General features: G+C 42.1%; 1 protein-coding gene across 3 annotated transcripts; it reads left to right on the top strand.

Moving 5' to 3' along the window:
• The first annotated feature begins 1817 nt into the window (after positions 1 to 1817).
• On the top strand, positions 1818 to 58057 carry parvg (parvin, gamma). 3 transcript variants are annotated; one of them, XM_041216011.1, is made up of 14 exons: positions 1818 to 2189; positions 4466 to 4556; positions 16730 to 16794; positions 18242 to 18344; positions 21965 to 22108; positions 27914 to 28029; positions 31753 to 31808; positions 32842 to 32870; positions 35579 to 35640; positions 43487 to 43555; positions 47485 to 47568; positions 50843 to 50944; positions 51702 to 51774; positions 57557 to 58057. In XM_041216011.1, exons 2-14 carry the CDS (start codon positions 4481 to 4483, stop codon positions 57628 to 57630), a joined length of 1053 nt encoding a protein of 350 aa, XP_041071945.1. In that variant the 5' UTR covers positions 1818 to 2189; positions 4466 to 4480; the 3' UTR covers positions 57631 to 58057. The 3 variants fall into 3 exon arrangements, with proteins under 3 accessions (XP_041071945.1, XP_041071946.1, XP_041071947.1); XM_041216012.1 differs by lacking the exon at positions 47485 to 47568; XM_041216013.1 differs by lacking the exons at positions 47485 to 47568; positions 50843 to 50944.
• Positions 58058 to 58278: the final 221 nt, after the last annotated feature.

The raw sequence follows: 58278 nt of genomic DNA, 5'->3' as shown, positions 1-58278 counted from the left end.
GTGCCTTCTCATCCTCAGAATCAGTGCTGGACTCTTCGTGTGCAGCTGCATCCACTGCGTCAATGTTTTCATTGTCCACATGACCTGGGGGGTACTGGAGTGCGGCCCCTGAGTGGTGCAGGCATTGGAAGCGCATCTTGAGAAGACCGATGATTCTCTCCACCACAGTCCTTGTGGAGCCATGGCTCCTATTGTACCGCTGCTCAGTTTCTGTTCTTGGATGGCGGAGAGGCGTCATGAGCCACCTTCTGAGGGGATAGCCCTTATCACCCAGCAGCCAACCATCCAGCCGGGCTGGAGCACTGAAGAGCCCCCGGCACCTGGGAGTGTCTGAGGATGTAGGCATCGTGGGAGCTGCCTGGGTACCTTGCACAGACTTGCAGAATCAGCATCCTGTGATCACACACTATCTGCACGTTCATGGAGTGGAAGCCCTTCTGGCTCACCTGCTGGCGTCTTGATGGCCACATGTGTACAGTCTATAGCACCCTGGACTCGGGGGAAGCCAGCAATGGCCGCGAAGCCTCTAGCTTGCCTGGTCCCAATGGAAGTGGATGAAAGTCAATGCACGCCTGAACAGAGCGTCTGTAACCTGCTTGACACAAGTGTGGACAGCTGATTGGGAGACACTGCAAAGATCACCCACCAAGCCCTGGAAGGAGCCAGAGGCATTGAAGTTGAGGGCAGCCGTGAACTTCAGAGCCTCTGGCATGGGGTGTCCACCCACAAAGTTAGGGGAGATCTCAGGGCCAATCATCTGACAGATATAGTTGACTGTCTCCCTTGACAGTCAGAGCCTCCTTCGGCACTGCACCTCAGTCATATTGAAGTAGCTGCTTCGGCGCCTGTAAAACCTGGCAGCAGGATAGCGGCGTCTTCTGTGGCCCCTTCCACCTTGGACTACCTCTTGACCCTGCGCCCCTTGTGCCTGCACCTGTCCTCCCAAAGGTGACTCCCCTGGAGGCTCCTGGCCTCCTCCTTATTCTATCCCTCCCTTCCTCCTCAGAGGAGCTGCCTCTAGTGGACATGTCAGATCCCATACCCAGGCTAAGGGGAGGCCTCCGGAAAGCTGCAGGCCCGTTAAAGATTACTGTCTGCAGAATGCTGAGCTGAAGGTTCAAAGTACACAGAAAGCTGCTGGAATTCGTTCTGAACTGCTGCAGATCACACAGGCAAGTTTAAAACACTTTCTGCAATAAATGCTTCACAGACCAGATTGACGACCCCACTGAGCCCTCTTATCCCCGCCCGTGGATGAGTTTTATTAAAAAGTCTCTTACCCGCCTACCCGTTGCGCCCGTGCGCTGACCCGAAGATCGCACAGGCGCCTGAAAATTGCTGTCGATTGACGATTTAAGGGCTTTAACTAGCCCGTTAATTAATGGTGGGCGCACGTTGAACTTCATCGCGTACCCACCCAGCGAAATATCATGATGTCGTGCGGTGACATCAGGATGCTCGCCCGATGTCACTGCACATCATTTTACGTGCTGATGTGCAGGGCTCCCACCCCTGCATGTCAGGCAGAAAATTCTGCCCATGGATATTTGAATGCACCTTAATTTTACATCTTCTCTCCACTAGGATAAGTTTCGTTCACCCAAACATCATTGAATTTAGAACTATGTAAAAAGCCATTCATTCAGTGTAGTTTGTCCCGGTATTTTAGGTCTGTTTGCAATACTGTGTTCTCTTCCCTTCTATTGTCTTGTAGCTGCCTGTTACAATTCTCTCTGTTATGATGGTTAATTGAGGAGGTTGGCCCAAACCATATGTACCAAGACATCATTTCCGTTACTTAGCGTTGTAGATTTCCATGTCAATTCTCAGTTAAAACCACAAAGAGCAAGGAGGAAGTTACGATGAAGTCAGAAAAATAACAGCTTTGCTGATACATTTGATTTTTTTTAACTATACAGAGATTAAGTCTCCAAGTATGACCATTTGCTTCTCAAAATTCTATGCAAGAAGCAAACAAAAAGAAAAGTTAATTATCTCCTTGTTGTAAAGACCAATTTCCAACATTTATAGGTAGAAGCTGCTGATACTCAAGCTGTGCTTAATTTTCTACAACGGCACTTGCAGATAGTAAGGGAAGGAGATGACTAGTTATTTTTCACAGTGCTGAATTCCAGGAAAATCGTTTTGGAAAAAGATTTCACAAATCCAAAAATTTAGACCAACAGAAGGTACGTTTTAGAGATGCTATATATTGCGTTACATGCATTTGGCAAACTCTGACATATGCTATTTTAAGATCCGTCACAAGTTTCTATCTGTGTCCATGTATTCTTATCTTTCTCTATGCATTTCCTTGGTTTGCAACCATTATTTTAAAATGGTCTTTGTTAGCGAAACTCTGCAGACAAGAGAGTGTGTGAGTCCCCTTGTAGAATCAATTACAATATCAGCAGTGCCAGTATTCTGAAATTAATCTGTCTGTCTGTATTTGTGTGCCATTAAGAATTTACTATAGATCGCTGTCATTAGGGTGCACTTTGAAAAAAAAATGTTTAGTTAATGAAGCTTGTTTACCGGTTGAAATTTGGGAAGTAGGAGATGCGGAGTCAGAAATAGAAATTATTCCGTTTTTTTTGCTATATTCCAAAAAAAGCTAACACTTAGTCTTTGTTTTAAATTTATGTAAATATTTTTATTTTGTCAGCTGTAGTGGAAAGGAGAATGGGTTAACATTACAAATAATGTTGATATGCTATGTGTGTGTTCAGTGAGAAGAGGCACAAAGATCCATATATACCATTCACAAAAAGAGATTTTAAGAAATTGTCCAGTTGGTCAAGTCAGTAAAACCTGAAAATGAAGAACATATACTTTCATTTGTGTACTTTTCAACTGCCTTGGATGTGTAATGCTCCTTCCTTTAAAAGCTATTTTATAAGTTTTCACGGCATTACTGCTCTAGCTCATCCATACTTCAACAGCCTGCTCTCTTCCATCTCACCAATATAAATTGTAAAATATATTGTGAAAATCATTAGTGTGTTTATTTTCAAATATTGAATTCTCTCACCACAACCCTGATTTTCACCTGCCATTAAAATTGACTTTAAAAATCAGCCACGAAAAGATGTACTAAAACAACCTGCCCAATAACTCTTCGTTTGATTTTTTTCCTGTCTGTAAAGTCTCCAACTACTTTTTTCCTTCTTTAAGGTGGCATAGCTGAGACTTGTAACACAATGATTGTGAGCTTGTATGATCAATCCAACATGTCACCACTTTCTGGTGCAGTATGCTGACATTCCAAAACACAGCACTTAAATCAATCAATGACAGCTTGTATTTACATGTACCACTAATTTGGAAAAATCTCATGAGGCATTTCACAGAGGCATATTTAGAACCAAATGGACATTGAGTTAAAGAAGATGAAGAGAAAGGTGATCAAAAGCTTAGTCAAAAATGTTTTTTTTTGAGGGCCTTAAAGGAGGAGAGAAAGGCACAGTGGTTGTGGGGTTTAGGGAGAGAATATCTCAGTGTTGGGTTGACATTGCTGTTGACACCAACGCTTCGGTGAAGGGAGGGAGAGATGCACAAGAAGGCCAAAGTCAGAAGAACTGTATGTTTTTGGGGGAGAGGTGGGAGTTGTAGAATTGGAGAACCAGGAGGCAAAGTAGCTCAGCAAGAACAGGAGTGATGTGTAAACAGGATTTTATGCAGGACAGGGTACTGGCAGCAGTGTTTTAGATGAACTGAGTGTACATGGAGAATGGAAGGATGGCTAGGGTATCATGGGAATAACTAAACCTGAAAATGACAAGGCATGGATGAGTGTTTTACCAGCAAATGGGCTCAGCCAAGTGCAGATGGACAGCTATAGCAATGGAAATATATGGTCATTATTGTATCATTTGCTACCTCTATTGATACAAACTATCAATAAATGCACAACAATTTACATTGCACGTTAATTGTTTAGTGGACATCATCAAGCATCAGTTACATTGTGTAAATTCTGTCATTACACTGCAATACTTCCTTGTTTAAGTTACCATAACTGACCTTATGTACTTGCCTAATACTAAAGCAAAATTCTGAAGATGGTGGAAACTTGAAATAATACAGACCTCCTGAGTATTTCCAGCATATTTTGTTTTTATAAACTGTAAACTTGTCTCATCAACTAAGAAAGATCGTATGAGGGTGGGATGAAAATAAGTAGAAAAAAGTGTTAGCAAGTTTTTTATGTAATACTATTGTGGCAAGTCTCATAAATGTCAACTGAATACAATAGGCTGCAGGATTTGTAACCCCTGATATTATTTATCTACCTTGAACTTAGCCATTAGGCATAACAAATGTGCAACCTATCTGACCATAGCAGGCACATGATAATGTCTGGTGAATTGAGCCCTATTATTCATTTTGACGCGTGAAATTTGTAGATAATCTTTTATAGAGAGATGTTTTGCAGAGATAAGTACATATTTGTATCTATCTACAGGAGAAGGACTGTGAAATGGATTCCTCTATTCCTAATCTTGTCACTGCATATGAAGAATTTAAATCTTCAACAGAAATTGACATTGCTCCAGGTTTGTACTTCGTTACATTTTTAAAATATTTCTTCAGCCTGTTTTTCTCTTTTATCTCTACACAACACCGGCTTCACATTGAGGATACCCTCTATCGTGTTGTGTGGCACTACCACTGTGCTAAATGGGATGGATTTCGAACAGATCTAGCAACTCAAGTCTGGGCATCCATGAGACGCTGTGGCCATCAGCAGCAGCAGAATTGCACTTGAACACGATCTGTAAACTCATGGTCTGGCGTATCCCCCACTCTACCATTACCACCAAGCCAGGGGATCAACCCTGGTTCAATGAAGAGTGCAGGAGGGCATGTCAGGAGCAGCACCAGGTGACCTAAAAATGAGGCGTCAACCTGGTGAAGCTATAACACAGGGCTACTTGCGTGCCAAACAGCATAAGCAGCAAGTGATAGACAGAGCTAAGCGATCCCACAACCAATGGATCATATCTAAGCTCTTCAGTCCTGCCATATCCAGTCGTAAATTGTGGTGGACAATTAAACAACTCACTGGAGGAGGACACTCCACAAATATCCCCATCCTCAATGATGGAGGAGCCCAGCACATCAGTACAGAAGATAAGGCTGAAGCAATTGCTACAATCTTCAGCCAAGTGCAGAGTGGATGATCCGCCTCAGCCTCCTCCGGAGGTCCCCAGCATCACAGATGCCAGTCGTCAGCCAATTCGATTCACTCCACATGATATCAAGAAACTACTGAAGGCACCAGCTAATGCAAAAGCAATGGGCCTTGTTATTATTCCGGGAATAGTACTGAAGACTTATGCTCCAGAACTTGCTGTGCCCCTAGTATAGCTACAGCACTGGCATCTACCTGGCTATATGGAAAATTGCCCAGGTATGTCCTGTACACAAAAAGCAGGACAAATCCAACCCAGCCGATTACCGCCCCATCAGTCTACTCTCCTTCATCAATAAAGTAATGGAAGGGGTCATCAACAGTGCTATCAAGTAGCACTTGCTTAGCAATAACCTGCTCACTGAAGCCCAGTTTGTGTTCTGCTAGGACCACTCAGCTCCTGACCTCATTACAGCCTTGGCTCAAACATGTACAAAAGAGCTGAACTCCCAAGGTGAGGTGAGAGTGCCTGCCCTTGACATCAAGGAGAATTTGACCAAGTGTGGCATCAAGGAGCCCTAGCAAAACTGGAGTCAATGGGAATCAGGGGGAAAACTTTCCGATGATTGGAGTTATACCTAGCACAAATTAAGATGGTTATGGTTGTTGGAGGTCAGTCATCTCAGTTCCAGAACATCACTGTAGGTGTTCCTCGGGGTAATGTCCTCGGCTCAACCTTCTTCAGCTGCTTCATCAATGAACTTCCTTCCATCATAAAGTCAGAAGTGGGGATGTTTGCTGATGATTGCACAATGTTCAGCACCATTCACGACTCCTCAGATACTGAAGCAGTCCATTTCCAAATGCAACAAAATCTGGACAATATCCATGCTTGGGCTGACAAGTGGCAAGTAATAGTCACACCACACAAGTGTCAGGCAATGACCATCTCCAATAAGAGAGAATCTAACCATTACCCTTTGATGTTCAATGGCATTACCATCACTGAATTCCCCACTATTAACATACTGGGGGTTATCATTGACCAGAAACTGAACTGGACTAGCCATATAAATACTATGGCTACAAGAGCAGGTCAGAGGCTAGGAATAGTGCGACGAGTAATCCACCTCCTGCCTCCCCAAAGCCTGTCCACCATCAACAAGGCACAAGTCAGGAGTGTGATGGAATACTCCCCACTTGCCTGGATGAGTGCAGCTCCTACAACACTCAAGAAGCTTGACACCATCCAGGACAAAGCAGCCCATTTGATTGGCACCACATCCACAAACATTCACTCCCTACACCACTGATGCACAGTAGCTGCAGTGTGCACCATCTTCAAGATGCACTGTAGGAATTCACCAAGGCTCCTTAGACAACACCTTCCAAACCCACGACCATTCCGACCTAGAAGGACAAAGGCAGCAGATAGATGGGAACACCACCACCTAGAAGTTCCCCTCCAAGTCACTCAGCATCCTGAATTGGAAATACATTGCTACTCCTTCACGTTGTTGGGTCAAAATCCTGGAACTCACTTCCTTAAGCACCGTGGGTGTACCCACACCACATGGACTGCAGCGGTTCAAGAAGGCATTTCACTACCACCTTCTCAAGGGCAATTAGGGATGGGCAATAAATGCTGGCCCAGCATGCAAAGCCCACATCCCATGAATGAATTAAAAAAACACATTGTTCTATTGGGAGAGTGGAAGGTTACAAAAAGTGCCAGGTTACTAAATTTTCCAATGCTATTTCCTGATTATATATTTGGACAAATAATTCAAGCAGAACAAGTTGATGTCAATCTGTTATCCCTCCTGATATGGAATGCCTCTTCTCTAAGCAGTATTCCACAAGAACTGATTGCGCACATTCGATCCAAGAATAGGCAAGCTTCAGATTGGGTCTTGTGCCTTTCTGATCAGGATTCAACTATTCATAATGCAAGAGCTGTCACTCTGCAGGTTCCTAGTTTGTAAAGCATTTAGAAGTTGCAGTAAGTTTTGCTTTTTTTGAGAAACCTAAATAAGAGGCCAAGATCCATTGTTAAGTTAAAAAGTGTAGGTGAGAAGGTTGAGGTAATTCAAGAATTTGTGGTTAGGTGCTATCCAATTTGTTTTTTAAAACCTATGAATTGTAAGACATAGAGGATCCTGGGAGGAGACTCACCATTTTAAGTTTCTGATAAAAATTGACTTGGGTAAGAGGGACAGCACATAGGATGGCATATTTACAATTTAGAAGGAGCAAGGAAAGCATCAGTTATAGTGGCATTGAGAAACAGATGAACATGCTGTTGACAACAAGAAAGGCTGAAGAATACATGAATTAGGAGAGGGGTAATCCAGTTGGCCCCTCGAGCCTGCTCCGCCATTCAATAAGATCATGGCTGATCTGATTGTAACCTCAACCCCACATTCCCACCTATCCCCCGATAACCTTTCACCCCCTTGCTTATCAAGAATCAATCTAGCTCTGCTTTGAAATTTTTAAAAGATTCTGCTTCCACTGCTTTATGAGGATAAGTGTTCCAAAGACTCACTACCCTCTGAGAGAAAAACTTCTCATTTCTGTTTTAAATGAGTGACCCCTTTACTTTAAACAGTGAGCTCTAGTTCTAGACTCTCCCACAAGAGGAAACATCCTTTCCATATCCACCCTGCCAAGACCCCTCAGGATCTTTTATGCTTCAATCAAGTTGCCTCTCACTCATCTAAACCCCAGCAGATACAAGCCCAGCTTGTCCAACCTTTCCTTATAAGACAACCCTCCCATTCTAGGTATAATCTAGTCTCATAAACCACCTCTGAACTGCCTTCAAGGCATTTACATTCATCCTTAAATAAGGAGACCAGTACTGTACACAGTACTTCAGGTGTGGTCTCACCAATGCCCTGTACAACTGAAGCATAACCACCATACTTTTGTACTTGACTACCCTTGCAATAAACAATAACATTCTTCCCTTAGCTAGTTACTTGCTGTACCTGCATACTAATCTTGTATGATTCAAGCAGTAGGCCACCCAGATTCCTCTTCATCTGAGTTCTGAAATCTCTCACCATTTAGATAATTTTTTAAATTCTTCCTGCCAAAATGGACGATTTCACATTTTCCCACATTATACTCCATTTGATAGATCTTTGCCCATTCACCCAACCTATCTATTTCCCTTTGTAGCCTCCTTATTGTCTCTTCACAACTTACTTTCCTACCTATCTTTGTGTCAACAGCAAATTTAGCAACCATGGCTTTGGTCCCTTCATCCAAGTCATTTATATAAATTGTGAAAAGTTGAGGCCCCAGCACTGATCCCTGTGACACACCACTCATCACATCCTGCCAACCAGAAAAAGACTCTTTTATGCCTAGTCTCTGTTTCCTGTTAGCCTGCCAATCTTCTATCCATGCCAATATGTTACCCCTACACCATGAGCTTTTATTTTCCATGATAATCTTTGATGTAGCACCTCATCAAGTGCCTTCTGGAAACCTAAGTACGGTACATCCACTGGTTCCCCTTTATCCACAGCACATGTTACTTTTTTAAAGAACTCCAGTAGATTGATTAAACATGATTTCCCTCCCTCAAAATCATGTTGGCTCTGTCTGATTACCCTGAATTTATTTATGTGCCCTGCTATAATGTCTTTAATAATAGGTTCTAATATTTTCCCTATGACAGATATTAAGCTAACTGGCCTGCCGTTTTCCACTTTCTTTCTGTCTCCTTTTTTGAATAAAGGAGTTACAGTTGTTATTTTCCAATCTAATGGATCCTTCCCTGAATCTAAGGAATTTTGGAAAATTAAACCCAATGCACCAAATATCTAATGAGCCACTTCTTTTAAGACCCTAGGATGAAGTCCATCAGGATCCGAGGACTTGTCAGCCAGTAGCTCTAATAATTTGCTCAGTACCACTTTCCTGGTGATTGTAATTTTCTTGAGTTCCTCCTTTCCATTTCCTGATTGATAGCTATTTCTGGAATGTTACTTGTATCCTCTATCGTGAAGACTGATGCAAAATACCTGTTCAATTAATCTGCCGCCATGTTTTTTCCATCATTAGTTCCCCAGACTGTCACTCGATAGGACCAATGATCACTTTGTTAACTCTTTTTTAAACATCTAAATAAATTTTTACTATCCATCTCTATATTTCTAGCTAGCTTTCTCTTGTATTCTAATTTTTCTCTCTATCATTTAGTCATTCTTTGCTGTTTTTCATATTCTATTCCACATTCTGACCTGCCACCTATCTTTCGGCAATGATATGCTTTCTCTTTTAAGTTTGATACTATCTTTAACTTTCATATTAGAATGTATCTATTCTGTGTAATCTGAAATATCCTTTTAAATGTCTGCCACTGCATCTCTAATGACATAACCTTTAACCTAATTTGCCAATTTAATTTAGCTACTTTCATGCCCTCATAATTGCCCTTATTTTAGCTAAGATACTAGTCTTAGACCTACTCTTCTCTCCCTCAAACAGTATATAAAATTCCATCATATTATGATCGCTATAATCTTGGGGCACCTTGGAAGTGAATAATTAATCCTAATTCATCTAGTATAACCTACTCTCTGGTTGACACCAGAATGTGCCGTTTTAAGAAACTATCCTGAAAGCATTCTATGAACTCCTCATTTAGGCTACCTTTGCCCTGTCTATGTGTAGATTAAAACCCCCTATGTTCATCACAGTACCTTTTTGACAAGCTCCAATTATTTCTTCCTTACACTCCATCCTACTGTGTGGCTACTGTTAGGGGCCTGTACACAACTCTGACGAGTGACTTCTTGCCTTTATCATTTCTCACCTCTACCCAAATTGCTTCTACATTCTGGTTTCCTAAACTTAGGTCATCCCTCTCTATCGTGCTAACACCATCATTAATTAACAGAGCCACCATCCCACCTTTTCCAAGCTTCCCTTACTTCCTAAGTGTCATGTACCCTTCAATATTCAGGTCCCGATCTGTCATCTCACAGCTATGTATCTGTAATGACAATCAAGTCATACTCATTTATTTCTATTTGAGCTATCAGTTCATCTGTTTTGTTTTGAATGCTACATGCATTTGGATACAGAGCCTTTAGCTTTGTCCTTTTATAATTTTTGTAACCGAGCCCTATGTGCTGATTTACTCTTAGATTTGTACTCTCTACCCTTCCTGTCACAGTCTATTTATCATTTCTCATATTAGTATCTTTCTCTCTTGCCTTGTCTCTACTCTTTGATTTACCACCTCTTCCCAAATTTGATACTTTGAACCCACTATTTAGTTTAAAATCCTCTCTACTTACCTAGTTATGTGGTTCGTTAGAACATTGGTCCCAGCATGGTTCAGGTCCCCTTACCTGCCTCGCTCAGTCACACCCTCCTGTTCCTGACCACTGACCAAATCAGAAGACCCTGTCCTAAGGGGTGTGACCACCTCCTGGTACTTTCCCCCTCCCTGATGCATTGCTGTGTCTGTAGCTTGGCCTCTGAAGCTCCTTGAGCCACAAGCACTTACTGCAGATGTGTTTGCTCTGGGTGACAATGACATCCAGGAACTCCCACATGCTGCAGCTTTGACACATCACCTGTCCTGTAATTATTAATGTATTTTAATTAAATACTTAATTATTTTATTCAATTAACTATTTTCCTTTTTATGTATTTTATTAACCTTAGCACCAGTTTGTATACTATCTTAAACCTTAGGAACAGAATAGACCTTAACCACTTAGCAGAGACTCACCAGGTAGTCGTTGCCCGGCTAGCTTCTTCCCCAATAGTAGAGTAAGAATTAATTCCTACAGGGTGAAAATGTTATAAAAAGCAAAGGGAGCATCTCCTTCCCCTCTTCCACTAACTTCCTCACTCACCCAACTTCCAGCACCCTTGCTCAAAGTTGCACTCCAGTGCTAAGTCGCGCTGAGAGGCCTGTTTTTTTATGCTCTGAAGCTAGCTCAGCCCCGGTACAGAAAAAACAGTTTAGTCTAGCTTCCTTAATTCACTAGCTCCAACTGCTCTCCAGTGGAGAGCTTTTATATCCCTGCTTAAGCCAGGATAAAATTTAGAATTTAAGCAGTAAATTTCAGTTAAATGTTAAATACAACAAAATTAGCTTTTTAGAAAAAGATGCCTCCACTCACCAAACTCCCAGAACTCTTGCTCAAAGTCACACTCAAGCAAATGATTACATGACATGATGGGCAGGAAAAGGCCAGTATAAGTGATAGAAAGATTTAACTATCAGGATCACCTACATCCTGTCAAGGAGCATAAGAAAGAAATGAAAAAGCCTGTCCAGATATGGAATGAGTGTTCAAGTCTCAGGCAGACTTAGAAGGCAAGAGTTGTTGAGGGAAGAACAGCTTGGCATGAATAAAGATAAAAGGGAAACAGCATCTTGGGGAATCTAGGTTTGGTGAAGAACAATTAGAATTTCAGCATATGTCCTGAATGAGTACATTAAGTTTTATAGTTTCAAAGTTTTATAGCTGTGTGGCAGCCAGTCACTACAGTACTCTTACTTCAAGAAAGAGTTCTGAAAAAGATGTATGCATGTCATGTAATTTGTCACCTATATGGTTCCATAATGACAATTGTAACATTGAAATGAACTTTACAATATTACAATGATTATAAGATCGTAAGAGGTAGGAGCACGAGTAGGCCATTAGGTCCATTGAGCCCACTTCACCATTCGATAAGAACATAGCTGATCTGATTGTGGCTTTAGCTCCACTTTCCTGCCTATGCCTCATAACCCTTGACTCCCTCGCTGATCAAAAATCTGTCTAACTCGGCCTCCATTGATCTCTGGGAAAGAGACTTCCAAAGACTGACAGCCCTCTGAGAAAATGAGTCCATCTTCATCTCTGTCTTAAATAGAAGCCCCCTTATTTTGACACTGTGCCCCCTAGTTCTAGATTACCCCACAAGTGGAAACATCATCTCAGTACCTACACTGTCACATCTCAGAATCTTACATATTTCAATATGATCATCCCTGAGAACAGCTGCATTAACCTTCAAGGGAGTAAGGCAAGGCTGGATGGCCTTTACTTTAATGCCAGGAGTATTACAGGTAAAACGGATGAGTTAAAGGTGAAGATTGACACATGGAATTGTAGTATAGTAGCCATCACTGAGACGTAGTTGAGGGAAGGGCAGGATTGGCAGCTCAACATTCCAGGATATAGAATCTTCAGGTAAGACAGGGGAGGGGGTAAAAGAGGAGGAGGTATTGCATTATTAGTTAAGGAGGCAGTTACTGCAATAAGGAGAGATGATATCTTGGAGGGGGCATCAAATAAAGCTTTGTGGGTAGAGTTTAGGAATAAAAAAGGGGCACTCACATTGTTAGGTGTTTATTATAGACTCCCTGATAGTCAGAGGGAAATTGAGGAGCAAATATGTGCACAATTCACAGAGGTGTGTAAAAACAATAATAATAGGGTAATTATATTAGGTGATTTCAACTTTCCCAACGTTAATTGGGATAGACATAGTCTTAAGGACTTAGATGGAGTGGATTTCTTGAAATGTGCACAGGAGAACTTTTCAGGTCAATATGTAGAGGGTCCACAAGGGACGGCGCAGTGCTGGACCTAATTCTGGGGAATGAAGCCGGACAGGCTGCTGAGGTCATGGTGGGCGAGTATTTTAGTGATTGCCACCACAACATGTACGGTTTAAGTTTGTTATGGACAAAGAAATCGACAAGTTACAAAAAAATATTTTGGATGGGGGTAGAGTGGATTTTAGTAAAATAAGGCAGGATCTGGCCAAGGTAGAATGGGAACAGTTACTTGTGGGGAAATCTGCAGAGGAACAGTGGGGGGTGTTCAAAAAGGAAATGGGGAGCTTACAGGCTCAACATGTTCCCTCTAGGGTGATAGGAAAGAGTAACAAGCCCAGAGAACCATGGATGACCAGGGATATTCAGGTTACGATGAGAAGGAAAAGAGAGGCTTTTAGCAGGTACAAGGAGAGCAAATAAACGGAGGCGTTAGTGGAGTACAGACAGTGCAGGATGGAGCTTAAGAAAGCAATTAGGAGAGCAAAGAAGGGATATGAGAAAGCTCTGGCTGGTAAAAGTAGAGAAAATCCCAAGATATTCTATAAGTATATCAATGGGAAGAGGATAACCAGGGAAAGAGTAGGGCCCATAAGGGACCAAGGTGGCAATCTATGGGTGGAGTCAGAGGAAATCGCTAGAGTGTTGAACGAATATTTCACATCCGTCTTCAACCAAGAAAATGAGGATGCAGATATCGAACTCGGAGAGAGACTGCAAGGGTCTTAAGCAAATTGATACAGGGAGTGACAAGGTATTGGAGGTGCTGACAAGCTTAAAAGTTGGCAATTTCTATGTCCAGATGATTTGTGTCCCAGAATGCTGAGGGAGGCAAGGGAGGAGATTGCAGGGACTCTGACCCAAGTTTTTAATTCCTCTCTGGCCACAGGGGAGGTGCCAGAGAACTGGAGAACAGCTAATGTGGTTCCACTATTTAAGAAGGGTTGTAGAGATAAGCCAGGGAACTACAGGCCAGTGAGTCTCACGTCAGTGATAGGGAAACAATTGGAGAAAGTTCTGAAGGAGAGAATCTATCTCCACTTGGAGAGGCAAGGTTTAATCAGGGATAGTCAGCTTGGCTTTGTCAGAGGGAGGTCATGCCTAACAAATTTGATTGAATTTTTTGAGGAGGTGACCAGGTGTGTAGATGAGGGTAGTGCAGTTGATGTAGTTTATATGGATTTCAGCAAAGCCTTTGACAAGGTCCCACATGGGAGACTTATAAAGAAGGCAAATGCACATGGGATACAGGGTAATTTGATAAGGTGAATTCAAAATTGGCTTAGTTGTAGGAGGCAGAGGGTGATGACAGAAAGATGCTTTCGTGACTGGAAGCCAGTGTCCAGTGGTGTACCACAGGGATCTGTGCTTGGCCTTCTATTATTTGTCATTTATATAAATGACATAGATGATTTAAGTGGGGGGTAGGATTAGTAAGTTTGCAGATGACACAAAGATTGACTGGGTGGTTAACAGTGAGGTTGAGTGTCTTGGGCTACAGGAAGATATAGACAGGATGGTCAAATGGGCAGATAAGTGGCAGATGGAATTTAACCCGAAAAGTGTGAGGTGATACACTTTGGAAGGAGTAATTTAACAAGGAAGTATTCAATGAATGGCATGACACTAGGAAGTTCTGAGGAACAAAGGGACCTTGGCATGTGTGCCCATAGATCTCTGTAGGCAGAGGGGCATGTTAGTGGGGTGATGAAAAAGGCATATGGGACACTTGCATTTATCAGTTGAGGCATAGATTACAAAAGGAGGGAGGTCACGTTGGAGTTGTATAGAACCTTGGTGAGGCCACAGCTGGAGTACTGTGTGCAGTTCTGGTCATTATAGGAAGGATGTGATTGCACTGGAGGGGGTGCAGAGGAAATTCACCAGGATGTTGCCTGGGATGAAACATTTAAGTTATGAAGAGAGGTTGGATAGACTTAGGTTGTTTTCACTGGAGCAGAGAAGACTGAGGGGCGACCTGATGGAGGTGTACAAGATTATGAGGGACATGGACAGGGTGGATAGGGAGCAGCTGTTCCTCTTAGATGAAGGGTCAGTCACAAGGGGACATAAGTTCAAGGTGAGGGGCAGGAGGTTTAGGGGGGATGTGAGGAAAAACTTTTTTACCCAGAGGGTGGTGACGGCCTGGAATACGCTTCCTGGGAGGGTGGTGGAGGTGGGTTGCCTCACATTCTTTAAAATGTACCTGGATGAGCACTTGGCCCATCATAACATTCAAGGCTATGAGCCAAGTGCTGGTATATGGGATTAGGTAGGTAGGTCAGGTAATTCTCACGTGTTGGTGCAGACTCGATAGGCCGAAGGTCCTCTAATGCACTGTGATTCTGATTCATTCTTCTAAACTCCAATGGGTTTAGACCAAACCTCCTTCATTTTTCCACATAAGACAAACCCTTCATCTCATGAATCAGCCTAGTAAACCTCTTGACTGCTTCCAAAGCAAGTAAACACCCCCTCAGGTAAGGAGACCAAAACTGTACATAGTACTTCAGATATGGTCTCACCAGTGCCCTGTACAGCCGTAGCAAGTCTTCTCTACTTCCATTCTTCCTTCCAAAGTGAATAACCTCACATTTTTCTACATTATACTCCATCTTCCAAATTTTTGCCCGCTCACTTAACCTATATATGTGCCTTTGCAGAATCTCCAACTTGCTTTCTTAGCCATATTTGTATCATCTGCAAACCTGGCTACAATATAGTTTGTCCCTTCATCCAAGTCATTAATATAGATTGTAAATAGTTGAGTCCCCAACACTGATCCCTGCAGCACTTCATTAGTTACACTTTAGAAACCTGAAAATGATCCATTTATCCTGACTGTTTCCTGTTAGCTAGCCAATCCTATATCCATGCCAATATGTTACCCCCAACATCATGAGCTCTTATCTTGGGTAATAACCTTTTATGTGGCATCTTATCGAATGCCTTTCAGAAATCCAAATATGTCATATCTATTGGTTTCCCTTTATGCACCATGCTTGTCACATCCTCAAAGAACAATAATAAAGTGAACGCAATTTCCCATTTCACAAAATCATGTTGACTCTGCCTGATCATATTATGATGTTCTAAATGCCCTGCTACTACTTCCTTAATAATGGATTCTAGCATTTTCCCAAAAACAGATGTTAGATAACTGGCCTATAATTCCCGCTTTTGGTCTCCCTCCTTTCTTGAATAGTGGTGTTATATTTGCAGTTTTCCAATCCACTGGGACTTCCAGAATCTAGGGAATTTTGTAAGATTACAATCAATGCATCCACTATCTCTGCAGCCTCTTCATTTAAGACCCTAGGGTGCAGGCCATCAAGTCCAGGGGACTTGTCGGCTTTTAGTCCATTAGTTTTCCTAGTACTTTTTTGTTAGTGATTGTGATTTCTCCCTTCCCTTCATCTCTTGATTTTCTATCATTTCGAAATTCTTTCTGTGCCTTCTACTGTGAAGACGCAAGCAAAATGCTTGTTCAAAATATTTGCCATTTCCTTGTTTCCCATTATTAATTTTCCAGTCTCACCACCTAAGGGACCAAGACTTACTTTGACTACTCTCTTCCTTTATAGTAAAAGCTCAGAACAAATTTTATATCCAATTTTTAAATTGTTGATTTTAGCTCCTGCATCAGTTTCTGCAGACAATGGCATATAACTGGCTTGATCCTCTAAGTGGGCTTCCAGATGGTCTGCTACAGTGTATCTGGATATTTCACCCAGTGAATTTTCCATTGTCTTGCTGGTGGTGCTTGTTGACAGCCTAGTCAGGACCAGAACTAATTGTTTGTAAACTACAGGCCTAATCTTACAAATGACTGTAAATTGCTGGTCAAGTCAAAACCTAAAATAGCCTTCATAATTAATGCTGAAACTACCATTTTCGCACAGAGCTATCATTTGCAAGTAATTCCTAACAGTATTGGCTCAGAATACGTTTAGAAGAAATTTTATTTATTGATTTACTGTTGGTTTGAAGATCCCTTTTTGTTTTTGCAGGTGAAAGGAGAAAGATTATACATCCAAACTCACTGAAGAGCTCTAAATTTGAAGAATTAATTACGGTAGAAACTTAACCTTCCCTGTGTCTCTACCATGATCTCTCACAGTAAAGATGTAGAATGCTGGATCTAGATAGATGTGTAGAACTTTATCTATCTCAAGGAAAATGTCACATACTTCTGTTGTTTATCTATTGATTTTACTTCCAAGTCCTGAACACTTTGTCACTGAGTGGCACTTAGTTGCCAACTTACCTTATTGCAATCTTAAAGGCCCATCTTGTCTTGGTAAGAACCTAGAGATCACAGTAATGACCAGCTTCAGGCTAATGCAGCCTTCAGATGCATATTTTTAAAACACTTATTTTTTACAGATGTTATACTTTTAAAAAATGTTAAATTGTTTATTACCTTCTGATTCCCATGGATCCCTCCCTCCCTCAACACCAGCACCCCCCACCCCACCCTCTACCGTGACACAGTGCGCGCAAATTCAAATCACCCCATGCCTCAGCACCTATCCCTACAATTTTCTGTGGTCCAACCCATATGCAGGCATTCTTGGATTTCGCTTATCTCTTCCTGTTCATTCCTGTGATCTCTCCCCTTATTGCTCCTCTATTTTCCATCCATGTTCAGACCTCAGTTACACTCCTTCTCCCTTGCAATCAGACCTTCCTATAATATGTCTAAACCTCTTTCTTTGGTCTGACACAGTTTGTATTGATTTCAGGAGTCTGGACAAAGTAGGTAGGAAAAAACTGACCTCAGAGGGCACTGAGTAAAGGGGAATGTCTAAAAAAATCAAAGGAAACATGAGGGAAAAACTTTTTATGCAGCAAGTAGTCAGGATCTGGAATACACTGTCTGAGAGTGTGGTGGAAGCAGTTTCAACTGTGGCTTTCAAAAGAGAATTGTATAGTTTTCTGAAGAGAAATTTTGCAGGGCTACAGGGAAAAGGCTGGGGAGCGGCTTTGGGTGAGTTACTCTTGCAGTGAGCTGACATGGACATGGCTGAATAGCCTCCTTTTGTGCTGCAGCCATTCTATGATTCACCAGTTCCGAGTCTTTTTGTGTAACATTCTTGTCCTTATGCCATCTGGTTGAGATTTAATTATCGATTAGAGTACTGTTCGCAGGTTTAGGCTCCAAATTTTAGGGAGATTGCTGAGATGATAAAGGAGGATACAGTACAGAATCACTAGGAAGCTATCTGGTATGACGAGTTAGAAATATTAGTTTGTATGGGCAGTCCTACATATTGTCCACTCTGAATGTGTAATTACAAAGGAACTAGTTTACACAGAGAAGGCTTTCTTATTACAAAATGTTATATTGGCATTTCATAAAGGAAAATATTAACAGGAAATGGGGTTTGCAGATGGGAACTGCATGCAAACGTCAGATTTTTTTAGTAAGTCACAAATAGATATTATGCCATTTAATTCAGAAAGCAATTTGGAATTTATTTGATTATGATCTGTGACCCAGCTTTTACTCCTTTTCTTAGTTTCTCATTGACTGGATCAATGCTACATTGAAGCAGGATCATATTGTTGTCCAATCACTGGAGGAAGACCTTTACGATGGATTAGTGCTGCATCACCTGCTAGGTAAACATGTCTGTAGCCATTAGACTCCATTTCTAGTTCTGGACCTGTGTATGGTGTCTTATGTTTGTCTTTCTGCCAAAAACATTGGAGCACATTTGCTACAATCCCAAGATGGAGTGGAGTAGAGGGAATGCATGTAGTCAAAGTGGAGAATAGTTTTTAGAATACGTTTTGGATTGCTTCCTGAATCAATGTGCTTTTAGTAAATCAGGGAAAGATGCATTTCTTGACTTATTGCTGGGAAGTAGTGATCATTGCAGAGGTTCAATATAAGGATGAAGGATCAAAGAGAAGAGCACCGATCTTTGTCTGATGACTACTTCTTAAATGTATGCATAATAACTGAGGACAGAATTGAACAGAACACTGTTGAGAAAAGTCAAAGACTTCATATTGCCTGCTCCAAAACAAATGAGCACTTTCCAATCTTCAAATTTACCTGACATAACAGCAATTCAACTCTGATTCACTTCAGCTTCTGCTCACCTAACATTTAGGTTTGTAGCCTTGAATATTTAAAAAAAGAGTGTGAGTCTGATTTTCCCTTGACATTCAATGGCATTACCATTGCTGAATCTCCCACTAGCAACATCCTGGGGGCTACTATTGACCAAAAACTGAACCAGATCAGCCATATAAATGCTGTGGCTACAAGAGCAGGTCAGAGGCTGGGAATTCTGCAGAAAGTAACTCACCTCCTGACTCCCCAAAGCCTGTACACCATTTATATGGCACAAGTCCCTAGCCAACCACCTTCAGCTGCTTCACTGATAACCTTCCTTCCATCATAATGTCAGAAGTGGGGATGTTCACTGATGATTGCACAATATTCAGCACCATTTGCAGTCCCTCAGGTACTGAAGCAGACCATGTCCAAATGAGCAAGACCTGGACAATATCCAGGCTTGGGCTGACAAGTGGAAAGTAACATTCATGCCACACAAGTGCCAGGCAATGACCATCTCCAACAAGAGAGAATCTAATCATCGCCCTTGACATTCAATGGCATCACCATCATTGAATTCTCCACTACCAACATCCAAGGGGTTACCATTGACCAGAAGCTGAACTGGACTAGCCATATAAATATTGTGGCTACAAGAGCTAGGAATCCTTTGGCGAGTAACTCATTTCCTCACTCCCTATAACCTGTCCATCATCTACAAGGCATAGGTCAGGAGTGTGATGGAATACTCTCCACTTGCCTGGATGAGTGCAGCTCCAACAACACTCAAGAAGCTTGACACAATCCAGTACAATGCAGCCTGCTTGATTGGCACCACGTCCACAAACATTCACTCCCTCCACCACCGTGTAGTAGCAGCAGTATGTACCATTTACAAGATGCACTTCAGGCACTCACCAAGACTCCTTAGCACATTCTAAACCCAGGACTGCTACCATCAAGAAGGACAAGGGCAGCAGACACATGGGAACACCACAGCCTGGAAGTTCCTCTCCGAGCCACTCACCATCCTGACTTGGAAATATATCACCATTCCTTCACTGTTGCTGGGTCAAAACTCTGGAATTCTCTTCCTAGCAGCACTGTGGATATACCCACACCACATGGACTGCCGCTATTCAAGAAGGCAGGCCACCACTGCCTTTCAGGGACAATCAGGGATGGGCAGTAAATGCTGGCCTGGCCAGTGAAGCCTACATCCCATGAACGAATAATAAAAAAGGCAGGAGTGTGATGGAATACTCAACCTTGCCTGGATGAATGCAGTTCCAACAACACCACATCACTATTGCTGGATCAAAATCCTGGAACTCCCTTCCGAACAGTATTGTGGGTGTTCCCAGACCACATGGACTGCAGTGGTTCAAGAAGGCAGCTCACCACTACCTTCTCGAGGGCAATTAGGGATGGGCAATAAACACTGGCCTAGCCAGTGACGCCCACAGCTCATGAAGGATTTTTTAAAAAGCCTTGATTTCAAGAATGCAGAGCAATTGCCTCTTGTAGCCTTAGATTGACACATCAATATCTTAGCAGTAGAATCATACACATGATTTATTATATCTGCCTTTATAAAATAAGATATCCACTAATTTATCATTGGGAAGATCTTGTGGGGCAGTCAGTACCTTCTCTGCCTCTAAGCCGGAAAGTCTGGTTTCAAGTCCCACTCCACCACTTGATAGCCACGGAAGGTGTGTTCACAATATGGCTAAAGAGGTTTGATTATCAACCTGTAAATCTTTCCAATATGCCTATAGCACGCTTTGAGAGCGGGAGAGTTTCCTGGTCAGCAATGCTTGATGTGGAGTGGCACCCCTCAAGCTATCACCTCTGGCCATGTGATAACAACCTGTTCCAGGAAAAATTAACTGTAATTAAATGTAAGCATGTGCTTCATCTGCCCTGTGCGCCTCTAGGTTCAGGGAAAAGAATCAAGAAGAACTTATTTTTAGCAGTACATTAGTATTTTAATAATGCACAACCACAAGTTATTAATTCAGATGCTATTTACAGATGTGCAACATCCACACAAGCTGAAACCCACTGTGATAACTAATTTCCTGGGTCAGAAACAAACGCTGGCTAAAATGTCTACAGCAGGTGTAATAGAGACTAATGCTTTTTGACTATATGCTGTCACAATGACAGGAATTGTGACTGAGCTATATCAACCTGTAATTTCAACAGCTAACCAAACACATACTGAACTGTTTAAAAAGGACCTATTTAAAGATGAGAAAAGATACTGACCAAAGATAGCTGCCACAAGTCACCTGATGTCTGATATTATAAGTTGACCTCTTACATGGATTGCACTGCAGACATGTCCCTACATGTTGCTAATACACACCTGAGGGTGTCAAAGTCCACTTCAAAAAAGAACCATTGAAGGGAATGGAACAATGTATCTGCAACTTTATAAGACTACCTCTCCATGCACCAAAATTCTACAAGGGCAATAGCAACCTGGAAAGGAGTCATCGTAATGGATAATGACTCCTTCAGATGCTAATGACTGGGACATTGTAAGCCATAGAACTAAAGCCAGGTTCAGACATCAGATAAACAAACCCTTTCTAAAATTATTGTGGCAAGAGAAGGTCAAGTGATGGGTAACTGTTTTGAAATCTTTTTGATACAGCTACTAAGCTCAGAAGCAGTGGTAGTCTGGAGAAACATCCACTGAAGCAGTAAAGAAGTCCCTTCTCGCTTGCTCGCTCTCGTGCTTGCTCAACTCTCATGCTTGCTCTTGTGCTCTCTGAGAGAGAAAGAGAGCTTCCAGTATAACCTGTAAAACTTTGCATGCTTGTGTGTGTATGTGGGTTGTGAAAGTTCCAGAAGTGTGGGTCACCTTTTCAAATGTTTTGTTATCTTTACCTGGGTGGATTTTAACTCAATAAAAACTAACCCCTCTAGTTTAAAAGACCAAGAAAGCCTGTCAGACCTGTTCCTTTGCAATCAGTAAACAAAGGCATTGAGAAAATTCCTTCATACTCCTAAATTTACAAACAAACCTGATACAGTCAGGCCTAGAGTGGTCAGTTAGGGGAGTCAAGTTTTACCCCTCCCCATATGGCTATAACAATGTATATGCTCAGTTGTGACTTCTGTTTCAATGAAAGCTTTTTTTTGCCCTCTCTCTTTCCGTTAGCACACTTAGGAAATATCAAGCTGCATGTGGAGGAAATTGCATTGTCTACCAATGCACAGAAACAGAAATTGAGTATTATATTGGATACGGCAAATCAGCTTCTACAAGTTACTGAGGATGACAATCTGAACTGGAGTACCGAACGTAAGTACCCTGTAGAACGCAGATGAGCATTAATTACAAAATGGAAATCCTCTATAGAATTCTAAGTTTTAATGCAATAAAAAATCCTAAATGTCAGTCGGCCATTCGAGTAAAAGTGCTCACTATATACCTTAAGCTATTCTGGTTCTTGGCTCAGTGCAGGGAAAACATGACAGGGATGTCATGAAGGGAGGGTTGGGTTGCGTGAGGAGACTGTTGAGGTTTGGAAGTCTGATGGCTGGTGAGTGGAGGATCGTTGAAGAATAGAGACCAGCAGGAGAGTGGGTGATGGACTGGACTGGTAGGAGGTTGCATAATACTTGGTGGAGAGAGTGGACCAAGGATCAGGGCAAAGTTGGCAGAGGGCATAGAGGAAAAAGATGAAAGTAGATGGATGATGTCGTAGTGCCAGTTGGAGATCCATTTTGTGACAATAAATAAAAAGTCAGGCTCCTTGCATTTGAGCGTATATGTTGTGGGGGGTGGAGGGTGAGTCTGGCAGCACTGGTTTAAATTTCGAATGGATCTGTGCAATCATTGAATTCATTATTTTGTGAATGAGTCCTCCACCTGTATTTCAGCATCACTTTCTCTATCTGTGTCCATCTCTCCCTTGTAAGTGAAAACCATTTTCACTTGTACTTCTTATTAATGGAAACAACATGGGGGAATGATAGAACTGGTTGCTCAAGCTTAAGATTAATCATTGCTAGTTATTTTGTGTAAGAAGGTGGCAACTCGCGCCATCATTGGGCATATAAATTAAGTCACTTCAGATGCACTGTTGCTAAAGCGCTCTTCATGACTTCTTGCTGCATATGGATGTTTCTATTCAATTATCTGAGTTGCACAATTTAAGTGCAGATGGTCAGGCTGTGAGAAGTTATCATTCTTTACTGAAAGTGTCAATTGTATTTGGGTGATTAAGGATTTCAAGTAATTGATAACTTGTGCATGGCCCCTGGTATAACCAGGTGAGGGGGAGTAAACTGGCTCCCCTCTTCAGCTTCCTCGGTTGGCCACAACAAAGGTTTAGTTTCTTCTTCATGAGGATGTGCCTTTTCCGAATCCAAATGTATTTAACTAATGAAGCCATAATCAATAAGGAGGCAATCAAACAACCTTCTTGAATTAAAGAAAGAGCAAATTGATTAACCACTAAACCCAAGGGAAACAAAATAATAGAGGCAACATCATGCACACACATCAGAAATAACGGAAGGTAGAGTACAATGAAAAAAGGTAGAAATACGGTTGTGTCCTTCGATTGTCCTTGAGGTGTAGATTTTTAAATGTTGCAGTGACTTGGATTATTTTGCTTTGTGGATGTTGGAATTATGAGATCTCAGTTCGCTGGTGGATTTCTCATAAAGTTGACTTCTGTTAATGCACTTGTTCCAAAGAGGAAGGGGGAGAGAGCTCAGCTTTCAGCCTGTTTCCTCTGAAGAAAACTTTCTTGCAATCTCTCTGCAGTGGCTGCAGTCTGGCCTGTTATACGTTACCCCCTTGTGTTTTTTCAAGGGTTTTGGGTGGGTCTGTCTGTGGCAGCCATTGTTTCAATAACCAGCATTTTGCGTTTTAATATCTTTTCTGAGGTCACGGTCCCTTTGTGAGGAGCACAGGAAGATTGTATTTCCTGCTGTGCATTAGTTTTGTGATCTGGTATAGGTTTAGGCAGGCCTAATAAAACACACCACCTTGGAGAGTTTCTGACCACTGGGGGAAGCACTGAGGAGCTGGAATCATTCTGAAAGGTAAGTATAAAATGTTTGGTCACTGTTAGATGCTGTATTGTAATTGTAGTAAAGGGGTCTGGCACATATAGGGTTAACATGGGATTGAGTGCAGTACCTCCTCACACAATGATGTAAGTGAACACATGACCTATACCATAGGGGTCACAGCCATGTGCACAAGCAAGCATGGTAACAGTTCCTAGTTTGAACCCTTTACTGTATATATGTATATAGTTGTTGTAGTTAATAAAGGCATGCAGTTATCCTACTTAAGGTTACAAGGACTTCATTAAGACCTACCGAACAGTATCCAACACCCTACAACATAGTGGCAGTGAATGGAAAAACACAAAACCTCACTAAAACTAAAATCCTGCGAGACTAAAGAAAAATTTGAAGATGCATTCTGATCTGAAGAAAAGCTCAAGAAGCAAAGGTGCAGAGGAAAATTGCAATGGAAAGCTCCAAAGAAATGCTTGGAAGCTGAAGGCAGGAATTTAAAATTCCTCACTGTAGCAGAAGACTCCATAGGATCTCTTGGGATTCCAACTTCAATTCCCAGAGTGCAGAGGTTAGCAGACCTAGTAGGGGTGAGCTAAACCTTTTAAATTCCAGCATACAGCAAGTTCTAAGGAATTTTTAAATAATTTAGTGGTCAGAAGTTGCCATTTTAAAACTCCATCAGAAAAACTAGATTCCCAAGTTGTCACCTGAGCATGTGGCATCTGAGTTTGCTTCAAAAAGAGAAAAAATTAATTAATTTGAAAGAATCACAACTAAAGAATCAGCTTTAAAGACCAAGCAAAGGCTAGGATTTGATGCTTTCATGACCCTAGAGCATAGCGCTGAAACAAGAAGTCTGCAGCTAGTCGATTCAAGCAGCCATTGTTTAAAATATTTTCAAGGCTGACCATGAGCACCATTGCAGTGGGAGCCTGCCAAAACCAGCAAGCACTGATGAACCCTTTGTCTTCAAACAAAGGATGGCACCATATTGAATTTCAGCAACTTCTTAAAGCTGAAACTATACTTGAATTTTTTTTAACCATGGATCAGAAATCCATTCTTCCAGATCAGCTTGGACTTATCCAAGGCCCAGGTCAATTACATAATTGGGGATTTTGAAGAAAAATGTTCCTTAGATACATGATTCCTTCAGGTCTGGATAAAAAGACAGAATCTCAACAAGTAAACATACTGCTTTATTTAGCAGGCCTGATAGTGGATGACATTCGTGCTAGTCAAGCAATCAATGAATTATCTACATTTGAAGAAGTACTAAAATCATTCAAAATCTTATTTTAACCTAAGAAGTAACAAAATCCTGGTAAGGGCTAAATTTAACGTGTGTCCAGCAGCCCGGAGAACCTGTTGATTCATTCATTAATGATCTGTACAGGATGGCTGAAGGCTGCGAATATGGAGTTCTAAAATCTGAACCTATCAGAATAATTGTAGGAGTAGCGGGCAACACACTCTCAGATGCGCTCTAAGCAAAGAAAGTTGTAAAGCTCGAGAAAGCTACCCAGATTGTTAGGCAGTCTGAACTCCGTGAGCAGCACAGGTCCATTTTAAGAGGAGAAAGTAAGCCATGGTGCAAAGGAAACCTCACAGCTCAGTAACTAAACAGCGCAGAAACAGGGACACTCCAGGCAAAGGAAAGCTGTGACTGACTAACTGACCAGTAGAGTGACCATGCTGTGGAGCAAAGAGCCTTCACAGGAGAGATCAACGTTCTGCAATTTCAGCCCAATGCTTTCAATGTAAATGGACTGGACTCTTCGACAAACTGTGCAAGGCCAAAGCATCTAAATGCGCAGAAGACCCAAAGATGATTCATGAAGTTGAGACTACACACCAAGGGAGAGACAGTCATGCTTCTTGGGTGAGATCAAAGATCCTGGATTTTTGTTTTGGAATGTGGACATTTTGGTTAACGTCCATCTCACAAACTTTAAAGTGGACACAAGAGCCAGTGTTACGCCTGCCGGACAGAGAACCATGGCTGGTGACCCAACAACTAATGCTACCCATGACGCACCTATACGGTGAAAGACACCCTGCAGGCAACACTGAGGCACAGGATAAAAGAATCCAAGAGACCCTGCTCGTGGTTCACAACCAGGAGTGTTCGCTATTAATCCGCAAAGCCTGTGTCGAATTTAACCTTTTACAAACAATTGACTGGGTCAACCAACAAAGATTGGGCTCCAAGTATAAAAGCGAGTTCCTGAATCTCTTCAGGATGACTGAAAAACGCATACAAGATTACACTGAGGGAGGATGCTAATCCCGTGTGCCTAATTATGCCACGAAAGGTTTCCCTATCCAATCATGAAACAAGTGCAGTAGCAGCTAGACAAGATGACAAACATGGGAGTCACCTCCCCAGTCATACCACTGACTGCATGGTGTCTGGAGTGGCCCCAGTCCCAAAACCAAATCGGTCCGTCTGAATTTGCATCGACCTGACTAGCTTAACAAGGCTGCAGCCAGAGAAGTACATCCCATGTTCTCAGTGGACAAAAGCCTGACTAAACTCTTGACGAGCATGGTATTTTCAAAATTGGATGCAAACGGCAGATTCTGGCAATTTCCTCTCAATAAGGACTCCCAGCTCCTGACGGCATTTATTACCCACTTTGGCAGATTCTGCTTCAACTGCTGCTGTTCGGGATCACATCAGCGCCAGAAATATTCCAATGTAGGATGTTGGCCATCTTGCAGCCTTCAGGGGGTCATTTGCCACATAGATGATGTCTTGATTCATGATGCAACAGTAAAGGGCACAGGCTAGAAGCTGTCTCCATGCTAAGGTTTATGCATGTTTCTGCTTAACACCATGCTGACCCTGGATCTGGGTCATGTGCCTTCTTACATCACTGTGTGGATGGTGCGCTACTCAGACCCACATTAACCCTGTATATGACAGACCCTGTACTACACAAATCAGCAAAGTGTGTCAGCAAAAGTTGATTGCAAGTATTGATGACAAACCTGTTGCTAAGAAAACTGTGACCACAGGAACTAAGGTTAATGTGTGCAGAAAAAGTGGGTCTTCTGCCAGACGTTCAATATATTTGAGGTAAATATTAAGGCCATTGTACAAATTCATTTTCACATTACTTTCATAAGAATGAAATGAATATGAAAAATAACTGGGTTAGCATTCTGTTAGGTTTAGCAGGGCTATGGTTAGCATTCAGAAACTAGATTCAAGGCTAGGAAGTCAGTCATGGAGGAAGAACAAGTAATTAGATTGAAATATTGATTTTCCTATATTGGATTGACAAAGGTGACAAATGTCTCCTGAATACCATTTGCTTTGAAAAAATATATATATTTTATATATACATAAATACACAGATATGTATACATACACACACAAAAAAACATTTTACACAATGTTTTTTTGTGTGTTTATGTATACATATCTGTGTATTTATGTATATATAAAATATATATATTTTTTCAAAGCAAATGGTATTCAGGAGACATTTGACAATCAAATTTTGAAGAGGGGTTAGTCTTTCTGCACTCTTGTTATCCCTCTATTACTGACTGACTTTTTGTTCAGAACCAAAATCTCAACCAATGTTTTGCTCAATGGCCTTTCTCAACAAAGTTGTAGCCCATCTGGCTCAGAGTAATGGGATAGAATTCTGCAAATATTGATCTTCTGATCTTAAGCATGCTGCTTGGTGAAGTGAAAAACAAATATTTCTTTACAGGAGAAGCTTAAAAAATCTATTGGACCAATTATCACATTTTAATAGGGCATTTTGACCTGCTAATGACATTCCCTTATGTTGTTTCCATAAATAGCAAACAAAAGGGAACAACACTGGTTCCCAATCAGTCAACATCCATCGATGGGCAACTCATGGGTGGAGGCTAGGGGCACATGTTAAAGGAAAATAAAATGAAAGTCTTTGTTCATGCCTCTCACAACTCTTCAGAGGGGTAGAATACTGATTTGGAAATCATGTTTGCATGTATGTATGTATTGTATCTCCAGTCAAAGCTAACATTTTGTCCTTTTTCAGCTCTTGTTTCCTTTGACTTTCAGTAATCCACAAAAAGGACTTGATCTCCACTTTACATCTTTTGGTTGCCATTGCAAAACACTTCAAACCTGACATTCCACTTCCACAAAATGTGTGCGTGGAAACGTTAATCCTTGAGGTAACTATGGAAACCAAAGAAGGAGAGGTTTACTCATTCTGACTGATTTCAAGTTTATTTCAATAAATTCTTTTGCAATGTCGGCGCAGCCAGGAATCTGTTCATCCAGATTGTAGGTCTTGAGTAAAATCAACGCGTTATACACAATGAATATTTACCCAGATCCAGTCCTGCCCATGACTGGTTTTCTTGTATGTATTTTTACATTAAATGTGAACGTATCAAATCATTTTCTTTCTCTTCATTCACTGGTTTCTTAATTAACAAGTTGACCAGGTAACATACTCCTAACCCTTTGTGAGTGGGATTGTGACCTAGTCAACTGAAGACACCCATAGAAGAAAAGTGTGGGAGGAACATTTTTATTATTTTTTTATCTTGAGATCCTTGTTTTTTCCTCCTTCTGAAGAGGAAGAAGAGAACAGCATGCCACTGGTACAACCCAGCTTTCGGTGATTTGTTGTGAAATTAATCAGTTTAAGGGCTCAATTCCTGTGGATTCCTGTACAGTAGCCATGCACTTCTATGACAAAGGAATTATATTTCAGCTGGGCTACTCTACACTTTAAAAAAGTGATGCATATTTTGTTGACTTATTTAAGAACATGAGAAATATAGAACATGAAATGATGGGGCACTAAAACACATGCCTTCCACAAGACCATGTGCAATTTTATTGGCATGAGCTCTATGAATTCCACTCATCTATTGATGAAAGGTTTGCACACTTTGTCCATGTGTCCCAAAGACAAGAAACAAAGTAGCAGAATTCCTTGACCTTTTTTGGCACGGAATTTTCCAGTAGTTCAACATCCATCGAGTTCCATACAGCATCAAAGGAAAAGGAAATTTCGAATTGAACATTCATCCAGATACTTAAAGGGATAGGGAAACCTGGAACAATATTTCCAAATACAGTAGGGGAGCAAACCAAGAAAGTATGGATTTGGGATGATAAAGGACTAATTTAGGTCTTATTTAAGTTATTATTATTGTCATTATTCAAGTTCTCATTTACAGAGTGCAAATAATAACTTGAATAGGTTGCCAGGAAGGTTGGTTGTAGACCAGCTGAATAAACAGCTCGATGCTGTATTGGCTGAATGGCCCCTTATCAGAACTCATCATGCAAATTTCATCTATTCTGTTAACCACAGTCACTTTAGAAGCTTGTGTTTGTCACAGGAAAATGGACAGCATTGTAAAATGTGATTCACAGAAACATAGGTGAAATTCCTGTAAACCTGTGTAATAAAATCGGAATTTTGATTTATCTAGTCATCATAAACCATAGGCCCTAATTATAAACAGATGGAAACACTGGTCAAATTCAATATACCAAATCAGAATTTAATTTACTGAATTACCATAAACCAGTAGGAACTCAGTGATTTTTTTTTAAAAATTGCTTACAGGCTCATTAGATACTTCAGTTAGGGTTCCCCAGTTTGAAGACCATTTTAAGCCAAGTCCTGCCTGCCCCCCATTGTTTAGTATTTGGTAAAACATGTTTGGGATCTGTCCTAAAAATATTTGATTTGTAAGCATCCATTGACCTGTGACATTTTAAAACTATTTTGTTACTTTGTAATGACTAGTTATTTCTTGCAAAACAATAGTGCCAATGAAGTTTTGATTATAATGCAAAATGGGCACATCAGAATTTGCAGAACAGGAAATGAGTAGCAGTATGTGTCTGGTTTCAACTTGCTCTGTAAAAAAATATGTAAGTTGAACAAGCAGGTAATACGACAACTGCACATTGCTGGTGGATGAAATTGAGCAACTAACTCACCACAAACTAAACCCTAAGCAAAGGAGGTTGCTACCCTTTTAAATTTACCAGTCTGGCAGATTGAAAGGCTGCTAATAACTTGCTGCCGGGCCATCCCTTTAAGGCATTGTTGCAATCAGGAAACTGCTTTATCTTGTTCAACAGCAACTTCTGCTTATTCTCAGTAATAACACAATGCGTTAAATAAAACACTGCTCTATAGTATGGTTTCAAGATTTGATTTCTCTATAAAACAATGCTGACAAAAAAAACCCCGGCACCTGTCAGAATACTTTTATTACTGATTAAATAGAATAGCAGTACCTTTTCTTTTTAAAAGAAAGTAACAATAACATATACTCTAGAATTCAATCCATCTGTGGGCATTGTTGAAAGGACACAATTTGTGGTATTTTAAGTGGCACTGTTTTGAACAGTATTTAGTTGTTACATGCTTGGCTCTGTGTAGGTAGAATTAAAATAGGATTTTTAAACATGAAGCTAAAAGACTTGATATGGTGGGGGAGATAGTGGAGATAGTTGAGAATTCTATCTTGCAAACCAAAAATTCCTCCGTGTTAAATTATTGGGGCCTGGTTTAAAAGAGAGTTTACATAATAAAAATGATTTTTGAACGGTATCAAAGATGCAAGTCTATTTTTTTCTCACCTGTTTTTTAGAAGAGAGATTCAAATTGTATTCATCAAAGAGAGGCATGTTGATGCCAGGGAATATTTACCACTTTTTAAGCTGATGTCAGCATCAAGTACTCTGGATTGGATTTAGAAGTCATGTGCAGCATTAGGCATCCCCCTCCCCACCCCAACAATGAAGGGCACGCCTTATTCCACCATTTTGACATTCCCATTTTCCACTCCAGCTACATGTCTGAACAATTGGGCTGGAATTTAACCTAGGGGGAGAATTTTCTCCCAGTCGGGCGGGCCAGTCGGGAGCAGGCACAGGCGGGGCGCGGAGCCAATCGCCGCCTTGACCAGCTGCGCAGCACCATTTTACGTGGGCAGGACAATTAAGGCCCACCCAGCATAACACACAGCCGGTAACACTCGCTACCTGTGCGGGCAGGGGGGAGGAGGGAGAGTTGGGGTCTGCACTCTTTAGCGCAAACGCGCAACAGAGTGCATAAATCTCCCTGAGGCACGGGGCTGCCTCAGGAAGATTAATTTCATAATGGAACATTGAAAAAAAGAGAAAAAAAATTCAAATGTGTCCCCTCATGTGACAGTGCCACATGAGCTGGGACATGTTTATGAATTTTGATTAAAAAATTTTATTTCATTAATAAATCCTTCATGAAACCTCATCCCGCCCGTGGATAAGATTTCATGAAAAATGCGAAGACCGCCTGGGCTCTTCACCTGCCCGCCAACCTTAAGGTTGGACAGGCAGCCCTGACAATTACTTCAATTAGTTTTATTAATAGCCTCAACAGGTCTTTGTCAGTTCATCGGGTGTGCAACCGGCTCCGATGTGCACCGCTGAACTAAAGATCGAAATGAGGCATGGCGAGGTCAGGATGCACGCACGTGTCATTTTACGTGTCAGCGTACGGGGCCCACCTCCACACGCCAAACAGAAGATTCTGCCCGAGGTTTCGGTAGTGAAAGAACAGTATGCTAATGTTTGTAGGAGAAACACTAACACTAAAAACTAATTTCCATAAGGCCTTTAAACTTTGATTCAGATGCTGTGGAATAGATACTCTAAAAGATCTTCCAGCTCTACATTTCGACAGTTTGCCTGTCCCATTCAGTACAGCCCTACAGACAAAGAGTGTTTGAAAAATTAATATTTCAAAGAACTCTGTAGCAAAGCAGTTATCTATTTACTCATAGCTTCATGTTCCATTTTCTGTGGAGGGAAAGCTCTTGGGATATATATAAATATATCCACAAATTTAAAATTGATGAAAAATCTTATTTTGCTAGATTGACAAAACAGGAATAAAGACGGTGAAGCACTTGGAATATATCACAGAGAAAAGGTAGGGTGCATAATCTGTTCAATTTTACAAAGTATCATTCAAACTCTCGAGTTGACCTTGGAAATTTCAAATATTAGTTTGTATAAGAGTATGAGAGACTGTGTGAATGATCAAGGAGAGGCATGTTGGTGCTCAGTTCTGATGAAAAGCCATACACTGAAACATTAATACTGTTTTTCTCTCTTGATGGATGCTGTCTGTCCTGCTTTTCAGCCTTTGTATTGATTCGCAGACTTATTTTCTCATGTCTTTCAGTTCAAATTAGTTTTTTCAAGAGTGTAAATAAATCGCAATTCATAAACATCACAGGTGAATCTGAATTATTATGGTTTCCATCTGAGTTTGTTAATTTATTACATTTTCACAGTGGGCTTGATTTTAAAAATTGTTTTTTAATCAATAACCTGGTTTCAAATCTAGATTAAGCTGATGGACTAAAAATCTAATAAATTTGGTGGTAATAATGCTCCAGACCAACAGATATGCCATAAGTTTGGTCAGTCTCAGCCCATCTCCTTGTACAAATATATCCACAGCAAAAAAAAAATTGTGCTCAGTTTGGTCCTATATTGGCAATGTCGCTCAGAGAGCTGATAAATTATCTTGCTGTGGGAAATGATAAAGTATTCCAGTACACGATGGACTTCTGAACTTGGGGCTGATGCTGAGTATGAGCAGATGGGGCTTTGCTTGATTTGAAACCTTTTGCACCTAAAGTCCTTGATAAAGAACAGATTTTTAAACTCCTGCACCCTCTTCAACAGCAAAAGTGATACTGTACTTTTAAATGTATCATTTCCAAACATTAACTTCTGATAGAAGGTTCTGGACTCGCCTGTTGTTTTGTTTACTGCAGTGTTCAGGGATGGTGGTGTTATTGTGTCTGCTCATGATGCATTCTGACCAAGCATCCTCCAGGCTGGTTGGTTTGGACTTAAATTGTAAATAAATGTGTTTTACTCATGAACTATGAATAAATTGAAATAGGTTTGCTAATTTTTAAATAAGTTATTTCATTTTTCTTTTGGAATAGTGATGATACAGAACAAGAGCAAATACCAGGTAAGATATTTCCTCGGATAACAATTGACGTTAACATAATACACGGCTGAAATCTAATTGAGGGCTTCAATCGACAAAAAAAAATTGCATAGAGCTCCAGAATAGACTGACAGCTCATCTCTAGCTTAGTGTCTGCGGCATTGAGGAGCTGCATCCTTTAGTTCTCTATATCAGTTATCCTTATAAAGTCTCTGGACTGAATGTTTAAGTCAAAAAGCTTGGACAATTATGTAAGGGAGTCCTTAAAATCCCCGTTGTCATATGAATTAGGAACAGGAGCAGGCCATTCAGCCCCTCAAGCCTGCTCTGCCATTCAATAAGATCATTTCTGATCTGATTGTGGTCTCAACTCCACATTCTGCCCAGCTCCCGATAACCATTGACTCCTTTGTTAATCAAGAATCTATCTACCTCTGCCTTTTAAGTATTCATTGACCGTTCTAATTTGGCTGTTTTTTATAATGGGTAGAATTTTGTCCTTATCGGGCAGGCTCGGTGTAGGCGGCTGGGGACGGTTGGGAAGCTGACTGCCGTTTGCGATCGGGGCCGGACCGCGATTTCATGCTGGCGGGCCAATTAAGGCCAGTCCAGCATGAAACATGAGTGGCAGCGCTCAGCGCTGCCCGGACAGGCGGGAAAGGAGGGCGAGTGCGAACTTTGTGCAGGCACGCAAGTGCCTCAGGGAGATGAACAGTTTTAAAAATTAAAAATAAAGATTTTAAAAATGCTATAAAACATGTCACATGAGTGGGGACATGTTAGAAATGAAATTTGAAAAACTTTATTTTATTTTTATTTGATGCTGGAAACCTCACCCCGCCCGTGGATGAGGCTTTCAAAAAAATGCAGTGAAGAATTTGTTTCAATGACCTTGTTAATGGCCTTAATAGGCCTTTTAATTGTCGGTGGGCGCATTGCTCCTCTGGTGCACGCCCGCTGACTGAAATATCACGCAACATTGTGAGTTGATGTCAGGACGCTCGCCCGATGTCAACGCAGGTCATTTTACGCTTGAGCAGGTCAGGCACGCGCCCGCTGGCCAAGGTGAAAATTCTGCCCAATGTATACTAGAGACCTTTAAAATCAGTTTTTAACAATTTCCACCAACAAACACACAGCAATCTAAAAACAATAAGGGAATGTTTCTAAAAATAAAAAGCTTCTGCTGAATTTTGATCCACAAAAACCACACATTCTCCTGGGTCTTAGTGCATCCCAGGATGGCCATGTATTGTGATACTGGTGATATATGTATGAAACATATATGCAGAATGATGTCAGTAATGCAATACTGTGTTTCCTTGGGCTCGCCTATCACTACCATTTACTGGAAAGGAGATAAATTGAGGCGAGTTCTTCATGCTATACTTGTAACAAAAAAGATCTACTGCATACAGTGATCACAAAGTACTGTTCTAAGCGCATGCTGCAAAATTCAATTTTTATTTCAATTTTCGTATTTCAGCTTTTAAAAATCGTGTATTTCCATGATACAGTGGTGATTTGCTGCTTCAAACACATATTTTACCAGTCAACATTTTACAGTGGACAGTTTAGATATGTATTTGGCTGCTAGAATAGATTCATAGGCCAGGATTTCCCGGTCGGTGAGCAGGGGGGCGGGGCTGCTCGCCGACGAGTAAAATGACGCGGGATGATGTCGGGCGGAACTCCTGACATCACCACGCCCCATTTAAATTTTCAGGTAGGTGGGGGATTAGCAGAATTAGTTGTGTGCCTGCTGACCTGTCAATGGCCAATTGAAGCCATTGACAGAGTCATTAAGCTAATTAATGGACTTGCCCGTCCAACCTTAAGGTTGGCAGGCAGGCCGGGAACCCTGGTGGGCATTAGAAAAAGCACGAAACCTCATCCACTGGCGGGATGAGATTTTGTGTAGGTTTTTAACAATGTAATTAAGGTGTATTTAAAAGTTATGGACATGTCCCAACTCATGTGACAGTGTCGCATGAGGGGATATGTCAGGGAATTTTTTTTTCTCTATTTTACAGATTTTTTATTATGGAGCCGATCTCACTGAGGCAGCACTTAGCCTCAGGGAGATGAGTGCGCTTTTTCATGTGCATGCGCGAAAGAGTGCACTCTCGGCTCAGGGAATCCCTCCCACCAGCACAGGGAGCGCATAGCTTCGGGGGGAAAATTCTGCCCATAGTATTTATAATCATTGAACATTAGACCTAATCTCTTTTTATATATTTTATATTTTTATCATCTTTTTGATGAAAAACTCCTCATGTCCTTGCAGGCAGACCATACCTGCAGTCATCAGCGGCATCAAATAAGTCTTCCCTTAGTTAGCACACAATCTGTAACAAATTTAAGTGAAATACTGGGTATTTTCTGAATTATTTTAGCCATTTTATGTGCTGGATTGCAAACAATATGCAGACAAAGCATCACATTGGAGCACATTTAAACAGCTAGTTGTGTGCTGTTCCTCACTTTCTGACTCCTTTTCCAATGTCATTTTCAAATTTTCAGATTGACTTAAATGACTTCTTTCAAGGTCAGGGGTTCCTAGTATAAAGAAATAAGATTGGTGGCTGGGCTGCCGGCATCTTTGAATGAGTTTTATGGGAAATTAAGTCTAAGTGATTTCAAATTAAAATCTCAAGTTTTATCTCATGGTAAGATCTCCATGCTGTGAATTAATATTATCCTGATATGTACTCTTTCTATATTTTTAGAAGCTGATGGCATTAATGATCTATTTAAACTTGGCCCTGACAAAGTGAAAATAGTGCAACAGGTATTATATTTCCATTTGAGTTATATTTCTTACATTGCTTGTTATTATATTTTCCAAATTCCCCCTTCTCCTCCTCAAGACTTACTAAAGTTAAAGGTACCATATCAATGCAAGTTGTTGTTGAGTTTTAGCTCCATAGATAACAGCAGCCCTTTAGTAATTCACCTAAGTTCTTCTTTGTGTGGATTTAGATAGTGAATATTGACATGTTATTTAATCATCATCCTCAGCCTCGAGTGAGGGTGAATGGGGTATACAGGAGGGGTTGTGCTTCTCACAGGCGGGCTTACTGTACTCATTGAAATAGCTCATCCTTTATTGTTCCTCACCTTCACCCAGCTCCCGTCTGTGGCTCCAAGTAATTGCTAAAATGTGACAGCGGCCATACCCTGGTAACTACTCCGATGGGCAGGCCAAACCAGGTGAGGGTAGCTGTTGGGTGTCCTATTCTTGGTGACTTAGGGATTTGTCTACCCTGGCATGTGAACACTGATTTTGGTGGACTGGGCAGGTGAGAGCAATCTATGGTCCAATGGTCTTGAAGGCATGTCAGCACCGTGCTGTGGAACACATAGAGCTCAACAAGATACAGAAGGCATCCTGGTCGCCCACCGCATCTGGATCTGTCTCCAGTTGTCTAGACTCATCTTGTCATTGGAACAATACAGGTTAGATTGAGAGAAAGAGACTAACAGTGCACAGCTCTCCCTCACTATAATCCTATTCACACACAAGTCATGTTCATCATCTTTCTATCATCTGGCATCCATTATCTATCACAAGTCCTATAGTGATGGGCTAGTGACATAGCAGAAGGTGTGGATTCACTGGGAGCTGTAGCTGTGACCCTGCATACAAGCGACTCAGGCCATAGGTCATTTTTCACTGGAAGGAAGCAGGAGTGGAACCTGGCAGTCCCTTTAGTAACTGAGCCACGCTTTTCAGGACGACACTGCTCACCTCCCGAGTATGAGGGAGGGGCCAGAAAAGGTGCTCCAACCATTGTCTGTTTCACCTACCCTGGCCAGCAAACTGCAGCTGATGTCAATACAGTCACAATTCAATCTCAGAAAAGAAAGCAAATGTGATACCGGTCATTATTGGCACATGGAGCGTGCTTATCCTCATGGGCAAGGCCACAGCCGACAGACCTGAGAGAAGAACTGTTCTTGTTGGTAGAGAGCTGGCTAGGTACAATGTCTAGATCACTGCCTTCAATGAGACTTACCTACCTAAGGAGGATCAACTCAAAAGAAAATGGTACAGGTTATACATTCTTTTGGAGTGGCCATGGAAAAGAAGAAAGACACAAAGCTGGCATTGGGTTTATCATGAGTTGTTTTGTCAGCAAGTTGACTTGCCTTCCCAAGTGTGTTAATGATTGTATGATGATCATCACCTTCCTGCATGGCAATAGCAAGCAACTCTCAACAGTGAGTACTCCTCTACCATGGCCAACTTTGATGAAGTCGAGGATAAATTTGATGATGACCACCACTCCTTGATTGGAGTGTCCCTTCCTTGGAGAAGTTAGGACTGTTTTCCTGGAGAAAAGAAGGCTGAGAGGAGATTTGATAGAGGTATTCAAAATCATAAGGGATCTGGACAGGAGGGAGAAAGTATTCCCAATTATGAAAAGGTTGAAAACTCAACACAGATTTAAAATAATTGGCAAAAGAAGCAAACGAGGCATGAGGGAAAGCTTTCAGATTGGAGGATGGTAGACAGTGGTGTTCCCCAAGGATCAGTGCTAAGACCACTGCTTTTTTGATACATATAAATGACTTGGATATTAGAATACAGAACAAAATTTCAAAGTTTGTCAACTATATCAAACTTGGAGGGCTAGCAAGCATTGAGGATAATACCAATTGGCTGAAACTGGATATAAGCTAGCAGAATAGGCAGAGAGGTGATAGGTAGAATTTATTATAGAGAAAGGTGAGGTGATACATTTTGGCAGAAGGGTTGGGGGATGCAGTATAGACTTAATGGCACAATTTTAAAGAATCTACAGGGACGAAAGGACCTAGGGGTTCATGAGCATACATCATTGAAGATGGTGGGCTATACTGAGAGTCTACTCAGCAGGTTTAAGGCTTCATAAATACAGGTATTATGTACAAATGCAGGGAAATTATGCTAAAGCTTTATAAAGCTTTGGTTAGGCCACAGCTGCATCCAGTTCTGGTCACCACACTTTAGGAAAGATGTGAAAGTCCTTAAGGGTGCAGAGCAGATTTTCCAGAATCATTCAGGAGTGGTGATTTTAGCTACAAGGTTAGGTTTGGAGAAGCCAAGGTGCAGGAGCAAAACATATGGCTGATCCGCAGCCTCACGTCACCTAACACCCCGATACGAAGACTTTCGACAAATTAGTTAACATTGTCAAAAACCACCTGAAGCCAAAGCCCTCGGTCACTATGCAGCTTTTTAAACTCAATCTGAGGAATAGGCTTCCAGGAGAGAGAATTGCTGGCTATGTAGCTGCTTTAAAGGAATTAACGGAATGTTGTGAGTTCGAAACATCAATTAATGACATGTTGAGAGATTGACTGATATGCTGAATCGGGAACGATGCTATTCAAAAGTGATTGCTATCTGAAACTAATCTAGACTTCAGTAAGGCATTAGAATTGGCAACAGTCATGGACAGCACTGTTAGAGACTCAGAGGCAATAAAAGATACATAAAGTCCATCTTGTAGAGTGGGAAGGGCTGGTGACAAAAGGCATGAAAACGTCGGACTCTGCAGAAAGGCGGGGAACACCCACTATGTACAGGCCATTGAAGAACAACAGTACTACAGTGAAAACCCACAACATTAATGAGAGAAATGCATCTAGGCAGCCTGCAGGCTATCAACAGTTCAGAAATATCAAATGCTTTCTCTGCCACTGCAATGGTCACATAATACGGCACTGTCAAGATAGACTGAGACAGCATTTTAAAAATAAAGGTAGGAATTGCAATATCTGTCTCATTGAAGAACCAGAGGAAGCAGAATCTGACATCTATTCATTATACAACCTGAAAGTGGATAGAACTGAGCCAACCCAGGTAGTCATTAGAGTCAATGAATAACCCATCAAGACGGAGGTCATTAAAAGCAAAATGCTGGAAATCTGAAACAAAAACAGAAAATGCTGGAAAACCCAGCAGGTCTAGCAGCATCTGTGGAGCATCTGCTCTGAAGAAGGGTCAGATGGACTCAAAACGTTAACTCTGTTTCTCTCTCCAATGATGGATGTCAGTACTGGGGCATCAATGTCTGTCATAGGAGAACATACATTCAATGAGCCCATTCACTAAGTTTGGAACAATTGGACACAAAATTAAAAACATATATGGGTGAAGAAATAAGATATGTCAAGTCCTGGTGCATGACCGGGCATCAGTCTGTGAATTTACCCCTTAAAGTAGTAGCAGGGGTGGGCCCAAGTTTAATTGGCCACAAATGTCTCAAAAAGATCAAATTGCAATGGGCTGAGGTTTTTCAAATCAGAACGAGAAACTTACAGGAATTGTTACAAAAGTATGCTTCAATTTTCCGTGATGAGCTAGGAAGGATTCATGAACTACAAGCCAAAATCCACATAGACTCTAATGCAACCCCCAGATTTATCAGAACCAGGCCAGTCCCTTATACTCTATGGGACAACGTTGAGAATGAGCTAAACAGGTTGGAAAAGTTGGGTATCTTACAACCGTTGCAATTTTCTGAGTGGGCAGCACCATAGTACCCGTACTGAAGCCAGTCCAAAGTGTTCGCTTATGTGGTGACTATAAGTTAACTGTAAACAAAGTGGCGAAACTTGTTAGACCCATGATACTGCAGATTGACGAATTATATTCAAAATTGGCAGGGGGCAGCACATATTCAAAACTCGACATGAGCCACACCTACCAGCAGGGAGAGATGGAAGAAGGCCTTATGGAATTCATAACCATCAATACACATCGAAGGCTGTATCAATACACTCAACTACCTTTTCGGATCTCATCGGCATGTGTTATTTTCCAGCGTACCATGAAAAATCTGCTTCAGGGACTGCCCCATGTCGTTGTTTATCTGGATGATGTCTTAGTCACTGGACAAACTGGCAAAGAACACTTAGCTAATTTGGAGGAGGTGCTGAAACGCTTCTCACAAGCGGGGGTGTGCTTGAAGTGAGAAAAATGTCTTTTCCAAGACAAAAAGCGCAGGGCCTGCATCCTGTGGAAGAAAAGGTCAAGGTTATTCGCAAGGCACCTGTACCGAGAAACATTACAGAACTAAAGGCCGTCTTAGACATGATAAACTACTATGGGTGATTTCACCCAAATCTATCAACTGTGCTGGCTCTGTTATACACGTTGCTTAAGAAAAACCATAAATGGATTTGGCAAACTCTGCACCAGGATGCGTTTCTGAAGGTAAAGAAATTATTAAGGTCATCGATCTTACTGGTCCACTTTGACCCAAAGAAAGGATTGATTTTAACTTGTAATGCATCCACTTATGGAGTAGGGGCTGTACTTTCACATCGGATGGCTCTGAACAACCCATTGGTTATACATCTCTTACACTCAGTGCTGCAGAGCAACAATATTCTCAAATTGAGAAGGAGGGTTCGCCTCTTGTGTTTGGTGTTCAGAAATCCCATCAATACCTTCATGGTCACCATTTTCACATTATATCCAACCACAAGCCTCTGCTGGGATTATTTGGAGAGGATAAGGTGATACCCCCATCGCATCTGCTCATATCCTGAGGTGGGCACTGATATTAGCTGCTTACGAATACACTTTTATTCACTGATCGGGAAGCTAGATCACACATGCTGACATGCTGAGCCACATCCCCCTGCCAGATAACAACGTGAGGTTCCAATTCCCCAGGAACTTGCCTTAGTACTAAATTGTTTGGATTCCTCCCCTGTCCAGGCCAAACAAATCCAAGATCCACTTTTATCTCACATTGGGGTGCAGGTCTTGAATGGATGGTCAGGTGAGTGAAAGTCTGATGACATGAAGCCCTATTCCAATCACAGATACAAACTCATCTGCCAGGACAGCATATTGCTCTGGGGAGCAAGGGTTATCATTCCCCTGAGAGGGCGAAGGCCATTACTGGCCAAATTACATAGCGCTCACTCTGGCATTAGGATGAAGATGCTCATGCGCAGCTACTTGTGATGGCTAGGGATGGACATGGACATTGAAACCCTAGTCAAAAGTTGTCTTCAATGCCAGAGGGTTGAAGACACAAACTTCCCCACTTCCACCGAAGAGCCTGGTGGACTGTTGGCCCCTGAGAAGGGAGTCTCGGAAAACCAGCAGAGGCTGTTAAGCTACACTGCTCAGCACATCCGAGGAAGCATCCTGAGCGACTTGACTTGTAAATAGTTATTCATGTAAATAATTGTGACGTTGTGATGCTTGTCAATTGTACTTTCAAGTAAAGGGGGGAGGGGAGGTGTGGGAAAGTGCTATGTACCTTTAAGAGAATGTAGTTCATGTTAGTTGACCATGTGACTGTATTGACCAATTGCTACACAGTGCAGGCTTCTTTGGTAACTGTAAGTCTAGAGCTGGTGGTGAATGAAGAAGCACACATGGTGTTAGTGCTCTGTTCTTATTTCCAATGAGCTACCAATGTTTATTCGGTTAGTCGGTCTCTCTGCCTTTATTGTTTCAAGCACCAACTAATGTGTTAACACCAAGGGTGCAGGTCGTATTTGCTGGACAAAATGAACCTGATAACCAAAAACATAAAAATAAGGAAGACTTTTTTTTAGAAAAAAAGCTGTCCCCATTAGTTCATAGTATGGGAGAGATAATAAATGAATACTTCTCATCAGTATCCACCAAAGAGAAGGACTTAGTGGTCGATTTGTCTAGGGAAGAGTGTGTAGATAGCCTGGATCATATTGAGATCAAAAAAGAGGAGGTGTTAGGCATCTTGAAGAATATTAAGGTGGATAAGTCCCCAGGGCCGGATGGGATCTACCCCAGAGTACTAAGGGAGGCAAGGGAGGCAAGGGAGGAGATTGCTGGGGCCTTGACAGAAATCTTTGTATCCTCACTGGCTATGGGTGAGGTCCCAGAGGACTGGAGAATGGCCAATGTTGTTCCATTGATTAAGAAGAGTAGCAGGGATAATCCAGGAAATTACAGGCCGGTGAGCCTTACATCAGTGGTAGGGAAATTATTGGAGAAGATTCTTCATGACAGGATTTACTACCAATTGGAAGCATAGTGTCTAACTAACCTGATCAAGTTTTTCGAGGAAGCAACAAAGATGATTGACGATGGAAGGGCAGTGGATGTTATCTACATGGATTTCAGTAAGGCCTTTGACAAGGTCCCTCATGGCAGACTGGTACAGCAGGTAAAGTCGCACAGGATCAGAGGTGAGCTGGCAAGATGGATACAGAATTGGCTTGGTCATAGAAGACAGAGGGTAGCAGTGGAAGGGTGTTTTTCTGAATAGAAAGCTGTGACTAGTGATGTTCCACAGGGATCAGTGCTGGGACCTTTGCTGTTTGTAGTATACGTAAATGATTTGGAGGAAAATGTAATTGGGCTAATTAGTAAGTTTGCAGATGACACTAAGGTTGGAGGAATTGCAGATAGTGAAGAGGATTGTCAAAGGATACAACGGGATATAGATCGGTTGGAGACTTGGGCGGAGAAATGGCAGATGGAGTTTAATCCGGACAAATGTGAGGTAATGCATTTTGGAAGGTCTAATACAGGCAGGAATTATAGTAAATGGCAGAAATCTTAAGTGCATCAATGGGCAGAGGGATCTGGGTGTACAGGTCCACAGGTCACTGAATGTGGCAATGCAGGTGGATAAGGTAGTCAGGAAGGCATATGGCATGCTTGCCTTCATTGGCAGTGGTATTGAGTATAAAAGCTGGGAAGACATGCTGCAGCTGTATAGAACCTTGTTTAGGCCACACTTGGAATATTGCGTGCAATGCTGGTCGCCACATTACCAGAAGGATATGGAGGCATTGGAGAGGGTGCAGAGGAGGTTTACCAGGATGCTGCCTGGTCTGGAGGTTATTAGCTATGAGGAGAGGTTGGAGAAACTCGGATTGTTCTCACTAGAGTGACGGAGATTGAGGGGCGAATTGATAGAAGTTTACAAAATTATGAGTGGCATGGACAGAGTAGATAGTCAGAAGCTTTTTCCCAGAGTGGAAGAGTCAATTACTAGGGGACATAGATTTAAGGTGAGAGGAGAAAACTATAGAGGAGACGTGTGGGGCAAGATTTTTACATAGATGGTAGTAAGTGTCTGGAATTCGCTGCCAGAGGAGGTGGTGGAGGCAGATACGATAGTGGTGTTTAAGAGGCAACTTAACAAATACATGAGGTAGGATGGGAATAGAGGGATACGGACCCCGGAAGTGCAAAATGTTTTAGTTGACAGGCAAATGATCAGCGCAGGCTTGGAGGGCTGAAGGGCCTGTTCCTGTGCTCTACTTTTCTTTGGTCTTTGTATAGGATGAGGGGGCACAGATTTAAGATTTTGTGCAAGATATATGGGGGGGTGGAATGTGAGGAAGAACTGTTTTAAGCAGTGAGTGGTAATGACCTGAAACTCGTATGAGGTGGTACAAATGGAGAGGAGTTCAATGATTTTGAAAGGGAATTGGGTAGACACTAGAGGGAAATAAACTTGCACAGAAATATGGATAGAGTGGGGGAATGGGACTGATTGTTTGCTCTGCATAGTGCTGGCATGGACTCGATGGGTTGAATGGTTTCCTCTGTAATATTGACTTTATGTCGCTGTGACTCTATAACTTGATGTTGGCTCAGTTAAATTGTTATTTCTTTCTTCTTTTAGGCAATGCTTCATTTCACTAACAAACATCTGGGAAGTTTAGGTGTGGTTGTGAAAGACCTCAACACACAGGTTTGTATATTTCTTTTAGATACCCTGGTATGGATTTTACACACATTTGTAGTCAAATCCGTGGAGAATCTAAAGCTTTTGCTACAGTTTATAATACATTTGATGTAAATGATGGCTGCCATTATGAAGGGGACTTTCAGAGAGCAGTGTACACATAGATTTTAATCCCATGAAGTGGAAAATCAAACTGACAGATATTGAGCATGCCTAGTAAAGACTTGTGCTGTCAATAGAATGCTTGTTTAGTGACAGAATAGTAGGCAAGTCAAGTTCACTATGATTCCCCTAACAGATTTTAACAGTCATAGAGTAACTTTTGTGAGGAAACTAATAATTTCATTTCTGCAGATGTAATTTTGTGTTGTCAGAATTGTTCCTTAAAGAAGAGTCAATTGATCTTCAAAAGAAACTCATTAACATTAATTTATCAAGTTGTAAAACCATTTCAGATGTTTGTCATTACGGCTCACCCACAACATAGTCTATTTATAATGTATCTCCGCTTGACAGGCTGAGCATAAACAACAAAAATGAACTTAGCGGGCAGCATCAGTCACGGGAACATTAATCACATGTCAAGACTGGCAGGCACAGCATCACAGTACTGAGTTAAGAGATTGTACAGTGTTCACACTGCTGAGTTTAGATAGGAACAGGTGAGGGATGGAGAGACTTTAATATGAGGAGGAGAACTTTAAAATCAAGGTATTGGTGGACGGGAGCTGGTGTATGTCAGTGAACATGGATGATGGGTGAATGGGACTTTTTGTGAGTTAGAGTACATGTAGAGTTTTAGATGAATTCAAGTTCATTGAGGGTGGGAGGCTGACCAGGCGAGCATTGGAATAGTTGAATCTGGCAAATACCCCAGTAATGTAATATTTGGTGACAGAAATGCAGGATATACTACTTTTAAGAAGAATAACTCCAGTTTCTCTAGTCTCTCCATGTGACTAAGGTCTTTAGCACTGCTACCAGTCTAGTAACATGCTTTGTGCCCTGTCTAAGGCCTTGACATCCTTCCTAAAGTGTGATGCCTAAAATTGGCCACAGTACTCCAGCTGAAATAACTAGTGTTATAAAGGTTTAGCATAACTTCCTTGATTTTGTACTGTATGCTTCTATTAGTGAAGCCAAGGAATTGAGGATATGGGGAACAGGAAGGAGGGGTTAAGACAGAAGATCAGCCATGATCATATTGAATGGTGAAACAGGCTCAATGATGGAGCAGGCTCAAGGGACTGTATGGTCTACTCCTCCATTCCTTATGTTTTTATGGTCCTGTAAGCCTTTTAACAGCCTTCTCTGCTTGTCCTGCCTCCTTCACAGACTTATTTACACTTACCTGCAGGTCTCCCTATTTCTACGCCCCTTTTAAGATTGTACCATTTGGTTTATATTGCCGCCCTTCACTCTTCCTACTTCCTCCCCTGTTCTTCCCAGTTTCCTATCCTCCTCCTTCCTTGACTCCTGTCTGAGTTCCAAACACTTTCTCTTCTCCTACCCCAAGTTCTGGGCCTTCTTTCCCCTACTCCTACTGATTTCAAAGCCTTCTCTTCTCTCTCTTCCACCTCCCATTAAGTTCCAGGCCTTCTCCCTTTACTCCCCACCCATGTTAGTTTCAGATCCTTCTCTTTCATCCCTAGCCTGCCCTGAATTCCAGACCCACTGCCACCCCAACGCACACCCCACCTCCATCCCTCCACCCCGCCACCCATTAGCCTGACCTTGCCTTGAGTTCCTGTCCTCCTCTGCACATAGAACAGCTGGGCGGAAATGTGCTCTGGTGGCTAGGAAGATGCACAGCTGCAAATGTGGTGCATGTGTACGGTACTGGTTTGGGGCCCAGAAGGGAGCCTTTGGGCAGAGCCCCATCTGGATGTGCTTGCTCAGAAGCTGAGATATGCCCAGCAAGTAATCACAACAATAAGTAGCTGCAGTCTATCACAGTGACCAGACAGATCTGCAGACCTTCCCAAAGGCTTAACTGTGAAGAGTAGTATTCTGATTTGGAACTGCTTTCTCATGGCATTCTCTGACAAAATGGCATCAGAAATGAATTCCAACCGATTTATTAGGACAATAAAAATAGAAATCTCTCAGGTTCTTTATTTAAAAACAAAATAAGAAGCAAGTCTTGCATTTATACTGCAATCTTTTGTGACTTCAGAACTTCCCAAAGTGCTTTACAGCCAATGAAGGACTTTTTGAAGTGTGGTCAATGTGGTAACATAGGAAACACAACAATCAATTTACAAACAGCAAGCTCCTTCAAACAGCAATGGGATAATTCCTGATAATCTTCAGTGACTTTGATTGAAGGACAAATATTGGCGAGGGCATGGAGGAGAACTCCTCTGCTCTTCCTTGAAGTAACGCAATGAGATTTTTTTACGACCACTTGAGAAGGCAGATGAAACCTCAGTTAACCTCTCATTCAAAAGACACCAGCACCAACAATGTAACACTCCCTCAGTACTGCACTGAATTATGTGCTCCGACCTCAGGAGTGAAACTGAGAAGTGAGAGTGCTATCACTGAGCCACAGCTGTACAGGAAAAGTACAGGAAATGGCCTCCATTTAGACTTGAGAAGTATTACTGAGATATGATGAGGCCTAGCTTATGAAAATCATCATCATACTTCACACTATCTTCTATTTATGTGAATAGAAGACACCTGTGTAAACGCTGGTTGCCTGGTAATTCCATGGGGAAAAGCTCTACTCAATGAGGAATTGAGCCACACAGTCCAACTAAGTGTTGAGTGCACTGATTTAACTGGTGCAGTGGTAGAGGTGCTGCAATAGTTCTTGGTGACCTGAATTAGGGTGGGGATATGTAAATAGGATTCTGCAGTTCAGTGATTTCTTGTGTGTGGGTGTTAAGTGAGGCTGGGTGCAGGCTCAGCTCTCATGCTCTCAGTTTAATGGCCTGCCAAAAATAACTGAATCAGCTCAGTCACAATAAGCAGCCAGGTAGTTGGTTGATGGGCCAGGTGGCTGAATGCCCGAGGGTTACGAGCACCTTTAGAATCATAACCCATCTTGAAATAGCACCAACGGGACCAGGAGAAGGTTTGGAAAAAACATATCAATGAAGCTAGAAATAGTGCATCTGGAGCAAGTGTGGACAGTACTGAGTGATCAGCTCCATGATCTGTAACCATTACTATCGTCTTCTCACTGTGCATCTAACCTAATCTTCCACACAACAACGCTTTGAAGTTTAAAAAACTAAAATACAGAATAATAACAAGTCTGTCTAAGATCATCCAGTTTATGGAGTGACTGATTTCAGTAAGTAAGTGCCTTGAATTTAGTTTAATTTGTTATCCAACTCTCTTATACATTGTTACTAATACAATGCTTCAATCAATATTAGAAAAAGCTTGTGGAATGCATCTAAACATTAGTTAAATGTTAAAAACAATAAACTGCGGATGCTGGAAATCCAAATCAAAAATGGAAACGGAAATACCTGGAAAAACTCAGCAGGTCTGGCAGCATTGACAGAGAAGAGTACAGTTGACGTTTCGATTCCTCATGACCCTTCAACAGAACTAAGTAAAATTAGGAAAGGGGTGAAATATAAGCTGGTTTAAGGGGTGGGGGTGGGGTGGGGTTTGTTGGGACAAGCAGCCAGTGATAGATGGAGATAAACAAAAGCTGTTACAGACAAAAGAACAAAGAGTTGTTGAAGGTGGTGATATTATCTAAAGGAATGTGCTAATTAAGAATATAAGACAGGACAGATAACGTACAGATAGCTCTAGTGGGGGTGGGGGAATACGAAAAGGTAGAAAGAAACAAAGGTGGAAATACATTTAAAAATAATGGAAATAGGTGGGAAAAGAAAAAATCTTTCTCTCCTGGTGTTTGACAAGGTGTTTATTAAAACCCACTTTCACAGCCATTATTCCTTTCTCAGTGGCTGTCTCCGTCTCCGGCTTACCCGACGTGGATTTCAACTGAAATTCCATCCCTCATGTTTCGAACCCACCCAGGATTACAGGTATCTCCGGGACATAAAACGCTCCTCGGACTGCTGTTCCCATCGCATTCTGAGATCCACACTCAGTGCCATGCACCGCCATATGAACACACTTGACCTCTCCCTCCAGCAGCACTGCCACACCCTTTCTCAAAGCTGCGCATGCCCCCAGTTTCATTTTATTCTTCGTCTCATCCGACGCCTCAACAAGAAACTTTTTCTCTTTCTCTGAAGTGCTAAGGAACGCAAGCTCCAACAATTCATTGACACCAACACCCATCTAGGACCCTCCACCCCTGCCTGTCCCTCCGTCCCCACCCCGTCTTCCAATCCCAGCCCCGGCCGTATATTCAGCATACCCCCTGACCTTCCCCTCTCCGACACTGAACATTCAGTGCTCAGCAAAGTATTTAGTTTCACACCCTTACGCCCTCATCTCAATGAATTTCGGGCTCGGCACGATGCTGAACTCTTCTTCCGCCGTCTTCGTCTCCGGGCTCACTTCTTTGGGCAGGAGTCCTCTCCCCATTCAACGGATCCTTTTACCCACCTCCAATATTCGCCCTCCACCTGGACCCCTCCCTCTGGATTCTTACCTTCTCTTGATCTTTTCATTAAGAACTGTCGGCGTGACATTAGTCGTCTCAATTTTTCTGCTCCTCTCACCCATTCTAACCTTTCTCTCCATGAACTTACTGCATTCCTTTCTCTCAGGTCCAACCCCAACATTGTCATCAAACCCGCTGAAAAGGGTGGTGCTGTTGTTGTCTGGCGCACTGACCTCTACCTCGCGGAGAGTGAGCGTCAACTCGCAGACACTTCCTCCTACCTCTCCCTGGACCATGACCCCACCACTGAACATCAAGTCATTGTTTCCAGGATTGTCACTGACCTCATCTCCTCTGGAGATCTTCCTTCCACAGCTTCCAACCTGATAGTCGCCCAACCTCGGATGGCCTGCTTCTACCTCCTAACCAAAATCCACAAACAGGACTATCCCAGCAGACCGATCGTGTCGGCCTGTTCCTGCCCCACGGAACTCATTTCTTGCTATCTTGACTCCCTTCTCTCTCCCCTTGTCCAGTCCCTTCTCACCTACATCCGTGATTCCTCTGACACCTTACGTCACATCAACAATTTCCAGTTCCCTGGCCCCAACCGCCTCCTCTTCACCATGGACGTCCAATCCCTCTACGCCTCCATCCCCCACCAGGATGGTCTGAGGGCTCTCAGCTTCTTCCTCGAACAGAGGCCCGAACAATCCTCATCCACCACTACTCTCCTCCGTCTGGCTGAACTTGTTCTCACACTGAACAATTTCTCCTTTAACTCCTCTCACTTCCTCCAAATAAGAGGTGTGGCTATGGGTACCCGCATGGGCCCGGCCAAGCCTGTCTCTTTATGGGGTATGTGAAACATTCCTTGTTCCAGTCCTACTCCGGCCCCCTCCCACAACTCTTTCTCCGGTACATCGATGATTACTTCGATGCTGCTTCATGCTCTCGTCGGGACCTAGAAAAATTTATTAATTTTGCTTCCAATCTCCACCCCTCCATCATTTTCACATGGTCCATCTCTGACACTTCCCTTCCCTTCCTTGACCTCTCTGTCTCAATTTCTGGTGATAGACTGTCCACCAATATCCATTACAAGCCTAAAAACAAAAAAACTGCGGATGCTGGAAATCCAAAACAAAAACAGAATTACCTGGAAAAACTCAGCAGGTCTGGCAGCATCGGCGGAGAAGAAAAGAGTTGACGTTTCGAGTCCTCATGACCCTTCGACAGAACTGTCGAAGGGTCATGAGGACTCGAAACGTCAACTCTTTTCTTCTCCGCCGATGCTGCCAGACCTGCTGAGTTTTTCCAGGTAATTCTGTTTCCATTACAAGCCTACCGACTCCCACAGCTACCTCGACTACAGCTCCTCACACCCCGCTTCCTCTAAGGACTCCATCCCATTCTCTCAGTCCCTTCGCCTCTGTCACATCTGTTCTGATGATGCTACTTTCAAAAACTGTTCCTCTGACATGTCCTCTTTCTTCCTTAACCGAGGTTTTCCACTCATGGTAGTTGACAGGGCCCTCATCAGTGTCTGGTCCATCTCCTGCGCATCCGCCCTCACGCCTTCTCCTCCCTCCCAGAAACATGATAGGGTCCCCCTTGTCCTCACTTATCACCCCAACAGCCTCCGTATTCAAAGGATCATCATCCGCCATTTCCGCCAACTCCAGCATGATGCTACCACCAAACACATCTTCCCTTCACCCCCCCGGTGGCATTCTGTAGCGATCGTTCCCTCCGTGACACCCTGGTCCACTCCTCCATCACCCCCTACTCCTCCTCCCATGGCACCACCCCATGCAACACAGAAGACGCAACACCTGCACCTTCACTTCCTCTCTCCTCACCGTCCAAGGGCCCAAACACTCCTTTCAAGTGAAGCAACATTTCACTTGCACTTCCCTCAACTTAGTCTACTGCACTCATTGCTCCCAATGCGGTTTCCTCTACATTGGAGAGACCAAACGCAGACTGGGTGACCGCTTTGCAGAACACCTTCGGTCTCTCCGCAGACATGACCCAGACCTCCCTGTCGCTTGCCATTTTAACACTCCACCCTGCTCTCTTGCCCACATGTCTGTCCTTGGCTTGCTGCATTGTTCCAGTGAAGCTCAATGCAAACTGGAGGAATAGCACCTCATCTTCCGTCTAGGCATTTTACAGCCTTCTGGACTGAATATTGAGTTCAACAATTTTAGATCTTGAACTCTCTCCTCCATCCCCACCCCCTTCCCATTTCTTCCCCCTCCTTTTTGTTTTTTCCAACAATTTATATAGATTTTTTCTTTTCCCACCTATTTCCATTATTTTTAAATGTATTTCCACCATTGTTTACTTCTACCTTTCAGTATTCTCCCACCTCCACTAGAGCTGTCTGTACCTTATCTGTCCTGTCTTATACTCTTAATTAGCACATTCCTTTAGATAATATCACCACCTTCAACACCTCTTTGTTCTTTTGTCTGTGACAGCTTTTGGTTATCTCCACCTATCACTGGCTGCTTGTCCCAACAAACCACCCCACCCCCCTTAAACCAGCTTATATTTCACCCCTTTCCTAATTTTACTTAGTTCTGTTGAAGGGTCATGAGGACTCGAAACGTCAACTGTACTTTTCTCTGCCAATGCTGCCAGGCCTGCTGAGTTTTTCCAGGTATTTCTGTTTCTGTTTTTGTATTAGTTAAATGTTCATCATCTGAAAATAGACCAATTGATTTTCTGTTCATTACCAGTTTTCCAATGGGGTGATCCTGGTTCTGTTAATTGGGCAGCTAGAAGGCTACTTCATTCATCTGAGTGAATATTTTTTAAACCCTTCATGTCAGAAGGAAAAGGTGAGTTCTAAAATACCCCTCTTGTACTTGTTTCCTTTTTAGTCTTTTTGCTCTCTTGAGCCCTCAGTTGAAAGGGAAACAAACAACCTCTTGTAGGTTTCTGAGCCAGACTTCTGATGGGTGTTTTTCAGTCCATTGTTGAGTTTTACTTGGAGCGGGTGGACTTGGTCACTGCATGCAATGTGGAGTCAACTTAATTAAATCGCACTCCTGATTGGGCAGAAGCTCTGCTATTTTGCCCAGAGTCTCCCACAGACAGCCATCTTGTGATGAATCATTGGTACAAACTTGCTTTCCATTACATTGTAGCGCAGCTTGCTGCTGTGATGTGATAGTTTACTGAGGTACTACATGGGTAAAACATATAGTTTAGGCTTTATACATAACTATAAATTTCCATATCCTAGATCTTCATTTAACTTAATATGTGACTTCACCAGCTCATGTTCGAGGTTCATGTGATGTGAAGCTTTTAAAATGCCCGTATGAAAACTTTCACAGCTCATCACTTCATCTTAATGAGTCTCAGAATCTCTGATCTTTAGCTTAGTTGGATTTACTTGAATTCAGGAAGGTCGGTGGGGGGGGAGATAAGAAACTGTCTAGTTTCTACAAAAATTCTAGGGCAAAACACATGATTTAATCTAAATTTTCAACCTAAATTCACTTTATTATTTCTTGAATGAAATCCTGACAACTTCCTTTCCCTGCACTCAGAAACACATTACAGTATAACATTTGCTGTTCTTGATTGCAGCTTCACAATGTCACATTTGTGCTGGAGCTTCTTAAAGAGAGAGGACTGTTGAAATATCCAGTCAATCCTGAAGGTTAGTGAGCATGTAGAAAAATAAGGAGGCCTTTTTCACTTTTTAAAACCTGAGTGTTGAATATTAATAGTATGATGCAGTAGAGAAACTGCTGTGATATTTGTTGCATATTTTATTTCTTGGACTGTGTGATATGTGGAGGTCTCAAGGCAGCTATTTCAGATTCCATCAGTGTTACATGACAATGAATTTTAGTCTGGCTAGAAACTGGAATCCATCTGAACTGGGCTAACGGGATCACCACAAAGTAGAATATAGATTTGCTCATTTGAATATTAATTAACATAGATTGGAAACTTTGTTATTGATGAGACGTTTATACCGGATTCTTCTTGATTACCTGAGGAAAATGGATCAGCTGAAAGAAAAGGTTTCTATAGAAAGCATTGGTCCTCAGTAACCTTAGATTTAAAGATCCAAACACAGGGCTGGGTTTTATGTTCCCAAATGGCAGGCACAAAAATTGACAGCCTGCCTGCCCACCATTTAAAATAAAAAACAATTAAAGACCATTTCAGCTTGTTAACAAGGCAATTGACTCTGATTTTATGTGGCTTGGCCTAAATAGCCAAGTGGTTATGGTAGTGGGTTTGTAACCCCAAGATCAAGAGTTCAACTCTCACAATGGCAAACTATGAAACAATGTAACTTCATCTGAAACAGATGGAAATGGGTTTGTACTCAAAAGAGCTGATTTTATGTGGCCCACTCCACTTATCAATAGGCACATGGGAAAAACTTTGGAAGTGAGTCACATCAGGTATGAGAAGGTGGTGCAAGGGCAGATAAAAAGGGCTGCAAGTGGGACCTTGGCTGCATTTAACAGCAGATCTGCTGGGGAAGGTGGCAGCATTTGCCAGTTTTTTCACTACATATATTCAGTTTTTGAGTCTGCCAAAAGGAGAGATTGAGAAGGAAGGAGACTTACAGACAAGGCTATAATGGTGTCTGACTCCAGCATAGCATCCGGAGCTCACTGTTGCCCATGGAGATATTGCACTCTGAAGGAGGCTCCTCATCCAGTGAGGAGGAAAGGATAAGAAGACAGAAGAGGGCAGCTGTCCAGGCATAGGTATACCCTGTGATCCAGGCAGACCACAAAGGCGCAAAGGCCTGCAGAACAGAGACAGCAATATCAAGCAGGCAGAGGTAGGAATAGACACTATTCTGCCCACATTGTGTACCTGGCAAAGGATGACCCACCTGTAGATGTTGGTGCCTTCGAAGACTGCATCCCTCCAGGGAGACAGTCACATTCTCCTGTGGCCTGCTGGTTGAGAAGATTAGTTCCAATTGTGTTGGTGGCCACTCTATGTCTGTCGTTTTGAAGCTGACAGTCACCTTGAATTTTTTGTATCTGGGTCATTCCAGGCATCAGCTGGAGACATTTGCGGCATCTCAGAACTAGCAACACACTATTGCATCAAGGTAGTGACAGGTGCATTGTTCAGGCATGCAAATGAATTCATTACATTCAGCACAAAATGCTAGTCAGGCTAATAAAGCCAGAGACTTTGTATAGCTGAATTCCCCAAAGTACAAGGAAGGCATCGATTGCAAACGCATGGCTATCAAAACTCCATCGGGATGGCCAAGGGCATTTGTCAGTAGGAAAGTTTCCATTCACTCAATGTTCAGCTTGTCTGTGACCATTGCCAGAGGATCATGCAGGCATCTGCCATTATTCTGGGAGTTGTCATGACTCATACATCCTTGGATACTCCCAGGTGCCAGAGATGCTCTGCCCATCAGAACCTTTGGTTAGCTGGCTTCTTGGAGACTGGGGATACCTTTTTTTTATTCATTCATGGGATGTCGGCTTTTATTACCAGCATTTATTACCCATCCCTAATTGCTCTTAAGAAGGTGATGGTGAGCTGCCGCCTTGAATCGCTGCAGTCCATGTGGTGTAGGTACACCCTCAGTGCTGTTAGGAAGGGAGTTCCAGGATTTTGACCCAGCGACAGTGAAGGAATGGTGATATATTACCAAGTCAGGATAGTGAGTGGCTTGGAGGGGAACTTCCAGGTGGTGGTGTTCCTGTTTATCTGCTGCCCTTGTCCTTCTAGATGGTAGTGGTCATGGGTTTGGAAGGTGCTTTTGAAGGAGCCTTGGTGATGCAGTAATTGAAGAGATGACCCCGGTGAGAAATCCACATAATCTTCGTGGTCTGCTGTACCTTACACAACCTGGTGCTCTAAAGAGGGGAGGCCCTGGCAGATGATGATCTAATAGAATGAGCCACATCCTCTGATGACAAGCCTGAGGTCAAGGAGGAATAGTCCTGCCAGCCAGCTGTGGAAGCCAATGTGTGACAGACTTTGGATGGTAGGGTGACACCAACTGACCAGGAATGTGGAATTTGCTATATGATAACATCTTTGCCTCACTTGCCCCTTCTTAATATCTTGCACACATCATCACTAGAGCTGCCTGTGCATGTACCAATGGTTAGGCACCAAATAAGGCTGTTCAGAGGGGCCCATATGAGCACAAACTCCCTTGATAGCAGCCAGTCGATTCAAATCCAAAGCAGGACACCACACACATGAAATACAAATGAACCTGGAGCAGCTAGTATACACAGCACCATCATTTAATACATGATAGAAGCAAAATTTTTCCAAACAACAAAGACCACACGATTGCCTTTGCAAACCCATGTGTGACTCGTGTTTTCTTATTCTTTTATATGTGCTATGGCTTGGTGCTTCCCCTCACAGTTGCATTGCTCTGGATTACAGGAATACACGTTTGGCATGTGCGCTGATCTATGCTGCTAGGTGTAGAGCAGTCATAAGACAAGGTTTAAAGTTTTTTGATGGAAGGCCGCAGACCTGAAACATCAACTCTGTTTCTCTCTCCACAGATCCTGCCAGACCTGCTGAGCATTTCTAGTATTTTCTGTTTTTCAGATTTCCATTATCTGAAGTATTTTGTTTTTGTATAAGGTTTAACACAGAGTTGAACACTATTAAACAGACTTCTTGTGGGAAAAAATTGGAATGGTTATTTAAGTTAAAGTTAAAAGCAATTTCATAAGAAGTGGAATTGAAATTATATTAGAAAATTGAGTGAAAAGGGAAGATTGCAAGAAGAAAGTGTAGCATGTGTTGATATATTTTCCCTTAAAATGCCTAGCTAATGAAGAGCAGCAATAAAAACAAAGAGAGCACTATATTACATTACTAAGTCAGTAGTCAATAAGTCACAGTGAAATGGGATAACGCTCTGGTCAGATTATACCTGGAGTACAGTGTCCATTTTTAACTACTGAACAAAAATATTCAGGTTTGAAGGATTACATAGCATACATGGCACAGAGATGAGAGTGACTGCCCTTGACATTAAGGCAGCATTTGACTGGGGTGTGACATCAGGGAGCCCCAGCAAAATTGAAGTCAGTGGAAATCAGGAGGAAAACTGTCCACTGGTTGGAGCCATAACCAGCACAAAGAAAGGTAGTTGTGGTTGTTGGGGGTCAATCACCTTATTCCCAGGACATCACTGTAGGAGTTCCTCAGGGTCGTATTCTAGGCCCAACCATCTTCAGCTGCTTCATCAATGATCTTCCGTCCATCAAAAGGTCAGCAGCGAGGATGTTTGCTGATGCTTGTGCAATGTTCAATACCATTTGAAACTCCTCAGCTATTGAAGCAGTCAGTGTCAATATGCAGCAAGACTTCAACAACATCCAGGCTTAGGCTGATAAGTGACAAGTAACATTCACACCACACAACTGTGAGGCAACGACCATCTCCCCTTGACATTCAGTGGCATTACCATCACTGAATCCCCCACTATCCACATCCTGAGGGTTACCATTGACCAGAAACTGAACTGGATCAGCAATATAAATACTGTGGCTACAAGTTCAGGTCAGAGGCTAGGAACCCTATGGTGAGCAACTCACCTCCTGGCTTCCCAAAGCCTATCCAAGGCACAAGTCAGGAGTGTGATGGAATACCCTCCACCTGCCTCGATGAACTGATCCTCCAACACCACTCAAAGCTCGATACCACCCAGGACAAAGCAGCCCACGCGATTGGCACCCCATTTACCAACTTAACATTTACTCCCGCCACCATTGATACACAGTGGCAGCACTGTGTCCTTCATACAAGATGCACTGCAGCAACTCACCAAGGCTCCTTTGACAGCATCTTCCAATCAGCCTAAAAGGTCAAGGGCAGCAGAGACATGGTAACACCATCTGCAAGTTCCCCTGCAAGCAACACACCATCCTGACTTGGAACTATATCACTGTTCCTTCACCGTCGCTGTGTCAAAATCCTGGAACTCCACAGCAGCATTGTGGGTGTACATACACCAGATGGATTACAGCAGTTCAAGAAGGCAGCTCACCACCACCTTCTCAAGGGCAACTAGGGGCAGGCAATAAATACAAGCCCAGCCAGCAATGCCCACCTCCCACGAAAGAATTGAAAAAGAATAAACAGGCCATTCGGGCCAATCAGGCTATGCCAGTATTTATTCTTCACTTCCCATATTTTCTGATCTAAGTCTACCATTGTAATCATCTATTCCAATTTCCCTCATATGCTTGTCTAGTTTCCCCTTGAATACACTTATGCAATTCATTTCAACCACTCCCTGTGGTTACATCATGCTTTTGAAGAGTTTTAGACAATAGAGAGGATTCATAACTTCCAAGGATTTAGTTATGAGGTAAGTTGAAGAAACTGAAGCACTTACTCTGTGAATGAAGGCATTGTTGGATTAGACCCTCAATGAATGTGGAATTACATCTGCAGAACTTCGGATTTTCCTGTTTTATGGAGCAGATTTTTCTTTTCATCCCCTGGGTCAACAAAGAGTCTGCACAAGGTTAATCAGAAAGTCAGTGCGGGGTTAATCAGAGACAGTCAGCATGGGGTTAATCAGAGACAGCATGGGGTTAATCAGAGAGAGTCATCACGGGGTTAATCAGAGGCAGTCAGCATGGGGTAAATAAGACAGAGTAAGTGCAGGGTTAAAAAGAGAGATTCAGGACGGGGTTAATCACAGAAACAGCACAGAGCTAATCTTAGTTCTGTTGAAGGGTCATGAGGACTTGAAACATCAACTCTTTTCTTCTCCGCCGATGCTGCCAGACCTGCTGAGTTTTTCCAGGTATTTCTGTTTTTGCGCAGGCTGTCATTTGTCTTTTCAGACACAAGATCTTACAAAAGTATGGTGTTTAGCAAATAACTCTGGAGCATTGTTTCAAGCCATAAGAGAACAAAAGGGGCAAAAATACATATGGACGAAAAAACAAATTTCGATCAGATATCAGGAAAATTTCATTCATGTGACAAATAATCGAGATTTGGAGTAGAAATTCAGGTCCTATAAGGGTTCTGAAAATTGTAGAGTCAGCTGGATGATTTGATTGGGGATGTTGGGTGTTGTATTTTTCTACTCCTTGTGCTTACTAACAAATAAACATCAACCACAAATAAGGAATTGGTTAATACACCGGTTCATTTATTAAGGAGTTGAGAATTTGGCAGCAGTATTTCAGAGTTGGAGAATTTATATACACGTTTGACCTGCTTTGTTCCCTCACAGCAAACTAAGTCTGAATCACATGATGTATTGCATTATTCCACCTCTAGTAATGTATACAGAAAACGTAACTGCACCCACTTAAGTGTGCACCATAACAGTGGGAGTTTCTGCAGTCAGTGAAGCTAAGGTAGGCTCACTGGCCTCTTTTTGTGTTTATCTTATGATTAAACATTTAAAAAGAAAACTTTCTCTCTTCTCTGTCTTTCCACAGATATCGTAAATCTGGACAGCAAAGCCACAATCCGAATCTTGCATTGCTTGTTTGCAAAGTACAAGGACAAGTGAAGGAGTTCCCGGCAGCACAAAAGCAACCTTCAAATGTGTTGATTGGAAAGAGTCAATTGAGTAAAGGAAGGAAATAGTTTAATGTTGTAATGCACATGGTGATTTAGACATTCATGCAAGATCTGTTGAACAAATTGCCTAAACCACTGCCTATTTTATCTCCGAATAATTAACTGAAATTATCAAGCAGCACATTTTTTAAGAATACTGAGATTTCATAACTTGTGATTTGTAAATATAACAAACATTGAGTAAACTCACACTGTAATTAAAAAAGGTCCAACGACAAGGGACCTGGTTAATATAAAGAAATTAAGCTGAGCTCATTAAGCATTGAATAACATTTTACAACAAAATGCAACAATTTCAGTTCTTCTTTAACACTTGCATTCTGGTGACTCAACCTGTCAATAAAAGTTAACAAGCCCCTGTGCATTCTCATTGTTTTTGCTGAAATAATCTTAACAATAGCATGTGCCACTGAAGTACTGTTCTTGAAGGGCGTTGTTTTTCAGCTGGGCAGGTGAACAATTATACTAACATATCATGGTAAACTGCGTGGCTTCTATAAACTCAAGCACTGAAATGTCAACAATTATTAAAAATAAGCATTCCTACTAAGCTGCTCTGCCACCTCAGCAAATGAAT

Source organism: Carcharodon carcharias, chromosome 21, assembly GCF_017639515.1.
Source record: "Carcharodon carcharias isolate sCarCar2 chromosome 21, sCarCar2.pri, whole genome shotgun sequence".
In the NCBI taxonomy this organism is placed as follows: domain Eukaryota; kingdom Metazoa; phylum Chordata; class Chondrichthyes; order Lamniformes; family Lamnidae; genus Carcharodon; species Carcharodon carcharias.
This window is presented reverse-complemented; position numbering and strand designations above follow the sequence as displayed.

Excerpts from the sequence above, each read along its gene's own strand:
- parvg (XM_041216011.1), top strand. The coding sequence starts at position 4,481 with ATGGATTCCTCTATTCCTAATCTTGTCACTGCATATGAAGAATTTAAA. Across the intron at positions 18,345-21,964 it reads AGTGCTGCATCACCTGCTAG|CACACTTAGGAAATATCAAG; the intron begins GTAAACATGTCT and ends TCTTTCCGTTAG. Across the intron at positions 32,871-35,578 it reads AGAACAAGAGCAAATACCAG|AAGCTGATGGCATTAATGAT; the intron begins GTAAGATATTTC and ends CTATATTTTTAG.